Source organism: Lycium barbarum, chromosome 1, assembly GCF_019175385.1.
Source record: "Lycium barbarum isolate Lr01 chromosome 1, ASM1917538v2, whole genome shotgun sequence".
Classification (NCBI taxonomy): Eukaryota; Viridiplantae; Streptophyta; class Magnoliopsida; order Solanales; family Solanaceae; genus Lycium; species Lycium barbarum.
Window position 1 is genome coordinate 141240803 of NC_083337.1, and position 72089 is coordinate 141312891.

The 72089-nt window shown below is 36.4% G+C and overlaps 3 protein-coding genes and 1 pseudogene across 15 annotated transcripts; 3 read left to right on the forward strand and 1 right to left on the reverse strand.

Annotated features, from left to right (window-relative positions):
• Nucleotides 1–3726: 3726 nt before the first annotated feature.
• On the forward strand, nucleotides 3727–11954 carry LOC132640635 (uncharacterized). 13 transcript variants are annotated; one of them, XR_009582320.1, is made up of 4 exons: nucleotides 3727–4937; nucleotides 6763–8808; nucleotides 10700–10904; nucleotides 11415–11954. XR_009582320.1 is itself a non-coding variant. In XM_060357330.1 (2 exons), the coding sequence occupies exon 1, from the start codon at nucleotides 3851–3853 to the stop codon at nucleotides 4934–4936; it is 1086 nt and encodes a 361-aa protein (XP_060213313.1). In that variant the 5' UTR covers nucleotides 3727–3850; the 3' UTR covers nucleotide 4937; nucleotides 11352–11954. The 13 variants fall into 13 exon arrangements, 4 of the variants coding, with proteins under 4 accessions (XP_060213313.1, XP_060213300.1, XP_060213341.1 ...); XR_009582324.1 differs by having other exon boundaries at nucleotides 10700–10782; nucleotides 11352–11954; XR_009582322.1 differs by having other exon boundaries at nucleotides 10700–10782.
• A 13922-nt stretch (nucleotides 11955–25876) lies between these two features.
• Nucleotides 25877–27853, reverse strand: LOC132609578 (premnaspirodiene oxygenase-like; annotated as a pseudogene).
• Nucleotides 27854–33085: 5232 nt separating this feature from the next.
• Nucleotides 33086–34540, forward strand: LOC132615244 (uncharacterized). Its single transcript, XM_060329810.1, has one exon. It carries the CDS (start codon nucleotides 33086–33088, stop codon nucleotides 34538–34540), a length of 1455 nt encoding a protein of 484 aa, XP_060185793.1.
• Nucleotides 34541–37224: 2684 nt separating this feature from the next.
• LOC132609652 (uncharacterized) lies at nucleotides 37225–41229 on the forward strand. Its single transcript, XM_060323759.1, has 2 exons — nucleotides 37225–37496; nucleotides 40993–41229. The coding sequence occupies exons 1-2, from the start codon at nucleotides 37259–37261 to the stop codon at nucleotides 40998–41000; spliced, it is 246 nt and encodes an 81-aa protein (XP_060179742.1). The 5' UTR covers nucleotides 37225–37258; the 3' UTR covers nucleotides 41001–41229.
• The last annotated feature ends 30860 nt before the right edge of the window (nucleotides 41230–72089 follow it).

A 72089-nucleotide genomic window follows, 5' to 3' on the forward strand; every position in this document is an offset into this window, starting at 1 on the left:
AAAGCATAATTGATTTTTGAGAATCCTCTTTTGATTGTTGTATACGTTGAAACCCTTGTTTGGTGATTGATCTTTGTTGAACTTATTTTCTAACTAAAGATGATATTTGAACAAGGTCATGTGTGTCTAGGGTCAAGCCCACATCGAACCTTATACGAGTTATATTATAGTGATGAACGTGTTTTGCCCCATTATTGGACGATTGAACTTATTTTTTAAAGATTGAAGCTTTAAATGTGTTTTTGCCTTTGAATGAGTTTTCTTGAACTTAAATTGCATAAGTGATTTGAATAAGGTTTCTAAATTGATTATGATTTGAAATAACTCTATTGTGAGGAGATGACTTGCGAAGTTAATTCGGCTATAAGCCATGATTGATGATTCAGTGAATATATCATGATTTGTATTTGTTTGTGTTTGGACCTACATGGGCAAGTTGTGCTAGTACAGAGGACAATTAGCCATTATAGATCCTAAATTATCGCGTTTAAGCATTGATGTGTCAGTCCAGAGGATGATTGACCTCCTAGGCGTGTAGCCCGGTGTATCTACTGATGCGTTAGTTCAGAGGACGATTAGCCTATATGCGATAATAGCCCCGGTGTATCGAATGATTGTTCGCCTATGAGTAAGCATGTGTTGATCTTTTGGTTGTCTGTGAGTAGTTGTGGTGATCTTGAGTTCGAAAGGGAGGGCCTTAATATGATGAACGGTATAATAAGTTGAAATTGATATATTCCTGTATCTTGGCTTTTACTGGTAGTTTTAATAAGTTTACTGGCTTACACTATCTCTGGAGTTCGAACTATTTTCATTGATATTGTTTTACTGATTTTACTATATTATTTTGACATGTTAACTATTTCCCATTAGACACTCACTGAGTACCCAGTACTCAGGCATACCATTGTTGTTTTTGATATTATGTTAGGTAACGAAGAAGAGCAGGTTCGTGATACGCGTACGGAGTAGGAGAACTTGTTGCTTTCCAGACTTATTGGAGAGCTCACATGCCTATTCGTGGGACACCCCTCTATCTTAGTTTATTGCTTTTAGTTTTTAGGTTGCGTCCCGAGGTTAGTCCATTCATTTATTTATCTTAGAAGCTCCATAGATAGTTGTCAGAATTGTGGGTATATTGTTGAAGTCTCATATGACTTGTTAGGGTGTTTGCCACATTTTATGACATCTTATTTCTGTTACACTTCCGCCAATTTTTATAAGTATGAGTATGCTTTCCGTTAGCCATAAATGACTTTTTTAAATAAATGTCGAAAGATTACCAAAAGAGATTAGATGTTTATTGATTTTATAAGGTGCTTCCGATGTTGTTCATAGAATCAAATGCTTGTTACGTCCAAGGTGAGTTTTGGGGCGTGACATAACAGTTCTAAAATTGTTTTACATCTTTCGGCAACTTCACCTACATCATGAACACCTACATCATGAAAATCATAGTCATTTGTACCTTCTTTATACCCTTTGTTCTTCGTCGTAGTTTCTAGAATCCTCTCGAAACCAGGCCCCATGCCGAGTCATTCCTTTTCACTACAGTCGTACGCTGAATTTTCCCTTTTTTTTTTCTTCAAAATGTAGTCATGTGTTGTTTTCGGTTGGGCTACAATTGATTTTATGATTGCTAATCGGAGGTCTAATTCTTTTGTTACAACTGTTGATGTGATTTGTTTGTCGCTTTTAAGGATGTTTGTACATACTTGCTCATTGGAGGTCATTTTGCAAGCTTGCGTTAAGAAATAGTTTTTAGCGTTGACGGTCTGTGAGGAGAAAAAATAGGGGACTGATGAAATAAAGGTAACGAGAATCAAGATTTTGTGCAAAGAAGCCATTTTGAAAAGCTAAAAAGGCTTCTTTAGCTTTTATTTATTATTTATCAACAATCCCAATTGATACCGATGTGTATAATTAAGGAATGTGGTATATTTTACGTGACTACGTAATGAGCGCTTGAAACATGCTCTAAATATTTTCTAAAATTTGAGCCGAATGTATCTAATAAAACAGTTTATCATATGTTCAGGTGCTTCATTGGAATAGACCATAATTCGAATGTCTAACTAAAATTTATTGACAAATTTAATGAGTTGTCAATGTTTTCAGCCTAAAAAATATAAGTCTAACTTTTTGCTTCACAAGCGGCATATTAGAGGCATGTTATTCTTTCTCCTCATCCTCCTTTTTCTTCTTTGTTTTTGTTTTTGTTTTCGTCAATGTTGATTCTTCTAAACGTAGACTTGAGATCATGTTGATGATCCCTGACTAGCAAAAGAACATCAGTGACATATAAGTAACTTACGTGGTTTATTCCAAAGTCGGGGCATTTTTTATATAAAAGTTTGGGGGATCGTCAAGAGTTATGACAAGGTAATTCATTCCCATCCATCAATGCCGATGACCCGTTAGGACTTGTGAATAATTTGTTGATCTGTTGTTACTTGTGGCAAGGCAAATTTTTGTCCATCCATTCAAACTTTCGACGATCTACCAGGACTTATGCGCAAGTATTGACCCACAGGCTCCAAGTTCTCGCATGCAACCAATTTTTGTTAAAAAGAATTTAAAGGGGTCAAAACTTAAATAGAAGCGCGAAATGGTTATACTTCTGCAAATCTCGAGAAAAATAACAAAAATGGTATGTTAGGGGGTAGGTTCAAAGTCGTTCCTCAAATATACTATTGAGCAGTTTTGACCCTTTAAAATTGCTAAAAGTGAGCACTTTCCATATTTGTCGGCAAATCTTCCTATTTACCGTATATCCAACTTTGCATGTATAGAAGTCAAAATTAAAATGGGTCGAGTCTTCAAACATAGCTTTAGGCCCAATGCTTAAAACCCAATCCATCAAACATCAACATAACATGGGCAATTCGCAGAATTGGCCTTCTTTTGAGGTGGTCTTTAAATTTTGTCCCTCATATTTGTGGTCTTTAAATTTTGCCCTTCGGCTAAAACTCATGGGTTCGGGGTTCGAACCCCCACTCAGTCAAAAATTTAAAAAAAATTCGCAAGACAGAGTTTGAATTTCGCTATGCCCCCTCTGGCAGACTTTGTCTTGAGGCATATACTTTTTTTTTTTTTTACTTTTCAAGAGTTTGAATTTCGCTATGCCCCCTCCGGCAGACTTTGCCTTGAGGCATATATTTTTATTTATTTTTTTACTTTTCAAGTTAAACTTTTAGTTATGCCTTAACTAAAAGTGTGCCTATAAGACATAACTAAAAGTTTGCATTATAAGGCAAAATCTATGCCTTAAGGAAAAGTTCTTGCTTTATGGGGCATACTTTTGGTTATGACTTAACTAAAAGTCTGCCTCATACGGCATAACTAAACTATGCCTTAAGGAAAAGTTCTTCCTTATGGGGCATAACTAAAAGTTTGCCCCATAAAGCATAAGTATGCCGGAGCCGGCATAACTTTAGTTATTCCTTAAGGAATGTATGCCGGATCGGCATACACTCCCCCCAACCCTGCCTTGCGATTTTTATTTTATGCCTGAGCGGGGGTTCGAACCCAGAACATTAGATATTCGCCCACCTTTCCAAGCGAAGGGCAAAACTTAAAGACCATAATATGAGGATAAAATTTAAAGACTACAAATATGAGGAACAAAATTTAGAGATCACCCCAAAATAAGGCCAATCCGCGCAAAAAATGACATAACATAGCTTTAGGCCCAATGCTTAAAACCCAATCCATCAAACATCAACATAACATGTAAAGACAGTATTTTCCCAAGAGCTTCTCTGCTTCACAATCTTGGTAAGACGAGTTCCTCCATAACCAAAAAGCTTCCATTTTTACACACACACACACACAAAAAAAAAATAAAAAAATGAAGCTCTCACTGAAACTCCAAGAACAACCTCAATCCCTAAACAACCACCAAAAACAACCACAAAGCAACCCACTTCTCATCCGTGCCAAAATCCCTATTTCCATTTTTAACCTTCCTTTCCTTTCTTGTTTTTCCACCACCACTCACCACCCTTCGGATCTCTCTCTTTCACTTGCCACCTGTTTCCCTTCTGGTCCCACACTTAAACTAGCTTACTCCACTAACCCCACCACCCCACCCAACCCCACCACCCCTACTGCCCTTCCTTTAACCCTTACCCTCAAATCTGGAATTGGTGTTTTTGGTTCTACCAAGAACTCACCTTTAGTCATTTCTGCTAACTTTAACTTTTCACCTGTTCAACCTTATCAAAATCCCACTTTTACCCTTCTTTTTAAACCCCAGTTGGGTTCTTTTTCGCTTCGAAAAAGCACTACTTCTGACCTGAATTGTGGTTCTAGTGGTGTTGATAAGCAGAATGGTGATGGGAATTCATTAGGGTTTGTTCCTTTAGAAAGGCCAATGAGTTTTAAGGACTTTTCAATGGAGGATTATGCTAAAGATTCAGTCTTTAAAGGGATCGCTGTAATGGCGAAAACGGAGATGCCTTTAACGAAAAGGGTTATGATGGATTGTCGTTGGGGTGTGAATTTCCCTAAAGATTTGGGGAATAGGATGCCTTTTTTGAATGTTAATAAGATTGGGATTAAGAGAGTTGATGAAGTTAAGGAGGTGAAGGAGAAGAAAGATGATAGTTTAGGCGATACTGAGTTGTTGAAAGGTATGTGTTTTTGGATGAAAAAGGAGTTGGAAATGCTGCAAAGAGAGAATAGAGAGATGAAACATAGGTTGGATGAAATGAATATGGGGAATGTTGCTAGGAAGAATGTTAATGAGGGGGAGTTTTTAGGTGGGCAAGTGGCTGAGAATTCGGGTGGATTTGAGCAGTGGAGGAATAAGAAGAATAGTGGGGGAGAGAATGGGAAGAAAGAAGTGAAGAAGAACACTGCTTCCAATGGGAATCGAGCTAGTGATGTTGAGAGTGAGTTGCAGAAAGCTATTAAGGCTGCTTCTTCGACATGAGGTTCGAACTGTCTGCTAATTAGCTCGAGTATATATAGTTAATGATTAGTACTTTATTTCTTAGTATGCGATGTATATATGAATGAGCTTGCTGTAACGTAAAGTGTGATACCTACGATGAAGAATTTATAGTTTTGCTTCTCCAGACTATAGAGAAGGCTTCAGGTCCTCCCTCGCTAGCATTTTAATGTTTGGCTTGTCTTTATTCCCTTATCTAATTGGGGAAATTATTGCACTAGTATTTGGAATTGTTTATAGATTTTAATTGCTTTGCAAATGGAACTTGCTCTTTGTTGTATAGTTCTATTTGAAGTATTTTACTAGAGTATTAGAAAATGTTGAACTTCATTTTCTTTTAGTCCCTGTTGGAAAACAATCTGACATATTTATAATTTGTGTTTTCTTACCTTGCATTTAAGTAATTTCTTTACGTGGCAGATTACATCTCTTTTCTCATTTCGGAATGAATACAGATGACTAGTATCTGTTTCTTTGCTCATTCAGTTTATCAGTTTACACAAAGCTTTTCATCATGCATTGGTTTCTATCACCAAAAAATAATACCTAGCCATTATAATAGCAAGTATATTTTGATGAGATTATAATAGCAAGTATATTAGGAGTTAGATTTGGGCTTGTACTATGTTTATGCAAGAAAGATACTTCATAATAGGTAGAGGAAATGGTCTTTCTGCCATTCTCCATTCCCCTTATGTCTTCTGTTATTATTTCCTAAAGGAGGACTTGTCACTTTCACTTTGGGTTTGACTCAAAAGATTAAGATCCTGGATGAAAGTTTTCTCCTTACAAGAGGGATGCTAGTTAGTGGCAATCGCTTGGACTGCTGCAAGAACACACTCTCTCAATTGCAGCGCCACATTGTTCATTTTCTGAAGACCGACTTGCTACCAGCTTCCATCTTTTATTCCGTTTCGAGTTTCCCCTTTCGGTGCTCTGTGAATGAGGGTGCTAAACTCCATCTGAACTCCCAAGTAACCACGGTCAACTATTCCGAGCAACCTTTGGCTACTTACATCTCCACCTTACTGAACAACCAATCTCCACTATGCAAGCCCCTCCCTCTTGTTGGCCACCAAACAGATGGTGGCACCAAATTCCTCTCTCAAACTACGGTCATGTTTCATATGTTGGCGTATATGTGGATCAATGATGGGAGTTTGGATGTGTAAAGATTGCAAGAATGATCTTCCAAGACTATCCAAGTTACCAGTTTCTGTATACTTCATTTTCTCGTGAGATTCCTTATTCGACAAGCCCATTAAACTTACTTGGAGCTTTTGGAGCCTTTACCTTGCCTAGCTTTAGGAATGACAGCTGCATATTTGCTTGGATACAAGTACTGCAATTATTGTTGCTGCAATACTGTTTTGTGGAAGGATTTCAACTTTATGTGCTACCTAGAGATGCTTCTCTGTTATTAGATGCTGCTGGGGTTGTATTTATGTTAAAGACTGCATAACGCACTTCCATGAGGCGTCCTAGCCACGCTGTGTACCTGGCAATGCTTCATAACCCCTGGTCTCTTCAATCCTTCTCCTTTTTGTTTCAGACCCAAGTTCTCATTCCCCGTGTCTATGTGGGGCTGAGTTATCTGTCGGTTGTTGTGGCTATAGAAAATGTTATTCATCTTGTCACTTGGAAAGGTTGGTAGAAGAAGGGTTCACCACTGTTATGAAGCATGAAGTTTGTAACTTCACAGTTTGGAAATTTCATCATTGAAGGTCGCTAAAGTTAGAGATGGTTGCCAGGTGATAAGTTATACAAGATGGTTGTTAGTTGGTCTCCTTGACATGGCTTTGCAACAGGGACAATCCATGTATAGGTTTTCTGTGCCAAACAACATTGCTAGAAATCCCTTCCCAAACATGTCCACGACACTCCGTTCATCGGAAAGATTCCTGTATTCGTCCTGCTACTGTATTATATGCCATGATTGCCCCTATACTAGAACTAAAAGGACTTGGTAAGATCTGGATTGCATCTCACTAGTACTCACTCTACCTGCCTTACTTAAGTGCGTAGTTCAAATCTCATCTAGTGCTTTAAACTCTTCTAACATGTTCCTTTTCCCCTATTGACAAGCTGACTCCTTCCTCTTCTCCGAAAAGCTCTCAAGAAAAAAGATGATGTAGATAGATATATGAATGCCTTAATGCAACATATTGTTACTCCTATAAAATAATAAGTCAGATACCAAGAAGATGACTAAATCGACTGAGGCATAAGACATGATAATTTAAAGTTCTTGTATTTGAATTGATTACCAACATCCAGGATGAGTTTTTATGCTATGCTCCTATCTTGTGAACAGGTTTATTGGGCACTTTTGAGATGTAGTAAGTTGTGCAGTAGATTAAACGAGGTGTATGTAAGTTGATCTAGTCACTAGCATCTTAAAAATTAAAACGGAAAGTAAGAAAATTTACTGGCTTGAACACCAGAGGGATTGTGCTTGTCCATTTTGTTTCTCTTAGGTGTAATGACTCTTGATTACGAATTTGGGTATTCATGGTCGAGTTTTGCTTAGAAGGAAATCAAATAAATTAAGTTAAATATATACTTGAACCAAATCAAATAGAAGTTCTTGTTTTGACGGGTGTTTCGGTATCTATATAATATTTTTGAAGACTAAAGTAAAATAAACTTGCGTGCTAAAGCTTAAAAATTTGAGTGCCCTAGTGAAACGAAGAAAAAGAAGAATAAGATTGATGTAAATGTTAATGCAAGCAGAGTGATGAAGAAGAAATTAGAAGAGAGGAAAAGGACTACAAATTAGTTGGAACAAACAAAACATAAAACACCAGGTTGTAAATAGAAAAACTAAACTATTTTAAAAGAGAAAATTAAGACAATGTACATACTTTCGCAAGAACATGAGAACGAACTCAGTCATATAAACCACACTAGGTAAGCCCCGTGCGAGCTCAGATTGAGAAGGTTGTTTGCGAGGGGAATTGATTCCAGTCACTTGCTGAACCAACTCAGCCACCATTCAGGTTATCGACATGGTTGTTGTGTCATCTAAACCGTTGCTTTAAGATGATGTCCATGTGGTGCCATGTCATCATATCCGCCATCTTATCAACGGCCACGTGCAGTTCACCTCAACATACCGTTAAGTAATGTTCTTTCCACATGGCTTTTTGGAAAAGATAACTGCACAAAATTCTATTCTAATCTAAGATAGTTCATCCGCCAATGCTTATTACTAACTATAGGCGGTGATATTCAACTTAATATCATCCATGTATTTGCCAGTGTTTTAACAATAATACGTTTATTCAAACCATTATTTGTGACCCTTGTTGTTGTGACTTGTGATTAAAACTCAAACCAAACAAAACCTTAACCGGACAAACCGATACTGAAAAGAGAAGAACCGGACTGTATGAACTTAATTAATTCGTGATGGAAATGATTTGATATGAAGTTACACATCAATTCCTTAATCATTTTCACAATCCATATTTATTGATAAGGGATTCGATTTGATGTTCTGAACTTAATCTGGGATATACATATGGACCAACAAAAGTGTTAGAAAAAAGAAATATAAAATATGATCAACTTACATACTAGACAAAATGGTAGAACACATTCTTTGGTCCAACCTTTTTAACCAAAACTATACAAATTATACTACTGTAGACTTTGTTTTTGGATGAAAAAGGAGTTAGAAATGCTGCAAAGAGAGAATAGAGAGATGAAAAATAGGTTGGATGAAATGAATATGGGGAATGTTGTTAGGAAAGGTGTTAATGAGGGAGAGTTTTTAGGTGTTCAAGTGGATAGAGCTAGTGATGTTGAGAGTGAGTTGCAGAAAGCTATTATGGCTGCTTCTTCGACATGAGGTTTGAACTGTCTGCTAATTAGCTCGAGTGTATATAATGATTAGTACTTTATTTCTTAGTATGCGATGTATATATGAATGAACTTGCTGTAACGTAAAGTGTGATACCTACGATGAAGAATTTATAGTTTTGCTTCTCCAGACTATAGAGAAGGCTTCAGGTCCTACCTCGCTAGCATTTTAATGTTTGGCTTGTCTTTATTCCCTTATCTAATTGGGGAAATTATTGCACTAGTATTTGGAATTGTTTATAGATTTTAATTGCTTTGCAAATGGAACTTGCTCTTTGTTGTATAGTTCTATTTGAAGTATTTTACTAGAGTATTAGAAAATGTTGAACTTCATTTTCTTTTAGTCCCTGTTGGAAAGCAATCTGACATATTAATAATTTGTGTTTGCTTACCTTGCATTTAAGTAATTTCTTTGCGTTTGCAGATGACATCTCTTTTCTCATTTTTTAATGAATACAGATGACTAGTATCTGTTTCTTTGCTCATTCACTTCTATGCATTGGTTTCTATCACCAAAAGTAATACCTAGCCATTATAATAGCAAGTGGATTAGGAGTTAGATTTGGGCTTGTACTATGTTTATGCAACAAAGATACTTCATAATAGGTAGAGGAAATGGTCTTTCTGCCATGCTCCATTCCCCTTATGTCTTCTGTTATTATTTCCTGAAGGAGGACTTGTCACTTTGGGTTTGACTCAAAAGATAAAGATCCTGGATGAAAATTTTCTCCTCACGAGAGGGATGCTGGTTAATGGCAATCACTTGGACAGCTGCAAGCACAAATCATTCTCTTCACCATAAATGATCCGCTTGCGCCGAAATGACCTGGACCAATGGAGAAATCCCGCTCTCTAATTGCAGCTCCACATTGTTCATTTTCTGAAGACTTACTTGCTACCAACTTCCATCTTTTATTCCGTTTCGAGTTTCTCCTTTCAGTGCTCTGTGAATGAGCGGGTGCTAAACTCCACCTGAACTCCCAAGTAACCATGGTCAGCTATTCCGAGCAACCTTTGGCTACTTACATCTCCACCCTACTGAACAACCAATCTCCGCTATGAAACACCCTCCCTCTTGTTGGCCACCAAACTGGTGGCACCAAATTCCTCTCTCAAACTATGGTCATGTTCATGTGTTGTGCGTATATGTGGCTCAATGATTGGAGTTTGGGTGTGTAAAGATTGTAAGAATGATCTTTCAAGATTATCCAGGTTACCAATTTCTGTATACCTCATTTTCTTGTGAGATTCCTTATTCGACAGATGACAGGCCCATTAAACTTACTTGCAGCTTTTGGAGCGTTTACCTTGCCTAGCTTTAGGAATGACAGCTGCATATTTGTTTGGATATAAGTACTGCAATTATTGTTGCTGCAATACTGTTTTGTGGAAGGATATCACTTTATCTGCTACCTAGAGATGCTTCTCTATTATCAGATGCTGCTGGGGTTGTATTTATGTTAGAGACTGCATAAACGCACTTCTATGAGGTGTCCTAACCACACTGTGTACCTGGCGATGCTCATAACCCCTGGTCTCTTTTTCCAATTATCGCCAGCCTCTTCAATCTTTCTCCTTTTTGTTTCTGACCCAAGTTCTTATTCCCTGTGCCGATGTACTAAGATAGTGTACATGGGGCTGAGTTATCTGTTATTTGGTGTGGCTGTAGAAAATGACTAGAAGGGCTCACCACTGTTATGAAGCATGAAGTGTATAACTTCACCTTATTGCAGTTTGGAAAATTCATCATTAAGATCGTTAAATTAGAGATGATTGCCAGGTGATAAGTTTTAGAAGTCCCTCATACACAAAGAATGTTGACATCTTGCATTTCTTGCAATATGGTTGTCCGCTGCTATCCTTAACATGACTTTGCAACAGGGACAATCCATGTATACGTATTCTGTGCCAAACAGCACTGCTGGAATTCCCTTCGCAACATGTCCACGACACTGCGTTCATCGGTAACATTCCTTTATTCGTCCTGCAACTGTATATGCCATGATTGGCCCTATACAAGAACTAAAAGGATTTAGTAAGATCTGGATTGCATCTCACTAGTTCTCACTCTACATGCTTTACTTAGGTGCGTAGTTCAAATCTCATCAAGTGCTTTAATCTCTTCTAACGTTTTCCTTTTCCCCTATTTACAAGCTTATTCCTTCCTCTTCTGCAAAAAGCTCAAAAAAATAAAATAAAAAAAATGATGTAGATAGATGTATGAATGGCTCAATGCAACATATTGTTACTCCTAAAATAATAAGTCAGATACCAAGAAGACGACTAAACCGATTGAGGCATAAGAGTGACAATTTAAAGTTCTTGTATTTTAATTGATTACCAACATCCAGGTAGGGACTTAATAGCTCAGTTGGTTGGCTACCTGAACTTTTACCTTGTTGGTGAGGGTTTGAATCCCCACGTTGTAATTCCCTTCCTCATTTTCCCTTTTGTTACCCCATATGTAATAAAAAGAAACTCATAATGCTCACTGTAGATATAACTACATTGATAATCTGGTTATTAATGGCAGGTTAGCCACGATAGAAGAATCTATTAACAATGAAATTCTGCCTTTTTTCAAATCCTTGTACAGTGAAGATCCCTCAAAGCTCCCTTGGTCTTATTCCGGACTGCCCATGCATCTCTATGGAAGATAACTTGGAACTCCAACAACCTTTTCTTGAAGTAGAGGTTCTTGCAGTCTTGAAAGAATGTGAAGGAGATAAATCGCCAGGGCCAGATGGTTTCACGATGGGTTTTTATCAAAAGTGCTGGAGTGTCATAAGAATTGATTTCCTTAATGCCTTGAATTATTTTCATGCAAAAGAACATTTCCTTAGGAGTATCAATGCTACTTTTATTACTCATTCCTAAAAAAGTGGGGGCTAAGGAAGTTCGTGATTTCAGACCTATCAATCTTGTGGGTAGCTTTTATAAGATTCTCTCCAAAGTCTTGGCAGACAGGCTAAAGAAGATTACAGGGAAACTCATCTCTCCTCACCAATTAGCATTCACTAAGGGGCGACAGATCACTGATGCAACCCTTATAGCGAATGAACGTTTACCCCCTGTTTGGATGGTGGTTTCTCGTGGTTCATTAATGTTTGGTTTTCTATGAAACCATGTTTGTTTTCATTGTTCTTTAAATTATGTGGTATGGTGTTATAAACCCGTGGTTTATTCCATGGTATTATAACCATGAAAAGTCCCCATTTTTTAAATCACGGATTTGGTGATTTTTCTGTGATTACGTATTTCATTTCTCCATTATACCCCATGCTCCACCATTCACCCCACCTCACCCCTACCCTACCACTCACCCCCACGCCATCCCTGCCTCACCCCTCACTCCACGCACCCTCACCTCACCCCTGCCCCACCTTACCACCTACCCCACCCCTAACTACCCCACTTCTCTACTACCCACCCCCACCACCCCAACCACCACCCACCACCTCTCACCACCGCCCAACCCCAACAACTCACCCCTACCCTCATCCCACACCACCAACACCATTCGCCCCTCCACCACCCCCACCTACTACCCCTTACCACCACCCAACCACACCCTTACAACCACTCACCCCCACCCTGCCACCCACCACCACCACCCCCATCCACTACCTACTTATTTTTTAAATTCCTATTTTATTCTTTACATGAGTTTTATTAATATATATAAATTAATTTCTCATTAAGAGTTAAGAGTATTTTTGTAAACTTACAAGTTATTATGCAGTACCATACAATTAAACCAAACAATACAAATGTTATTAAACCACAACAAACGATACAGTCTATCCAAACATTGTGATCATTAATACAGTACAATACAATACAACACCATACTGTACCATACCATACTGTACATTAATGAACCACAGGAAACAACCATCCAAACAGAGGGTTATACTCTAGATCTAGACAAGGTACCCCAAGCATTCTCTTCAAACTTGACATTGAGAAAGCCTTTAATCACGTGAACTGGAATTTTCTCATATCTCTTTTGGCAAATATGGGCTTTGGGCAAAAATGGATCAATTGGATCTCTTTTTGCATCTCTACTGTCAAGTTTTCCATCCTCACTAATGGTTCACCTCAAGGTTTCTCCCCTCTCATAGAGGACTCAGGCAAGAAGACTCTTTATCTCCTTTTCTTTTCATATTGGTCATGGAAGGGTTAAGCTTTATGATTAGGATTGCGGTTCTTCAACAATGGATTAGAGTTTTTTCTCCATGTGTTAGGATTTCTAATCCTTTGTGCATATCTCATAGCCTTTTTGCAGATGATACCGTCATATTATGTGATGCTGAAAGTTCTCAAATACTTTATCTGAGGGTTATTCTACTGGCTTTTGAGGCAATCTCCGATCTTCACATAAATTTTTCGAAGAGTCAACTTTTTCAAGTAAATGAAGTGCAGAATATCCAGTTTTTTGCTGATATTTTAGGATGCTCCATTGGCTCCTTTCCTACAACTTATTTAGGTCTCCCCTTAGGAGCAAAATCTACCTCGGTTTCCATCTGGGATGGGATTCTGGAAAAATGCGAAAAGAGGTTGTCCAATTGGAAAAAACAATATCTATCTTTGGGTGGAAGAGTAACCCTTATCAACAGTGTTCTAGATGTTTTACCCACATATAAAATGTCATTATTTCCCCTTTCCGTATCCGTTTCCAATAAGCTTGACAAAATTCGAAGGGATTTTTTATGGCGAGGGAACAAGGAAAAGAAGGCTTACAACCTCGTCAAATGGAATACTGTTATTCAGGATAAGGAAATGGGAGGTTTGGGCGTTAAAAATTTGAGACTTCAAAATAAAAGTTTTTTGTGCAAGTTAGAGGTGTGCAAAAACCGGTTTAACCAATAAATCAAACCAATAAAATCGCTATTGGTTTATCGATATCGGGTTGTTGGGTTAACGGTATGTAAACGGTTTTGTAAATTTTTTATTGTGTTATCGGTTCGGTTTTCGGTTTTAAGGATTTAGTTAATGGTTAAACCGATCCAATAAGCTTATATTAAAATTACATTTTTATCCCTAATTATATATTAGTGGCTTTAAATTATAATTTTTAAATACAAAAATCCTATTTCTAAATTACATACCGCAGGCATGCTTATTCTAATTATATTCTCTCGATTCTCATACGAACTAGAGCTTGCGATCCCTCTCTGCCTCTCTCCCTCACTTTTCAAACGAAACTAGGACTTGCGAGTTCTCTCAGTTTTGGATCTTTAAAGTTGCTGGGTTGGTGATGTTGCTTACTGCTTTCTTTTATATTTTATAGTTTGTCTTGCTGCTGGGGTTTTTCTTGAAGAAGTTGGTGTTGTTTATGAACAAATGAACTAAGAACTGCCCTTGTTTTATTTTGAAAGATTGCTACAGTGCATTTTATAGTTTTTGCCTTGTAATTTGTGTAGACTTTATGCATGAAGGCAGTGTATATATATTAACAAATGAAAACAAGAGAAAGTAAAAAAATTTAGCGGAGTATTTTCTAATTGGTTAAACCAAAACCAAACCGTTAAGGACCAAAAATCGATAAATCGAAAACTAATAACGAATATCTTATCGGTTTAGTTTTGGTTTAGCATATTTACAAATCGAAAACCGATAAACCGAACCGGTAATTCACTGATTCGAACCGAACCGATCGATAAGCACCCCTAGTGCAAGTGACTTTGGCGTTTCAATTCAGAAGAAGAAGAACCTCTCTGGAAATCTGTTATTTGCTCCAAATATGTTTTTTCTTCAGTGTGGACCACTAACATCCCTTCTCCACCTCTCAACTTTGGGGTCTGGAAACATATTAGAGCTTTATAGGATTTGCTAGCGGATCACTCTTCATTCAGGGTGGGTAATAGAAGGAAAATTAGTTTTTGGCATGATGCGTGGCTTGGTCATTCTCCTTTGAAGGATTTGTTCCCTTTTCAGACTAGCTTCTAGCCCTCTTTTGTCCATAGCAAATACATGGCAGAACCAAGGGTGGTTCATCCCCCTTCAGAAGGAACTTTAATGACTGGGAAGTTGAAGAATTCTCATTGCTTTTAGAGTTACTCAACACTTCTCTTCCTCTGGAATTCCAACTCTAAAGGTATCTTCTTGGTTAGAAGCTGCTATCACACTCTTATCGGTACATCTTGACAATCCCTTTGGCCTTGGAAGACTATTTGGAAAAGTAAAACGCCTCACAAAGTCAAATGTTTTGCTTGGTTGGTAGCTCATGGAAAATGTCTTACTCTTGACAACTTGCAAAAGAAAGGTAAAATACTTTGTAATTGTTGCTCCCTATGCGGAAGGGATTGGGAAGATGCGAACCACTTGTTTTCGCATTGCAGCTTCACCAGTCAGATTTGGCATTTTATTATGTGTCATGTTGGTATCAAATGGTGCATGCCTAGGAGCACGGTTGATTTTCTCCTCTCATGGCACAATCAGGATTTGCATAAAGCGTCGGGTTACATCTGGAAGTCTATCCCAGCAGTAGTTTGGTGGGTTGTATGGAAAGAGAGAAACGCTAGAGTTTTTGATAACAAAAAGGACAATGTAGTTAATCTAAGACACAAATGTATATTTTTGGTTAATCTTTGGTGCAACTTAACCTCGGTAACCGTTTTAGAGCCGGAGGCATTGGCTGAGTTTCTTAGTTCTTTACAGTCAATGTAAAGTTTATCTTTTAGATGTACTTCTATCCAGCTTTTTCTTAAAGTTGACCCTCTCTTTACTTTAATAAAATTCTTTCAGTTACCTATTAAAAAAAAAAAAGAGAATGTAATTAAAAAAATTGAAAATTTTACCAACATCCGGGGTGAGTTTTTATGCTCCACTCCTATTTTGTGAACAGGTTTATTGGGCACTTTTGAGTAGGGATGGGCATAAATACCGAAAATTGAAAAATTGAACCGAACCGAACCGAAACTTCAACAAACCGAACTAGTTTGGTTCGGTGTTTGGTGTCCACCGTAAAAAAACCGAAACCGAAATAGCCGAACTGAAGTTTGATAAAACCGAACTGAAAAACCGAACGCGCACCGAAATTTAATACATTACCCAAAAAAAATTAAAATAGTCCAGGCCCATTACATTTAAAGCAAAAAAAAACCCAATTGTCATAAGTCTTCTTTTGCATTTGTATCCCTAATTTTCCACTTCAATTGAGAAAATCAAATATCCTTAACAAAGAAAGGTAACTAGAATGTGTCTTTAGGATTAATGTATGTTCTTTATGTGCTTTCTTAATTATTCTTCCGATATGTATATAACACCTAGTAATCCTATAGTATGATTATAGTTTTCTGTTCTTGTGTATCCTGTTTGTTTGATTTTGATTTCAATTTATTAGTTTTATGTTTTATTGCTTTTGAGAATATGAATTAGTGTCAATGGAATCACTTCTAATATTATATCAAAAAAATCGAATTGAAAAAACTGAAACCGAACCGAACTTTAAAAAACCGAAACCGAAAGAACCAAACCGAACTAATTTAGTTCGGTGTTCGGTGTCCACCTTCAAAAAACCGAACCTGAAATAGTCAAACCGAAGTTTGATAAAACAGAACGCCCACCCCTACTTTTGAGATGTAGTAAGTTGTGCAGTAGATTAAACGAGAGGCGTATGTAAGTTGATCTAGTCACTAGCATCTTAAAAAAAAAAAAAAAATCTATTGACTTGAACACCAGATGGCTTGTGCTTGTCCATTGTGTTTCTCTTAGGTGTAATGACTCTCTTGGTTACGAATTTTGGTATTCATGGACGAGTTTTGCTTAAAAGGAAATCAAATAAATTAAGTTAAATATGTACTTGAACCAAATCAAATAGTAGAAGTTTTCGTTTTGACGGGTATTTCGATTTCTATATAATATTTTTGAAGACTAAAGTAAATAAAGTTTTGTGAGCTAAAAGCTTAAAAATTTGCGTGCCCCGGTGAAACGAAGAAAAACAAGAATAAGATGGACGTGAGATCTAGTAGCTCAGTTGGTTGGCTACTTGAACTTTCACTTTATTGGTGAGGATTCGAATCTCACGTTGCAATTTCCTTCTCCATTTCCTCTTTCCCTACCCCTTATGTAATAAAAAAAATGAAAAAACAAAAATACAAGTCATTCATATAAATGTAGCCGTAAATGCTCCCAGCACTATTGCATCGATATTTTTCATGTCCATGGATTTCGGAGAGATTCAAACATCTCAGAGATAGATAGAGAGGCAGGAATTTCTTGAATGAACAGACAAATTTTTTTATGTCCGCTTTGTTTTGCATTTACCTACCGGTTTTTGTCGGAAAATGTTGTCAATATTCGTGCAAATCCGACAAATTGTAGAAATGCATCCATATCAACATTTGTTTTTTGGTAACAAGAAAATCCGCAATTGCTACTTTTGAGTGCACTTTGGGTAAACTCCTCTCCAGTGGCGGAGCCAGGATTTTTAGTAAGGGGGTTCAAAAATATGAAGAGGTAAACATACAAAGAAGCCAAGGGGGTTCAACACCTACCATATATACATAAAAAAATAATTTTAACCTTCATTATACACTGTAATTTTCTGCCGAGGGGGTTCGGATGAACCCCCTCGGTTACACTTGGCTCCGCCCCTGCTCCTCTCCTAGTGTAATAACCCGCAAATCACACAGGAGATGTAAATCATACTAGGTAAGCCTCGTGTGAGCTCAAATTGAGAAGGTTGTTGGCAAGAAGAATTGATCCCAGGTCTCTCATGTAGGAAATCACTTGCTAAACGAACCCAACCACCATTCCGGATTATCGACATGGTTGTTGAGTCATCTAAACCGTTGCTTTAAGATGACGTCCACGTGGTGCCATGTCATCATATCTGCCGTCTTATAATGGCCAGGTGCATTTCACCTCAACATACCGTTAAGTAATGTTCTTTCCACACGGGTTTTTGCCGCACAAGTACGAAGAATGAGGCGTAGGGAGAATCATGAATATTCCCTAACGTAGATATTTAGCCTCACATACCTTAATTCCAGCCTTTGAGCGTAATACAACATTCGTCAATCCTTTTAACTTTGATCTATATCAATACAAGTCAAAGGGATTCTATATTAGCAATAATATCCATGCTTTGGTCATCTAAGCATTTTATCAAACACTTGGTGGGCATAATGCTCCACAATCTCCATTAATGGTGTTTCTTCACCCAATTCCCCTTCTATTAATTCTAGGTGATTCTACAATCTCAATTTGATGAAATTAACATCATTCTTCATCACCCATATGACTACAACAATCCTAAGTTAATAATTCAAAACCCTAGCATAGTTCATATGATACTCTTTATCAAACTCATTTACGATTCTCCCAAGAACTCATCAATTCACAACTATAAGTGAGTAGAGAGTAGAAGTATTACCTTTTGAAGTTCAATCCTGTTGAATTCAGATTCTAGGGTTCCTTTGTCCAAGACGAAGATTCAATCGATAATCTATGGAATAGATTAGGATTCTAGCGTTAATCTATGTTCGATTGATGTAATAATCAATGGGGTTTGAGTAAGAACTCACCTTGTATGCTTTGTGGAAGCCCTAGAGTGTTTTCTCTCCAAAAAGACGGTTAGAAAGAAGTGGGAAAAGTTTTTCGGAGTTGGATACATATAAAATTCGAAAAAGGATGTTTCAGGCATAATTTGGTCTGGTGCGCCACCCTGGGCGTCGCCCAAGAGGGGGCACTAGGCCTATATTACAAGCCCTGATGAAAATTACGTTTTTTGCAACTTTTGGCTTGGGGCGGCGCCCTAGGCCATTCTGACAGCGTTCGGTAACATGGGCATAACTCCTAGCACAAAGCTCCGTTTTGGGTCCATAATATACCGTTGGAAAGATATTTCAAAGCACTACAATTTTCATGTTTTACGTTTTCTCAAATTCCTAACAGATTTTCACGAAATTGGGCTGGAAAGAAGACGTATCGAAAACTTAGCCGATTCTATCGAATCTGAGCACCCCTCTATTAGCCATTTTAAGACAATCATATCTCCTTGATCCAGACTCTGATTGGCCTTATCCTTCTATGCCTGGAAAGGTATTTCTATGTACTACAACTTTCATTATAAGAACCTTTCCCAAATTCCCAACGAATTAAGGTGTTATGGTTGCCCGAAATAAGCCCCTCAGCCACTTTCGCAACACGCTCAAACCTTCAAATTTCATCTGAAACTCTAACGATACGAGTCTAACTTTTATTTTAAGATACGAGGTGTTACAATCATGATGTCCAAGTGGTATCGTACTAGTCCTTAATGGAAACCCTCTTACCCCTTCCTCGCTTCTAGGATTCTTCTATATGTTCTTTGTTCTTTGCTCCTCTTGAACTTTACCTTAATTCCTTGATCCAAATTTCTTATTGAATTTGCGAAGTAATAACAGCATATAAGCACGAGTGGGCCTCGACATTTCTGAAGTACATATTTACTCTTTCTTTGGCGTTTGTTATATTAAGAAATCACAAGTTATTAGTAGAATGAGTGTTTTCTCCATCTGATATTTATGGAGTATGATACTTGTTGCTTGTTTAGCCAAAATCAATGAAGGAAATCTTATTCAGGAGTCACGACAAAGAGAAAAGGAAAAAATATAATATGTATATGCGATTTGTATGCGTATTCTATGATAGTAATATACAATTTCACTAACTTGTTTGAATCATTTATGATACGTATATACCATTTATATACATTGTATACAGTAATTATATACAAGTAATTTACTAAATAAATAAAATTATACAAGTATAACATAGCCTGAATATATTGTGTTATTAATTCAATGTCAAATTTTCTGCTATCTGCAATTTATATCCTTCACTTCACAATTACTTTTGACGAAACATACTTATATAAGTATTTACTATTTGAAGTTTGGATTTGCATAAATAGAAACTTGGACAAGGTTGGATATTGTTTAAGTTATCCGTTTTTCATTCAATTTTTCCAATTTTTAGAGGTTATTTCATTAATTCCCTTAGTTATGTTAATGGGATTCGGTGAGTTTTCTACTATATAACTGTAATATTGTAAATTGTGTTACAGTCAAATCTCTCTATAATTGTCATCCGTTATAACAACATTTCACTATAACGGCCTGATTTTTTCCGGAACCGATTTTTCATGTTATACTTTACTTCTCTGTAACAGCATTCTACCTATAACAACAGTGCCATTCATTATAGCAGTACACTCTTTATAAAATTATCTCTCTATAACAGTCATACTCAAATATTGTGTAATAATAAGAAATATATCCTGTATAAAAATAAAATATTAAATTTTTTATGGCAATCATCAAGGGAAAACTATTGAGTTCCTTTTTGCTGAAAGTTTGGACAAAACTCTTCTATCAATTCAAACGTTATATTATCACTAAGAGGTTGAAATTTACAAAACAACCTATCATTATAGAATTCTTATGTCAAACTTGAAATATTTAAATTTTCAATTAATTTTAAATGCATATGTTCCTTAGATTTTAATTGTTTATCGGTACGGTACAGCTAGTTATAGATTTATTAGTCACTTCAATTTTTAATTAATGAAATATGAAAATCAATTGAGTTTTTAAAATTAACATGTATTTTGTTTTCGTTTATAACATAAAAAGTACAAAAAATAATTTTTTGCGTACTTTTGTTTATAACAGCTAAATGAGATCCAAACATCAAATGCCAGTAAGCATACATAACAACACTTCACTATACAGCCATGAAATTTTCGGACAAACACTGCCACTATAGAGAGGTTTGACTGTATAAATTTTTGGGGAAAGAACAAGATTACCCCAAAAGCAAACTTTTTACACACTCATACCCCCTTTACTTTGGTATCCCTCAAAATGTTTACCCATGTGCCCTCCACTTCCCATTTTCTTTTGACATCAACATGTGCTTCAATTGCCAGTATGCATACATAACAGCACCTCACTATAGTAGCCATGAAATTTTAAAACAAACGTTGTTATTATAGAGAGGTTTGACTGTATAAATTTTTGGGGAAAGAACGTGATTACCCCCAAAATCAAACTTTTTACACACTCATAGCCCTTTTACTTTGGTGTCGCTCAAAATATTTACCCATGTGCCCTTCATTTCCCATTTTCTTTTGACATCAGCATGCGTTTCAAATGCCAATATGCATACATAACAGCATCTCACTATAGCAGCCATGAAATTTTCGAACAAACGCTGCCATTATAGAGAGAGTTGACTATATAAATTTTTGGGAAAAGAATGTGATTACCCCCAAAAGCAAACTTTTTACACACTCATACTCCCTTTACTTCGGTGTCCCTCAAAATATTTACCCATGTGCCCTCCATTTCCCATTTCTTTTGAGATCAGCATGTGCTGATGTGATCGTTGTAGTGTACTTGTTGCTTTGTCCTTAAGCAGCGCTACTTGTTATTTTTTGTCCTTTTCATTGTAACTAGTATACGTACCCGTGTGATGCGCGGAAAACATTAGAAAATATTAATCATGTTAAATTGTGATAAGACTTGTTCGATATTAGATCATATTGCTTTTTTAAAATTTCAATTGTCATCTTTTTTCTCAATACAGTATACTCAACAAAATCTCAATGAAATTTGAAATTAAGGTAAATGAATCATATAATCATAGAATAAAATCCTTGTGTACTACTCTCCTTTAAATGTAATATAATATATAACATTTAAATACCTAAGCCGACTATTCTCATTGTATTTAATATATATTTTTTATTATTCGATTTATTTTGGTTTTTAGCTTTAGATTAAAATTCAATTTCTTTTACTTTATTCAACTATTAAACTTATGTGAATAAATTATTTACCTCATCTTTTAGTTGAATTGACATTTTCTTTAGAAAGTTCTTGTTTTGATATAGGATGAAGTATTAGTCGATTGCGGCTCTGATTATAATACTTTTTACATTGCAACTGCGATAACTTGCTAATTTTGATTGCTTAAATTGCATTTTTTCTATTTTTGGTGCACAAAAAGAACATGTAAGACGACATTTTCAGCTCATTATTTTCTTTTAAAGTTTTTAAAAAGTGAAAAGAGGTAAATTAAGGTTATATTTGATTGCTATCATATTAATAATTAAGGTTATGTATAAAATATTTTTAAAATTGAATACATGTAACGTCGGGTTGGTTTGGTTTTTAGCTAAAATCAAACCAAACCAATTATGATCGGGGGTTTTTTTTTTTTCAACACCAAACCAAACTACTAGTTGGGTTTTATTTCTCGATTTGACTCGATTTATCAGTTTGGTGCGGTTTGTCGGTTTTCTCTGTACACCCCTATTACTAACTACTAGTATAAGCACCCGCTCGATGTGCGGAAAGTGTTAGAGAAAACAATATTAAAAAAATTATCTTATTTGCTTGACCATATTAAAAAATTTATTATTTTATCAAATTGTGAAATTTAAACCATTTGATCCACGATCTTTTATTAGAAGGTAAGCAAAGCAAGGAGGAAAATCATCTCCCCATCTTAAATTGTCTTAAGATTTTTGTGTTATGTGTAATAAAATACAGAATTTATTGATAAATCTATTAAATTATTTACCAGGATCAGAGAAAAAGTTCATCTAGACTGCTAAATAGAAGATTGTTATCACAAATATTAATTAATTATGCGTTCTCTCCTTAATTTATAACTTTAGTTATAGTAAATTAACATGATTTAGTAAAAATACTGAGAGTGGGTAAATTTTTACTATCAAAGAGTACATTAGCAGCTACAATTATACGTAATGTTGAAATTACTTCAATCATCGTAAAAATTACTTGACAACTAATTTTTTTTTTCGGGATCATAATTTAATTCTATTTTTAGAGTACATTAGATTATTATTTTTTTAACAAAATATTTAATTCTTATTTTTTTAAAGGAAATAAATATATCATACTCATCCAATAATTTTGTTTGTTTCTCATTTTTCTTTATTGCATTTTTCAATGCTTAAAAGTAAACCATCCATATCAAAATTCATGTATATATATTTTATGACTGTATTATAAGATACTTATCTTTCGACATAATATCATTTTAACACTAAGTTATGATTAAGTTTCTTCCGAAGTATAAACAGAGAAGCTAGCTAGAGGTTTATGTATCATAATAAGAAGTCTGAATTAAAAACTAAAACTAAAAGTCTCAAACAATCAAATATATAATCCAAAAGTGAATCTAAGGGTTTGAACAAAAACTAGGCTTATTAATTTGATGGTAAATAGTGATTTCTTAAGTATAAATTGAAAAATAGAATAAAATTTTGGGATAATTTCAATAATATACAAACCAACATAAAATATTACATTTACGTAGTCAGATTTTCAATTTACATCCGCATAGCCAATTTCGTTTTTTCAATAGTTTTTATACACACGATATATAACATTATACAATATTACACACTTACTATAGACAATGTATAAACATTGTATAAAAGTGTATAATAATGTATAAAATTTTGGGTAATATCAGAAATATGAGCCATTGCGGATAAATATTTTCTCCAAATAGATATACAGTGTTCCCTAAAATTATTTATAATCTATACAAAAATATAAGTGGCTTCCGATGTTCTTCTTTTGTTTTTATTTCCTTTTTTTTCATGTAATTTTGTTTTGCTATTTTAATAAAATATCAAACACTAAGTACTATTTATGGCAATATAGTGGCCCACCTTACCTTTTATAGTCATTACTAATTTCACGTCAAGATTTTTCATAGAATCCTGCATATTTTATTTTTATATGTATAAATAATTTATAATGAAGCTAAAAAGATTACTTTAAATTATGTACATAAGGTGATATATTGCATTGCATAAACGCCATAAATAGAAATCGTCATATTTTATTTAGGAGAATAATTAACTTCTACAAAATTTTAAGTTAAGGTAAAAATAAAATAAGATTGTACGTACCTGATGCATGTGTAATGCTTTTTTCCTTTTCTTTTTCATAGCTTCAACTCATACTTGCAACCAAACCATACAAACAAACCAATAAAGACTGCATAGTTAGAAATAGGATTTTTTTTAAGAAACAATAAAAGATATGATTCTAAGATCATATTTATCCTGATTATAATTAATATAAGTATAGATTACTGCCACTTAAACTTTATTAATTGTTGATATATTTCTTTATTCAGAAATACATTTTTATTTTTAACTTATATTTGTTAAAACTTTGCATAAACAAAGACACGCACAAAAACAATATGTTAGTGTTGGATGCTACTTATCCATGCATCACATATAGTTTTTCCACACTGTGTAACGTACCAACACTAACTTCCTCATATATGTCTAAACATGACAGGACTAAAGACAATGAGCTCACAATTCTAATGGTGGCAAGTTACCTTAGTTATTCTATATATTGAGGACGAAAATTAGCAACTCGACAGATCATGTATGAATTATATACTCATGTTTTCAGAAAATACACTTGATATATAAAGCTAGGGTACCCACTAACATTGTGATCACTGTTCGTTAAAACCTAAAGCACCTTTAAACTATAAACTTTAAAAGTTTGTTGCTTTCATGTGTAGGTGTTGTAGGTTTACACCGTTCAACTTCTTGCTCTAATCTTTCACATCTCCTTCTTCCATAATAATCTTATTTCTCCATTTATACAGCTACATTGGCAAACTGGCCTCTTTAAGAAGTCTTCAGTTTCTACAACATAAATCAACAACAAAATTAGAGATTTTGGAATAGTAAACAGCTCTACAAAAGCTTGGCTTTTAAACATAGGTTAAAATAAAAGAATCAGAAGGAAAAAGCAACAAATGAAAATAACGATTTGCTTGTGCATGCGTGTTGCTCTCTTTCTCTCTATGTGTGTGTGTGTATGTATGCGTGTGTATGTACAGAATGATATGTGTTGTGTGTGTGTGAGATCGTGCAAAGGGAAAAAGGGGGAATGGGGACGTGGTGCAAATGTGGGCAGTTTAGGTTAGTTTTTTTTTTCTTTTCTGATTTTGTCTAATAAAACTGTAAACCCATGAGAGAATTAGTGATCAACCAGTTAGGATGTTGATTTGGATAAATACAAAAAATTAAAAAAAAGAAGAAGGAATTTTTCCCAAATTAAATTTTATTACATAGCTATATCTGGGGATTTCATTTTCCAGATTTAAATTCACATTTTTAAATTTAGATTTTAAATATACAGATATTTAATTATTCTTAAATTTATATGCATTGCTCTAAACGTCCTTTATTTAACTGTGTGTGATAATGAGGTGCAAAATGTGGGAAGTGGGATTATTAGTTGATGGTTTTTATTTCTCTTTTTTTTTCCACATTAGTTGGTGGTTTCTAAGTTTCTAGTGTTGTTGCAATATTGCAATTATGCAACTGCTCCAAACGTGTTAAGAAGTTATATGTTGAAACGTGATTTCTAAGTTTTTAAATTTTTAATTATCTTTAAATTTAAATTCAAAAACAATAACTAATTAATAACTAATGTAACTACTTTTTGTCCTAAAACTATCCTCTTTTTAATAATATATAGATAGGCGGTGATATTCAACTTAATATCATCCATGTATTTGCCGCAGCGTTAGCAATAATACGTTTATTCGTACCATTATTTGTGACCCTTATGTTGTGACTTGTGATTAAAACTCAAACCAAACAAAACCTTAAGTTTGGTATCGAGTTTTAATCACCTTAAGATACTGAAAAAAGTAGAAGCGGACTGTATCTCGAACTTAATTAATTAGGTTTTTGTTTTGGTATAGTATTTTTAAAAACCGAATATCGCATCGATTCTTTTCAAAAAACTATACCGAACAGACGATCATGAACACCCTAGCACCAATAGCTCTTTGGAGAATACTTGCGGTATTACAGGAGATCGACTTATTAGTACTGTTGATATCGTGATGGGGATACAAAGTTCCATGTTAATTCCTTAATCAGTTTCACTTTCACAATCCATATTTATCGATAAGGGATTCCATTTGATGTACTGAACTACATCTGGGATATCCATGTGGACCAAAAAAGAAGTGTTAGAAAAAAGGACAGTAAAATATTATCGCATTACATTACATACTATTACATAAATGGTAGGACAGATTCTTTGGTCCAACCTTTTAATTAACCAAACCTGTACAATCAACTGTAGATCTTATTCATTGCACATTTTCAAGGTTAACTTCAAAGATGAAAGGGAGACACAAAGACACCAAAATTTAAAGCATTATTTGGCACTTATGACTTTTCATCATTTAAAGCACTACATCAAATTTGTCATCATCTCTGTGATCTATGGCTATTAAGCACAGATCTTTCTGCTTCGCTGCACATAATCCAGTTTTTTCTATCATATCCAAGTCCTCTGGACTAGCTCCATATGGAAGCGCCCAATCGAAATGGTAGAGGAGCCGAGCCAAAGGATGTTTAACATTAGTTAAACCAAATTGCATTCTGGGACAAAGCATTCTTCCCGAACCAAATGGAATAAACTCAAAGTAATTTCCCATATAGTCAACCAGAGAATTTTCAAATCTCTCTGGTATAAAACTCTCAGGGTCGTCCCAACTTTCTGGATCTCTTCCAAGTACCCATGTATTGATTAGTACTCTAGTCTTAGGAGGTATTGTATATCCATCAATATATATTCGTTTCCTGCATTCCATTGGCAATAGATTACTTGCAGGATGTAGCCTTAATGTTTCTTTGATCACTAACTTTAGGTATGACAATTATCAAGATCTTCTTCATCAAAAGTTGTCTTTCCTTCGAAGGCTTGTCTCACTTCACTTTGTGCCTTGGCCCTAATTTCTGGTCTCCTCATCATTTCCGATAATGCCCAAATAATAGTCGCAGCCAAAGTTTCAATTCCAGCTGCGAACATGTCCTATTCCAGCAAAAAGATAAGTTCATATAAATAAAGACTAACATATTTGAATATATATATAAAAATATGCACTATCAGATCACCTTTACCTATTGTAACCAGTAACATGTCTTATTCTAAAGATTACAAATCTCATTTATTGTGAAGACTTACCTATAGATATCCTTTGGGTGACCTAATTATATAAAAAGTTCTTAACACTTCAGTGGTTCTAACATAATTAAGGAGAAAACTTACAGAAATTGTTGCTTTTATATGATCACTTGTGATTGGAAATTGAAGTTCATCATCCTCCTTAATTCTTAGGAGAACATCAACCAAATCTTCACCTCCAAACTGATCACGATGCTCCGTGCTTTCGAGTGCTCGATTCTTAATATGCTCATTAACAATGTTCTCCAGAGCCGCATCAACCTTCTGATGCAGCTTTACAAGTCTCGAATACACTCCACTCACCTTGTGAAGTAACTTCCACGAAGGGAACAAATCAGCCACAGCAAATCCTCCTAATGTATCCAGCACGTCCCTCAACAACTTTATCAACTCGTCTTGATTTGTGTATACTTTCCCGAAGGCTGATCTACAAGTCACTGAGTTTGTAAACAGAAGGATTTTTTCTGTTAGGTTGACAACACGAGAACCATTCGTGGATCGGATTGATGAAACGAGATTCGAAATCTCATCTCTCCCAATTGAACTAAAGGACTTAATCATTTTGGCACTGAGGAGCTCTGTAACACATTATGTTACGCATTTGTCTCCAATTGTCACCGTACGGTGCAAAAGCAATGTCCTTATAATTGTAAGAAAAGATTTTTATGGATGTAAGTTGTGGCTTAGTAACAAAAGCAAGTTCGTGAGTTTTTAGTATTTCTTTCGCCATGGTAGGCGACGATATGACCACAGCAGAAGTACATTATAGGACCATATTTTGTTGCTAAATTTGTAAGAGTACGGTGTGGAAATAATAAGGCTCCTCTCAAGTGATGGAGACACCCAATGGGGGGAGTCTCCATGGACCTGGAGGCAAATTTTCTTGTGTTGATTTTCTCCGTTTGTCAAATAGAATAAACAAAAAGGAAAAGGACACAAGCACTCCAACAAAGTTGAAAGCTGAGGAATAAATGATCTCCATTTTTTAAAAGAGATAATGGTCAAAAACACATCTTAAGTATCACTTTATTTTTTAGTTTTCTACCTGAACTATCAGGTGTGAGAGTTTCATACCTAAACTATCACCGATTAGTTTGCAAGACACATCTCAACTATCAGTTGTTCACTTTTTCTACCTGAATATTACCAACTAGTTTGCAAAACACACCTTAAAAGTGCAAATATGGGCTCAAAGTTGGATGATAAGATAAGTTGAAAAATTTAAAGGAGGACAAATATAATTTATTTGTGAGAGTACAAAGTAAAATCTGACCCTTTTTCGTTGAACCCTTACTTCAATGTTATGGCATTTGAGTGCAATGACGGCCATGGTGGAGCCATACCAACATAATATCAAGCTCCTATGCAGCAAATCTTCACCATTTTCCTTTCTTCCTTTCTAAAGTTGTACGTAACAAACAAAAGTTCACGTGTTTCTGATTCACGTGTTTCTGAGGCTAAACTTCTCATGGCCGCAGAAAAATGCATCATGTCCGACAAACAACATAGCACCATAGAGAATATGCATAAACCGATAAACTAAGCTAGGACCAATACTACGATCATGACATCAATAATGAAAAATTGATTGGAGCATGCACCGCGATCACACTAGCTGCCCAGTACTTACCACAAGGCTTGTATTGGAGAAAATTCCTAGGCTATAGCTGGACGAATATTATGGCGACCGTAAGAAATATTTTCCTTGAATCCTTTCATTACTTGAATTGGTTTATATACAAAATAGGAGAATAATATTCTAATCTAAAATAGGAGATTACACAATATACAAAATATTTCTAACCTAAAATAGTAGACTACAAAATATTCTAATTAATATTTACATAATCTATCACACCCCCGCAGTCGAAACGGGAGGTTTACGAACGCTGAGACTGTCCCGAAAATCTTCAAATAAGACCTGTGGTAGTCCCTTGGTGAAAATATCGGCAATCTGATAGCGGGAAGGAACATGAAGGACACGAACCTGTCCGCGCGCAACCTTCAATGTCCATTTCAATGTATTTGGTGCGCTGATGTTGCACCGGATTTCCCGAAAGATAAATGGCACTCACATTGTCACAATATACCATAGTAGCCTTATGAATAGGACAATGTAATTCCAATAGAAGATTGCGAAGCCAGCAGGACTCGGAGACAACATTAGCAACCCCCCTATACTTCGCCTCAACACTCGAACGAGAGAGGGTAGGTTGGCGTTTCGAAGACCACGATATCAAGTTATCCCCAAGAAAGACACAGTAACCAGACGTTGACCGACGTGTGTCAGGGCATCCCCCCAATCCGCATCAGTGTAGGAAAGAAGGTCCGTAACTAAGGACGGATAAAGATGCAAACCATAGTCAAGTGTACCCTGAATGTAACGGATGATACGCTTAAGTGCATGCATATGAACCTGTCGCGGTGCATGCATGTGTAAGCATACCTGTTGAACAGCATAAGAGATATCCGGCCTCGTGAAAGTAATATACTGAAGGGCACCTGCGAGACTGCGATAGTGAGTCGGGTCATCATAAGGAGCACCCGATGTGCCGCTCACCTTCGGTTTAGTATCAACCGGAGTAGAAGTAGCCTTACAAGAAGGCATCCCAGCTCAATCAATGATTTCTTCGGCATACTTGCGTTGCGAAAGAAACATGCCATCCTTATGTCGAGTGACATGAATGCCAAGGAAATAATTCAAAGGACCCAAATCCTTCATAGCAAATTCCGAGGCAATGAGAGCCGTAATGGAGCATCGGAGAGAATCTGAGGAAGCAGTAAGAATAATATCATCAACATAAAGTAGCATGTATTCCATATCGGAACCCTTTTTGTAGATGAACAAAGAATTGTCAGATCTGCTGTTTGAAAAACCAAGAGAAGAGACATAATCTGCAAAACGCTTGTACCATGCTCTCGGGGCCTGCTTAAGCCCATATAAGGACTTACGGAGTAAACATACATAATCCGGATGAGTGGGATCTCTGAAACCCAGAGGTTTATGCATATACACTGTTTCCTTGAGCTCACCGTGTAAGAAAGCATTCTTGACATCTAGCTGATGAATAGGCCACTTCTTTGATAGGGAAAGACTGAGAACGGTACGGATCGTAGCCGGCTTGACCACTGGACTGAAGGTCTAACCACAATCAATGCCAACCTGTTGAGTCTTACCATCACCTACAAGACGGGCTTTATACCTCTCAAAGTCACAATTAGATTTTTCTTTATGAGTGAAAATCCACATAGAACGAATAACATTCACATTAGGTGGACGGGGCACCAACTCCCACGTCTTATTTTTAATAAGAGCATCAAATTCATCATCCATAGCCATTTTCCAATTCGGGTCGCGAAGGGCGGTCACAGGGTTACGAGGGAGAGGGGATTTCGTAACTATGGTATTCAAGTTAAACGTGCGTTTTGGCTTAAAAATACCATGCTGACGGTGGGAGAGGATTGCTAGCGGAGGGGAGAAGGGCAGCGAGCTGGGTCACGGTGGGAGGGGACTGGGCAGGGGGCTGCTGGGTCACGGTGGAAGGGGACTGAGCAGCGGGCTGGGTCACGGTGGGAGGGAATTGGGCAGCGGGCTGGGTCACGGTGGGAGGGGGGGTAGATGAAGCCAAGTGATGCAACCACAATGGGGAAATGCCATCGTCCAAAAACTCATAAGTAATAGAAGTGGGAGAATGTAAATTGGAAAAGGGGAAGACATTCTCATCAAAAATCACGTGACGAGAAATAATGATTTTATGGGACGATAAATCATAACACTTATACCCTTTGTGATTCGTAGGATACCCCAAAAAGACACACGGTGTAGACCGGGCTTGCAATTTGTGGATAGTCGGAGAAGGAAAGAGGGGATAACATAAACACCCAAAAACCCAAAGATGAGAGTAAGATGGCTTTCTTTGGTATAGCACTTGAAGAGGAGAAACGTGACCTAATAATTTACTTGGTAAAATATTAAGAAGATATGTTGCCATTTGTAAGGCGTGATGCCAGAACGAAGGAGGGAGAGAAGCATGAGCAAGAAGAGTCCGAGTGATATTATTGATAGAACGGTTTTTTCTTTCGGCTTTCCCATTTTGTGAAGCCGTATGTGGACAAGAAAGACGAAATGACATTCCATTAGACTCACAAAATTTACCGAATTGACCATTATCATATTCCCTCCCATTATCACATTGGACATTTTTAATATGACGTTCAAATTGAGTATGAATGTGGGTTTTTAAAGCTAAGAATTTCGGATAAACATCAGATTTCTTAGCCAAAGGAAAAGTCCATAAAAACTTCAAAAAATCATCCATAAAAAGAACATAATATCGATGACCCAATGAACTTAACACAGGAGAGGTACACAAATCACTATGAATAATATCAAATGGCATCAAAGTTTCGGAAATAGAAGAATCAAACGGCAACTTAATGTGTTTACCAAGAATGCAAGAACGACCACTACAAAAAAATGCTTAAATTGCGGCGGTTTAATAGCGGGGGTCAGCTACAAGCCCCGCAAATTTCATTAAATAGCGGGGGTTTACATGTCCGACACAAATAAAAAAAACTAGCGGGGGTTTGGAACCTCCACCATCTGGGAAAAAAATAGCGCAAAATTTTCGCTCACTTTTTTTTTTGGCTTGGCTCTTTTTTCTCTGAAACAAAAAAGGTGTCTCAAACCCTCCCTCTCTCTCAAAACCCTCTGCGTCTCAAAACCTCCCTCTCTCACTACTTTTTATTTATGCAAATATGACCAAACAGACTCAACAAAACCATTAGACTCATTCTAATGAATTGTATTTCTAACTTTGAAATTTCGTTTCTCAAACGTCAAACGAAATTGGTCCAAACATGGGTACGAAATTAGTTTTAAATAGAAGCTGGAGTTTTTGAATTTAAGGACATTGATCTCAAAGGTAAATTTTTGCTCAAAACTCTCAATATTCTCAACATTCTACAAACAAAAGGGCACGCAACTTTTAGCTCAAATTTCTCAAAATTGATTTTTCGTGTGAATTTTTCTAATGTGTCCCTCACTTTTTTTCCACATAAGTTGCAAATCTTTTCCTTGAAGAGCCCAGTTCTTTAGCAAGGAAAGAATTTCTTGAGAACCAAAACTCCTCTTCCTCAATCAACTGGTATCTCTTCAATTATTTCTACAAATGGGTCTTTCATCTTTCCCATTTTTTGCTTTTTGTAATCTGTAATTATTTTTACAAATGGGTCCCCTTGAACGTGTTTGATTATTTGTGTCAATGAGTCGAATTTTCATACTACAGTATTAGTGTGTTGATTTTGAAATGTAAGTTTAATTATTTCAAGAAAAAAAAACAGTTTTTCGGGTTATATTTGTTTGAATGAGTTAAAATTTTATTAGTGTGTTGTTTTTGAAATGTAAGTTTTTTTTGCCTCATGTATGAATGACTTTTGGTGAATGGTTGTGGTTCGTGTAATTCAAAAAGTAAATTTAGTTTTTAAACTGCAATTAATCAATATGAAAATGCGATTAGTTAATGAATATGATGATGAAATTAGGGTTAATGAATATGATGATGAAATTAATGACGATTAGGAAATAGGATGATGGTTTTGATAGAGTTGCTAAGAGGAGTGGGAGAAATAGAGAGGTTGATACAGTGGTGTGAAGAAACGTGACGCCGAGTGTGGCAAGGACTTCGCTGAGATTGAAGAAACGTGTGTCACCTTGAACGTGTTTGATTGTTTGTATCAATGAATGAAATCTCTAGTACAGGATTAGTGTGATGACTTTGCAATGTTAGTTGGTAATCTTGATAAAATGATTGAAAGTTCTACCGTAATAAGAAACAATCCAGATTTTCTTTTATGTTTGATGTTTTTACCATGTATTCAGTGGTTACATTCTGAAGCTTGGTGCACAATTATAATTAACAGCGGTTACACCATGTTTTTGCAATCATTTGTCGTATGAAATGTTAGTCATAAATTTGAGTTTGGCTCTGCTATGAGCATACATATTTATTTACTTTGCTGATCTGTCTCAAATCTATCAATACTTCGTGAAAATCTCAGTAATTTTTTCTTAAGGTGTTTGATTATGTATGTTCTCTGGTAGAATTCATTATTTTTTCATTTTCTATTATGTTTACTTATGCTAATAGGCAACTCATTTTCTTTCTCATGAATTCTTATAGGTGATATTGTTGCACACTAATCTAATTTTTTAATGGATAAATCTTGGATTGGAATGCCTAGGAACACACCAGAGTATGTGATTGGTTTGAATCAATTTCTGAATTTTGCATTTAACAATGCAGCTATAGGAGATAAAATAAAATGTCCATGTCCTAAATGTGTTTCTAGGAAGTGGCAGACCAGGAAAATAGTGTTTAATCATTTGATTGACAAGTCGTTCCCTAAAAATTATGTCACTTGGTTTATGCACGGGGAAATGAATGTATTGCATAATTCCAGAAATAGAGAGGTCACTCAAGATGTACCACCCACTGAAAATCCTGTAGAATTATTGATTAATGAAGCATTTGGGGACTTAAGGCATGAGGGTGTTGATGTAGGTCCGTCACAAGTGGTGGGAGAAGAAGAAATGTTACATGATATGCCTGCTTCAAATAACAAAGATTTGTTTGAGTTGCTTGGAGATGGACGTCAAGAATTGTATGAAGGGTCTAAGTACTCAAAGTTGGAATTTTTATTAAAGCTTTATCATAGAAAGTGTTTGTCTGGGTTAAGTGACAAGGGAATGACTATGATACTAGATCTACTCAGAGATGCATTTAAATTTGCAAAGATTCCTAATTCTTTTTATGAGGCCAAGAAAACCATCAAGAAGTTGTGTCTTGATTATGTCAAGATAGATGCTTGTCCAAATGATTGCATGTTGTACTGGGAAGATGATGTTAATGCAGAAACATGCAAGTATTGTCACACTTCTAGATGGAAGCCCGAGAATGAGAGCAATAAAGATCATGCACCTACTACAAGTAAGAAACAAAAGAAGAAAAGGAAAAAGCCTGCAAAAATTTTGCGCTACTTTCCATTAAAACCAAGATTACAAAGATTGTTCATGTGCTCTAAGATTGCTGAGCATATGAGCTGGCATGCGGAGGATGGTAACAAAGATGGAACCATAAGACATCCTAGAGATGGTGAGGCATGGAAGAGGTTTGATACAACTTTTCCTGAATTTGCTTCTGATCCTCGAAATGTTCGATTAGGTCTAGCTAGTGATGGTTTCAATCCTTTTGGGACAATGAGTACTAATTATAGCATTTGGCCTGTGGTTTTGGTTCCATATAACCTTCCTTCTTGGTTGTGTATGAAGCAACCAAATTTCATCCTCTCAATGATCATTCCAGGTCCACGTACGGCAGGGAATAACATATATGTATACCTACAACCCCTTATTAAGGAGTTGAATGAGTTATGGAGGGAAGGTGTGGACATTTTTGATTCATCAAAATGTTTAGAATGTGAACAGCTCTTATGTGGACAGTTAGTGATTTTCCTGGACTTGATATCTTATCTGGTTGGAACACACATACTGGCCTTGCATGCCCCTCTTGTAATTTTGACACAGAACCTTGTCGCCTTCGTCATAGTAGAAAGTGGTGTTTTATTGGCCATCATCGGTTTTTGGGAAGAAATCATAAATTTAGACTGATGAGGCATCGTTTTGATGGGAATGTCGAAGAGAGGACCCCTCCGAAGAAGTTATCAGGGTCAGACATCTTGCAACAAGTGAAAGATATCAGTGTCACATTTGGAAGACAAACAAAATTGAATGGTAAAAGGAAACGAAATGGGAAAGGGAGTGTTGGAGAAGGTGCAACTCAACCATGGAGAAAAAAAAGCATATTCTTCGATCTTCCATATTGGGAGTTTAACTCGTTGCGCCATAATTTAGATGTTATGCATATTGAAAAAAATGTGATTGACAATATGATATACTCTTTGCTAAATGATAAAGAAAAATTAAAGGATCATGTTAAGGCTCGAAGAGATCTACAAGATATGGGTATAAGGCGTGATCTTTGGCCGGATGAGAATGATGAATGTAGGCTTGGTGCATTTACAATTCCAAAGGAGAAGAAAGTGACCTTTCTCAAGACTTTAAAGAATATCTCAGTGCCGGATGGTTATTCAAGTAATATATCTCGTTGTGTTTATTTGGATCAGAAAAGGATCTCTGGACTAAAAAGTCATGATTGTCACATCCTTATGGAACAATTGTTACTGATAGCAATTCGCAATGTGCTTCCAAACCAGGTTGTTGCAACTTTGGTAGAGCTTTCCTCGTTTTTTAGGCATCTTAGTTTGAAAAGCTTAACCCTCGCAAACCTTGAAAAGTTACAAAATCGAATTGTGGAAACTCTGTGCCATCTAGAGATGTTGTTCCCTCCATCATTTTTTACTATAATGGTTCATCTCGTGGATGAAGTAATACAAGGTGGCCCGGTGCATTATCGATAGATGTATTTTGTTGAAAGGTAAAATATTTCTTATTCAAAATATTTTAATCGATCTTGTAATAGTATTTCACTGTAAATGCTTCTTCTAACACCTTATTATTTTGGTTATAGATTGTTAGGTCATTTAAAGTCCCTTGTAGGGAACAGATCACAACCAGAAGGTTCCATAGCTGAAGGCTACATAGTTGAAGAAGCTCTAACTTTTTGTTCTCGTTATTTTGAGGGAATTGAGTCAAGGTTAAATCGACCTAAACGTGTATATGATGAACCAAATTGTAATGAGGCTTCTGAAAAGTCATCTATGTTCCCCCAACAAGGTAAACATGTTGGAGGTTCCACAACAGAACCATTGACTCTTTTGGAGAAAACACAAGCTCATCGATATGTGTTACTCAATTGTGCAACAGTGAAGCCATTTGTTGAGTAAGAAATTTAAATTGATTTGATTTATAAGAAACATTTAGAATAATTGGATTTAAATTGATTCATATAACACCTTTGTAGTGAATTTAGACATCACATCAGAAGAAGTAGAGGCCGAAAACATTCACAAACAGAGGTAGAGAGGAGAGTTAGTAAAGAGTTCCCTGATTGGTTTCCTAAGAGAGTAAGTGAATATTATTAGAATTTTTCCTGATTGGTTTCATAAGTTTTCTTGTATCAATTTATATTTCTAACATAAATGTGTTGTCTATTTAGATAATGAATCCGGATATAGCAGACACTATCTCCGATGATATGAAGTTCTTAGCACAAGGTCCGACACAAGATGCAAGAAGATTCAGTGCTTATAATATTAATGGATTCAAATTTCGAACTTTGTTTAGAGAACAAGGATTAAAAACTCAAAATAGCGGAGTCTTTCTTGTCTCTGACACTTCTTGTGTTGCATCTAGTGCAGATAGATATGCAAGACAAGCAGACCTGCCATATTACGGGAGGTTGGAAGATATTATTGAGCTTAATTACTATAGTCGATTCAGGGTTGTTCTCTTCAAATGTCAGTGGGCTGACACTACTCGAAACAGAGGGTTCAAATCAGATGTTTGGAAGTTTAATTGTGTCAACTTCTCTAAATTGATTCACACTGGTGATCGTGAGGATGACGATCCGTATATTGAAGCATCACAATAAAATATGGTCTATTATGTTGATGATGAAACTGATAAAGGATAGAGTGTGGCTGTACATCTAAAGCCAAGAGATTTGTTTGACATAGGAGAGGTTGATGAAGAGGAAATATACGAGAATGAACCATATCGACAACAAGAATTTGGACAATTTTTTGATGTTGATTACGAGAATATCCAAATTGCAATAGAGGAGCATACGACTGAATAGATATATCATTACCTTTTTAGTTCCCTTCGTCACCTTTTTTTCCCGCTTGATTAGGAAGGTTTCATTAGTGTTTTTTCCAGAACTTACTATCTTTTGGTTAAGAAAGCTATCTTCATTCTTTATGGAATTTTTGAGTTGCTTGTTATTTGGGTTCTGCATAGGATTTAGAAAGTGTTTGACCAGCTGTTATATTGTGGATCTTAATATGTTCAAACATTTCTTGATCTTTCTCATTTGCTACTATTTTCAGGAGCTATATTCAATCTTGACGTTTTGCTGTGGATCTGCTTACTAACTTCATTGCTTCCTGCTGCAGGATTCATTATTGAATTGTAGATATGCCAAGGTTCAAGCGATTGCAGAAGAAGCAAAATTCAGTTCGGTCAGTATCTCATCCAGTTGCTGAATTAGGACAATCAACGCCATGCCTGCCAACACATCCGACCATGTCATTTCGGGCAACAACACATCTGTCCCCATCATTTCAGCCTACATCGCAGGAGACTCCAATATTTCAGCCGGCATCACAGCTGTCTCGATCAGTTCACTCAATATCCCATCCAGCTCCGATGGATCAGGCCGCACCACAGCCGGCTCCAGCAGTTCACCAAGCATCACAGCCATCTCGATCAGTTCATTCGACATCAAATTTGGCTTCGACAGATCAGGACTCACCACAACCATCTCTGTCAGTTCACTCGACATCACATTTGGCTTCGACAGATCGGGACTCAACACAGCCAGCTCCAACAGTTCAGGCCGCATCCAAAAAGTGTTCTAGGTCGCATTGGATTGTAGACGCAATAGGTAAATACTTTTGACTATCAGTACATATTCAATAGTCCCTTCTAAGTTGTTGTTCATCTCTCTCGTGGCTTCAACTGATCTCTTTTCTTGTTATAGATTCAGAATAAAATATCAGGAAACTTAGATTGAAAGTTAATGAAGTGATCAATTTAACGTGTGAAGAACGTATTGTGGTTGATTTTGATTACTTGGATGAACCATTTGGAGATGGACGCGGCCTTCTTTCACGCTTTTGTGGAATTTTGGCGTGTGACTGCTCTTTATTTCCAATCAACTTTGACAAATGGTTAAGTTTACCTATTTCATACTTCAACCGCATCTTCGATCAAATTATAAAGGTATAAACTCTATATTATTACAACTATATCACTGTTTCTTTTTTGGTGAGAAGCACAACTATATCAAATTATAAAGGTATAAGCTCTATATTAGTACAACTATATCACTGTTTCTTTTTTGGTGAGAAGCACAACTATATCAAATTATAAAGGTATAAGCTAACCAATGTTTTATTCTTGAAGCCCAAGTTCTTCTTTAGGACAACCGAGTTAGTTGCAATGGGACATGTCTATAAATCTATTGGAAAGAAGTGTGCTGCAAATAAAAATAACTTGTGGAAGATACATGAAGACCTGCTTAAAAGTAAAACTGAGATTATTGAAAGTGTGTCGGATGGGATTCCACGTGATCAATGGATTTCTTTTGTTGATTACCAATATAAAGATTCAACAAAGGTACTTATGTAACTGCTTATACTAGTCTTTCTAATTATATAATTATTTGTTTTTCTAATTGAGTTTCAAGTATATTTTTATAAGGCAATGAGATTAAGAAATGCTGAAAATCGAAAGACACAGACTATACCACACACAGGCGGCTCCAAAGCCAATGCTACGAGAAGGGCTGAAATGGTGAGTAAATTAGCTTACTATGTAATTATTTCTATGTAGTAAATAATTCTGATTTGATTTTTATTTATAGATGGCTCAGACTGGACAAAGGCCTGGACGAGCACAAATATACCTTGCTACTCATAAGAATCAAGATGGAGTATATGTTAATGAAGCAACAAAAGAAATATGCGTAAGTTTCTGTGAATTCTCAGCTTATCTCAAGAAACAAATCATGAGGATTGGGGAGTAGGGAAGATAATTGAAGCGAGCTAATGCTGATTTTTGTATCTGAAAAACTGATCGGTGGTCATCTGATTGAAGTTTTTTGTTCAAGGTCTTTAAGCATAAGCTATAGCTATGAATATTAATAAACTGGAGTAGTATTAATATAGCAATATGATCTGATTCTATGCTTTATATTTCATTGTTTGAAGTTATTTTTTTCAAATTTGTCCGTAGAATCCCATCTCTTTGCTTTGTATCCTAAGTTTAAGGAATCAAGTTAAAGGTTTTCCATCTTATGGGTTAAAAATTAATGAGCTCACATAATCTGCTTCATAGTTAAAAGCCATGTCTCTTAAGTTCTGTCTTCTTTAATTTCATGCATTCCTATTGGTTTATTTGTGACAATGAGTTTTGTATGTGTAGGAAAAAATTGAGTTAGCTTTAAGCCAAAGCACCATAGACGAGTCTCAAATTTCGCGAAATGATGCCGTCGGGAAGGTGCTAGGAGAAGAGCACTCTGGGAGGGTGAGGTACTTGGGATTAGGACCTGTCCCTAGTAAAGTTTTTAAACAAGCAAGACCTCGTTTCGGCGGTACAAGTGCTTCAAGAAGTGAAGGTTCATGTTCATCCCAATGTCAATAGAACCATAAGAAAATGATGAATGCTCAGGAAAAAATGATGAATGCTTTTAAGGCATATATGATAATGAAAGAAGGGACGATACCAGAACAGTTTGCAGGGTCCTTTGCTTCTTCTTCAGCGGTTTCTCCTACAACAGTAAGTAAAGTTCTTCATTTCGTTTTCATTTAATTGGTCTGAAATTTTTTGGATTTGATTTCTCTTTGAAAAATGATGAGACTGCTGTGGCTGTTATTGTATGTTGGTTTATTTTGTGTCCGGAAAAACAGTATCGGCATTCAGATGATCCAATTGTAATATGATGGTCCTTTCCTATCCACTGTTGGGATGTATGATTTAACTGTGTACAATCCTTTCTCAATGCCTGCTTAAGGAAATCAAGTTTTTAGTGATTAGGAAAAAAAAAGGGAGACTTCTCTTTGTGTCAATGAAGTCTGGTTTGTTGTGTAAAAAATTGAAGTTGCATAAGAAACAAGCAAACAGAGAGTAAAAACAGAGTAGTACATTCTGGTTTGTTGTGTACTAAAATAATAGATAAGAGTTCCTAGTCCTGAGATCACTCACTAAAAGTTAGATGTTAGCAATTTTTTTGGCAACTTTGTGTTGACGTTGCTTGTAATTATCCAAGGACTAGAAGTGTTTTTTAGGAAGTTTAAAACTTCATTTTTTGAGGTTGTTTAGCAGTTGATCATTAGCTGTTTAAATTGATTCCTGGGGATAAAGTTTGATGAACAAGTTTAAATACTATATATTAAAAATTCATTAGTATGTATAGAAATTTAATTTTGAGGTGTATGGTGTAGTTTGAATTGATTCTTGACCTTAAATTTTGACGAACTACTATGGATTAATAAAGAAAATAGAATCATTTTTATGTTTAAAGATTTGATTTTGAGGTGTTTAAAAATTTGATTTTGAGGTGTTTGGCTACTGACTTATTTTCTGTTTGAATTGATTCTTGGCCTTAAATTTTGATGAACTACTATGAATTAATATAGAAAATAGAATCATTGTGTAAATATTTGAACCTCCTACTGACTGTTCATGGTACTGGAAGAAGATATGCTCCATTAGAGATAAATTTAAAGCTGGATATGTGGGCAATGGGTGGATAACACAGAGTGGTAGCTACAAAATTCATAGTGGCTATCAATAGAGGAAAGGAGACCAAGAAGCATGGTATTGGGAGAGGTGGTGTGGAATAAACTCAATATACCAAAACAGAGTTTCATTTGCTGGATAGTAGGACATGACAGGATCCTTACAAGATCAAGACTACAAAAAATAGGGGTGTGCCATGATAACAAGTGTGTCATATGTGAGGAGCAGGAGGAAAAACCTGAACACCTCTTCTTTCAGTGTCATTTCTCACAGGAATGTTTAAGGCTTATACTTCAATGGTTGGGCCTCGGGGTGCAAAATCTGAACCTTCGTGGCCTATGGAGGAGAATGGCAAGGAACATCAATGGGAGGAAAGGCAGGGCATTTGGGACTGAATAAAAAGAAAAGAGTGTCGTATAAATTTGGACCGAGGGAGTAGTATTTATATGAAACTGATTGTAGCTAGTGTGAGATGAAAAAGAGGTTTAGTTACTTTTGAATGTGATTGATGCTTAATTCTCTACTATGTTTTATTTTCTACTATATGAGCAGTTGGATTTCCAAATTAAACTTGAATAAAAAGTTGTGGTGTTATCAGGATGGTAGCTAACTCTATTTCTATGCTTTTCATTATGCAGCCAAGTGATGCGGCTAGTGGATCCCTTTCGCCCATGGATGCAAGAAGATCATGCGGTGATAGTAATCCTAGTGACAACCGTTGATTTCATTGTATTGTTTGGTAGGAACGGATGTTAGAACGCTGAAGTGAATGTATTGTGTTTAAATTTAGTTTTTGAGTGATCTGATAATGCTACTTAAATTTTTAGTTTAAAAAACTAATGGTACTTTATGATAACATTTGTGATTTTACGATATGTTATCGATATCTCTTAAAGTTTTAATGTTTTTTTGCTTTGATTATGATTTCTAGCTTAATTAGTGATTTTGTAATCGATAATATATAAAAAAAATTCAATGAATTGTTGGGGGATATGAGACTGCCAGGACCTTTAAATATAAGCTAATGTTTTTTTTTTAAAAAAATATATATATGTATTGCGGAGGTTCTAAACCGCCGCAATCTGTAATTGAGAATTATTTTTAAAAGATTAAATTTTAAAAATATGGGGGTCAACTGCCGTAAAATAACCGCCGCAAATTAGTTCTGGCGGTCAGCAAAAAACCGCCGCTAATTGATTGCGACAGCTGTTATTGTGGGGGTTTTGACAACTGCCGCAACAACACATTGCGGGGGTTTCAAACCGCTGCAAACCTTAAAAATAACACCCGTAATTTAAGCGTTTTTTTGTAGTGGACAAATACTAGAATGACTAGATTTATTACATTCGATGCTTTTATTGACCCTAAGACATTCTAAGATAGAATTTCCCGGATGACCCAAGCGAACATGCCAAAAAGGAGAAGACAACGCCGCAAAGGTTGAAGGAGTGGCGGTTGGATATTTGATGGTGGTGACCGGATAAAGATCTCCCCGACTATCACACCACATTAGTGGCATCCCCGTTTGAAAATCCTTCACAGAAAACCCATATGGATCAAAATCAACAGACACAGAATTATCAGTATTAAACTTCCGTACTGAGATTAAATTTTTAATGAGTTTAGGAGCATGTAAGACATTACGTAAGGATAAAAGGGGGTTTGGGGGAGGCAAACTAGTATGACCACAACCACGAATTGGAATAGAATGACCATTTCCCACAACAATACCATTATTTTGATTACTCAAATTAAATTAAGACGAGAGATTACCGTCCGAGGATGTCATATGAGAAGTGGCCCCGGTGTCCATGTACCAATTTTGATTGGGCGGGTTCAAGGTCATGGTGTGCATTGCGGAATCAATGTCGGTTGGAACATACGACCCGGGAGGGGCCACTGCCGCCGTGTAGAGCTGCTGAGCTGGATGAAGGCCCAAAATACCCTGCTGCCATGGCGGGACTGGCGGCGGACAAGCCCAAGAAGCTGTCGGGTATGGGCAGGGGGGAGGAGCAGCCCAGCGGGGCTGGGGGACCCACTGCCAGTGGCCAGTCCACTGTTGTTGACCTCCACTGCTTCGGGCAGAATTACCGCGGCCACCGGTGATTTTGCCGCTGCCTGAGCCGCGGCCCGAGCCCCCCTTACGGCCGGTTCCAGAATTTTGGCTGCGGGAATTTTTTGATTTCCCTCGGCGTGAGCTTGTGTTGTCCGAAGGGAGTGGCGCGTCGTCGACCGAGGCCACGATAGCCGAACTTGACCCGTGAGACATCATAGCCGCAAGTTCACGTTCTTCCAAAACAAAGAAAGACCGAACCTCAGTGAATGGGGGGAGAGGCTTTGCATGGCGAATTTGTGTCCCAGCCCCTTTGTACGCTTCAGTGAGACCTGAGACCAGTTAAAGGACAATGCGGCTATTCGTCACGGGAGCCCAGACGTTTTTCAGTTGATCAGCAAGGCTCTTGAGACGTTGACAATAGGCGGAGGCATTGGGAAAATCCTCCATACGAGTCGTCGTGAATTCTTGTTCGAGAGTCACTGCACGAGAAGTTTGATGATCTTAGAAGATATCACGCAAGCGATCCAAGCGTCCATGGCAGTAGCGTCTGGTTCGATGATAGTGTTTAACAGATCATTCGAAATTGTCGAATAAATACATTGAAGCACGGTGGCGTCAATGGTGGTCCATAATTCAACTTCCTCATCAGTTTTGGGAGCCGGCTTCTCCTTACCTTTAGGTGGAGGAATGATGTGATGAAGGACCTTGTGAGAACGAGCATGAATTTTGAAAAGCTCGGCCCATGTACCGCATTGTGAGTTTTCTATCTCAAGAGTAACAGAGATGTGATTCTTGATATTGGAGACCGCGAGGGCCGGGTGGAACGTGGGCTTAGCCGGGGTGGTAGGTGCATCGGCCATGGGAAAAAAAGGGAAGGGGGCGACGACTTAGGGAGGAAAAATAGGGATTTAGGGCATAGCGGAAGGAGGAAGAAGAAAGAAACCTTAACATGATGTGATATTGTCCGCTTTGGGCCAAGCCCGCACGGTTTTCCCCAAAAAGGCCTCACATCATTAAGAGTATCCAACTCCTTATAAGTAGCTTCTTTTTCTTTCCAACTACCAATGTGGTACTTTGTTTGCACACCCAACAATCTCCCCCTCGAACTAAGTTCCACATGGCTCATTATCATACCATCGATCAGAGATTCAACATGTCTGTGTGCCACCCACATCGTCAGAGTATTTACGGTCACCGAAGCCCAAAGGCTGTGTATGCGTCTTCAAGCTATGGGTAAAGGTCGTAAACCGGCCCGTAGACGGGCAAAGGCACTGAGTCAGGCCCCATGCCATACCTCGCCATCTTCATACTCGTCTTGCCAAACCATTGGCTCTGATACCAGTTGTTGGGCTAAAACGGTCCAAAGATACTCTTAACATGATGTGATATTGTCTGCTTTGGGCCAAGCCCGCACGGTTTTCCCCAAAAAGGCCTCACATCATTAAGGGTATCCAACTCCTTATAAGTAGCTTCTTTTTCTTTCCAGCTACCAATGTGGCACTTTGTTCGCATACCCAACAATCTCCCCCTCAAACTAAGTTCCACATAGCTCATTATCATACCATGGATTAGAGATTCAACGTGTCTGTGTGCCACCCACATCGTCAGAGTATTTACGGTCACCGAAGCACAAAGGTTGTGTATACATCTTCAAAGCTACGGGTAAAGGTCGTAAACCGGCCCGTAAACGGGCTAAAACACTGAGCCAGGCCCCACGCCAAACTTCACCATCTTCATACTCGTCTCGCCAAACCATTGGCTCTGATACCATGTAAGAAATATTTTCCTTGAATCCTTTCATTACTTGAATTGGTTTATATACAAAATAGGAGAATAATATTCTAACCTAAAATAGGAGATTACACAATATACAAAACATTTCTAACCTAAAATAGTAGATTACAAAATATTCTAATTAATATTTACATAATCTATTAGCGACACGTGGCGGTAAGGATAAGACGGATATGAGTCAGCAAAAGAAGTCCCCGATGGAACTTATGTGGCTCCGGAAACATGCTAAAACTCTTTGGCCCGGAGAATCGAAGAGGCTCACATAGTCACATGAAGGCCAATGGTCAACCGTTACATAGAGACGTTGAGCCTTCCACAGAGCATTAATGAGTATAATTGTCATCTTTGTTGCTCATCATTACCACGGTATTAATGTCCGAGATCAGTAGGAGCACAATTCATGAAAAATGTATCCCATAACTCAACTATAAATAGGCATTATAATTTCATTGTAAAGGCATCAGAAACACTTTACAGAAAGATGACACATTGAGATCATTCTTACTTTTCTCTTGTTCTTGCTTGATTCGTTGAGGTACTAATAGTTCTAACACCCGGAGACTCTAGCTCAAAGCTTCTCCAAGGCTCAGGCTATATAAATTGCTTATACTTTATCTTCAATTGTCTTATTAATCATTGCTTGTTATTTCATTACTTTGATTACATTGATCCACGTGTTCTTGACCATGTATACAAATTCAACAATACCGATTTATGGGTAAACAAAGATTTACATTCTGAACTATTAAATGTGACACCTAACCAGAAAAACTTACTGTTTCGTGCATTTCTCGTTGTAGAGGAAACAAGAAAATGCATACAAAAGACAGGCTGCCTGAACAAGGATACACTTGAAACACGACATGTCCAACGATTACAGTAAAATGGAAGAGGAAATTTTACATGAATCATCACATAATATGGAATTCACTTGAACCCATTAATTATATACTATACTATATCCGTCTCTGACTGACATGGCTAATTTTGAATTTGTGTAGGCATACAACCCAGTAAAGTAGAAATAGCCCTCATCTATCTTCTTTCTAAGTTTTTGATGTTGATATATGAAATATAGCTAATGCAGAGTCAAGAGCCATCACCCAATACATAGGCCCACACATATGAAAACAAGGGGAACTAACTATTAGCCAATGACCCCAAGAAAATGGCAATAATGTCAGTACGGATGGAAGTAGAATCCACAAAATTTGACCCTGTTGCTTCAAAACTGAGCTTTGAGCTAGCTGTTAAGCCACTATTGAGCATGGGGACAGATGATGCAGCTGTGTCAGATAATGAAGACAAACTTAGCAAAAGTTGTTCTTGATGTGTATGAACATTTGGGTGGTGATAGTTTTACACTAGCATGGGAATCATGATTTAGATATTTCCATGATTGAAATCCAAAACATGAACAAGAATGAAAATTACAGTTAACAGATGTATTTGCTTTTTTAGTTTCTTCCTGTTAATAGAAAGAAATTATGATTGTCATGGTGATTGTGGTGTTATTTTGGTTTTAAATAATTCATCCAATGCTGAAGTGTTTGTTGTTTGACTGATGCTTTGTTAAGAAATGATATTTTAAGATTATGGTTTGTATAAAACTTAATATAACCTACTGGGCTGTTCTGCGGTTACATAACTAGTAGTAATTGATATGGAAAAATAAACCTTAGATTGTCATAGTTAGTGATAAAACTCAAATTGCTTCCATTTTCCTGTTATATCACTATCAAATACACTAAACAGGTAGGGATCTAGTAGCTCAGTTGGTTGGCTACCTGAACTTTCACCTTGTTAGTGAGGGTTCAAATCCCCACATTGTAACTCCCTCCCCATTTCCCCTTCCCCTACCCCCTATGTAATAAAACAATAATTTAAAAATAAAAAATAAAAAAATACACTAAACAGTTTCTGTTTTTTTTTTCTTCTGACAAGTAAAACAAGAATTGAAGCATACTAAACAGTTTCTAAATATCTGCTAAGTTCGGGACTTCGTGATTTCTACTTCTCATGCCTAGTAATAATTGATAATTCTTGGATGAAATGTCTTTGTTCTAAAGATCAGAGAATATTGCAGACGCGTTTTGTAGGCTAGTTGGATCAGACTCTGTCAAAACCAATTTGTATATTGCATTAAGATATGATATGCAGGCAGACAAATAGTGCGTGTTGTTGCATAATATAGTACCTCGAAATATTGAGGCTTCGTTACCAAGTGTTTGGTCGCTTGGTTGATTTTTGTGAACCATCGATTAATATCTGTCCACATCAAATTTTTCAACCAACTTCCTATCATTTATCACCAATCATGGGATCTTAGTGACTTTTACTTTGTTCTACCTACTGGTCTAAAACGCTTGATCAATAACACATACCTTTCTACCTGGCCCCAACTTCTCTACTCTCAAGGTAGGGGTAAGATCTGCATACATTCTACCCTCCCCATACCTCATTTTTTGAATTTCACCAGGTATGTTGATGTTGTTGTTGTAGGAGTACAAACATAGGCAGAATCAAAATTTAAAGTTAATGAATTTGTACAACAAATTTCAGTTAATATACAATAATAATTAGGTTTACAATCGATATTTATAAGTATTTAGTGATTTTTTAAAATGCATATTCATAAGATATGAACAATGTTAGAATCGGTACACCCAATATGGGATGGACATAACTTATCTTCATTCATGAAGTTACGTTATGACTCGACCACATAACTCCATGTAGTACAAGAACAAGAGTTATGAACTCTTAATGGAATTGGAGTTATGTCACATTGAGGGAATGTATCTCTTGAATGAAGGAGTAAGAAGATCACATTTTCTTACCTATAAAAGGGAGTGTTTGTCATTCTCTAGACACAACAAAAGAAGAGAGAAAACATCCTTTAGAATAGAGTGTGATTGTTGTGAATAATTTACAAGACTCCACAAGTGATCTTGTAAGAAACCATTTGGCAATTGGTGGTCTAGTAACACACATCGATCCTAGAGAAGAAAATATGTATTATGCCGCATAAATTTCCGAGTTCAATTCCTTCATTGGTATCAGAGCAAGGTAGATATGTGTTTATCTTTCACCATTGTATAAAATTTGGTGTACAAGGGTATTTTTGTTTGAAAGATATTACGTGACAAAAGTTTTCTGAAAAATAAAAACATGATTGACAATCATATTATTAGACTATATTATATTGACAATCATATTTTAGACTATATTATCTAATTGTATAGGTTATTTCAGTAATTGGGACTTGTATTAATGGAAAGAAATTTTAAATATCTTTCTAACGATATATTATTTGTGAAATTCCGATAACGGATGAAGGAGATATGAGTGTTAAAAATTGACTGCTCCGAAAAGAAAGAAATCTGAAAATTTCTACACAAGCGCCTGAAGTTTTGACGAACTTTTCTCCAACCATTGGCTATATTATTGAGCAAGCCATATATCATTGGGAAGATATTTTCAAGATCTTTCCAATGCCATATCATATGTAAAATTTTGGTATAACATGAGGGAGAAATTAACGTCTAAATTTGGCTGCTCAAAAAGGGTATAAAATTCTTTAATTTTCACCAAAAAAAAAATTACAAATCTGAAATTTTTTTTGAAAAAGAAAATGTGACTTTTTTTGGTAACTGATTCATGAACATGTTTAATTTTAAAATAACAAAGTGCAATGTTCATGATTATAGTTTATGTCACTTTTATAAAAAATAATGACATTTTCTTTCTGAGTGTGAGTTCTAAATTGGTAGACAACTTGCTCATTTAGAACTATTATATTGTTTGATTTGCGCATAGTTGATCTAGAAAATATTGGGATGCTTAAGGTTACATGTTGTAACAGCTTGTACCTTCTAATTAAGTTACACTCATGATTCAGGACTCGGAAACCAAGACGGGAAGTGTTGGGATTAGAAAATTTGCCCCAGAACAGTAATTGTACGGGCTGTACATTATTTTACGGGCCATACTTTTAGGGCGTACATTGCATGGGAAAATCGGAGGTCAATGGAATTTACCAATCGAGGTACGGGATAGATGTACGCGGCGTGCATCAACGTACGAGACGTACTTTTGTCCCGTACAAGTCATGCGAAAAATCACTTTCACTGGATTTTGACAATCCAGGTACGGGCTACAAGTACGGGTCGTACTTCAAAGTTCGGGACGTATTTTGAGCCCGTACTTTCCCCGCTTCAACAAATAGTATAAATACGTGGGTTCAGTTTTTATTTGCACTTTTCACAGTCTCAAGCCCTAGTACAAAGTTTTACTCTTCCCACCATTAGAATGCATCAAGGTAATCCTATTCTAAGCATCTAAAGTGAATTCTAACATATATTTACGACCAAATTCATGAATCGTGATGGCACATACACTGTCCCCCCCAAACAGGCGAACCATTCTGTCACGACCCGACTAGGGGCCATGACGGGTACCCGGAGCTGACCACCGAGCACCGCTCATACTACTATTCATCATACTCATCCTGCATTCATTCATTATTCTCATGCTTCTATTCATAGGGAAACCATTTTCGCTTTGAAACATAATCACCTTTATATACGTAAGCCCTTTGGCTATCAAAATAATACATATATACAAATGGGAAATCGTGAGACCATACTACCCACACATACGTATCTACGAGCCTCTACTAGAGTACTAGACATATGGATGGGACAGGGCCCCGTCGTGCCCAAAATATATGTACACAAAATAGTAATCAATGGCACCTCCGGAACAATAGAGTGCTCTCAAAGTGTGCTGATAGCTCCTACGAATCTGGATCACTTCCCTGTCTACCTGTGGGCATGAACACAGCGTCCAAAGAACAAGGACGTCACTACGAGCATTGTATTGAGTATGTAAGGCATGAATAAAATGAACATAATAGAGAAATCATAAGACATGAGATGAATATATAACCTGCTTAACTTTTAAGAGTAAACACATCATATATATATATAACATATCTTATGTACCATTGTCATTTACCCGCGTCCGGGTAACCATCATACGCCGCCCACTAGTGGTGTCATGCCCGGCCCTCTAGGCTCGGTGTAATCATATGCAGCCCGCCTTAGCGGTGACATGCTTGGTTATCTAGGCTCGGTGTAATCGTATGCAGCCCGCCTTAGCGGTGACAAGCTCGGCCATCTAGACACGGTGTAATCGTATCATCATGAACTCACCATAATTCATCATCATCATACATTTGTCATAGAACATACTTTAGAGCTTAAAGACAATCTATAACTATATCGGGGTAACATAAGATCGACAACCCCCGATCACATTATGGAGTGATCATATTCATCATATCTCACCTTGAAGGAACTAACATTGTAAGGTGGGTCTAGCAATAATGAATAACATCAAAGAATCGTATAAGCATCATTAACTTCATGAAAATATCATATCGGGAGCTTTAAGATCTCTAGGCTTAGACTCATCACCATCATTACTGTTATACCCCATTTTAACCGGGTTAAAATTAGAGTACAACATATTGGTGATTCCTATTTATTTTGTTTTAAGGAGTCGCCACCTAATTAATTTAACGGTGAATTAGGACACCTAGATGTTAACTAAGGTAAAGTTAAAACTAAACCTCTGTTCATAGTCTGCTTAACCAATGTGATTTTGGGTAAGGGCTCTATATTATCCTAAAGGGAAGGGGTTAGGCATCCTTTAGAATCCGTTAACTACGGTTATCCAACCAAACTTAGGTTAGTTAATTAAGATTAAATATAATGCTTAAATCTTAAGAAAAATAGGTTATAAATGTTATTAGGGTTTTAAAGGAAACATAATGATGCTATTTAAACTATCTTGAAGAAATACATAGTAGTCCACTTAAAAATAAAATTTATAAATGTTGTTGAGTTTAAAATAATAATTTTATTGTAAAATGAGAGTTGCAAAATATAATGATTTGTATATAAGTAGAAGCTTTTAAGAGAAAACCTAGCCAATTTAACTTGAAATAAAACGACATTATATCAATATAGTAGTGTAGGAAATCTAGACTTGTAAATAGGATTCAAAAGGAAGTGAGTCATTTCTTATTAATTATGCTTATTAGCTAAAAATATGCATGATTGATTCAAACTTGAAGAGTTATTTCTAAAATATACTTATAATTGCGTATTAGTGACGTTTTGAAACGTTTATGATAAAAATGTGATTCCCTTTACTTAAAATATGTAGTCATGCCATTTTGCAAATCAATTATTCCAAATAAAATAAAAGCATGAAAAGAAGAGAATAACTTATGGAATTAATTGCTAGTTTCTCTTAAATTAACTACCCATAACTTAGACTAAACCCCACTAAATTTACTAGAATTCATCTAAGTTAAGAAAACAAAAACAAAATAAAGAGTTAATCATGCCATACAAATTAGATGCACAGAAATAAAAATAGAAGAGCCAATATAGTTTAATGGGCTCAGCCCATTTTTAGAACTGTTGCTGCTGTTTTTTCGTTTGGGCTTTGGCACAGCATTTTATTTGCCGCGGACAGAGCTGAAGCGAGGGAGATTTCGTTGGGCTTTTAGCCGAACACCGAATGCGAAAAAAAGAGACAAGTCCCTCGGACTCGTATGCGATGGTCATGCAAAAAAAAAAAAAAAGAATTAGTATACGATCGATAAATAACGTTAAACATGTAAGATGTAAGCTCAAAACAACTCAGCAGATTGTGTATATTTGAAGTATATACAAGCAATTCAGCCAACACGCATTTATGAAATTCCTACAGTACGTTAACAGAGTGAAATAGACTTCAGCAACACAGAAACAATATGTTCATAGTAACATTTGACATAGCAATAGGAGGCTCAACAACCCTTATTTAGCATTAGTTTGCAACAGATGGAAATTCGAAGTCTTAACTAATGCAATGGCTTTCCAAATTTCTACCACGGGGGCACAGCAATGTCAAAACACAACAGCAACAGCAAGCAAACAATATAGCCAAATGGGGATTGGAAAATTCTTTTAAAAAAAAAAGAAAGGTAAAAAAAAACTTGAATAAGTTAGAACCTCAAGCAAACATAAATTCATCTCAGTTTAGTCAGGTTTACGCACAGATCAAATACTACCAACCACGGGATTTAGATGTCAATTCAAGGATCCAATATTAAAACCCAGGAAGGTAACAACACTCTTAACAGATTCCTTTCATACTATTCAATAAACTGCTAGCATGAGGAATATAATCAGTAGTTAAACCATTTGAAATGGCACTTTTAAAGATGTCTAAACTTTCATGTAAAGTCAAGATCAATAATCAATTTAAAGGGATTGAAACTGGAGATATGCTTTCAAGATTTGAGGAAAAAAGGAAAGATGTGCAAATGGGCATAAATAGCCAAAATGGTATACAAGACCTGCTCAAACAAACACCTATGTAAACTAAACAACTATGGCCAATACTAATGTATTACAGGCCTGCACATATTTCAAACAAGTTCACTAGCACATCCTTGGAAAGTTAGGATCATTTTAAGATTAAGCTTTTATCTAGACATATCTTCAAATTAGCATAAGAAAACAACTAAGGAATGTCCATTAAGGGATCAAAAACTCATTATTCAGTCCAAACAAACTCAGAACAGTTTCTATGTCAAACTAAATGAATACAAACTCAGACAGTCATGCTAAAGCTTCGGCACTTCTTCGAATTCATTTACATGCAAAGACACCACATAATTGGAAAATGAGTCGCTTTAACATTTTGTCGGGCTTTAAGACCTCCCATGGATCTTCAAGGGAGGGTCAGTCAAGAGAGAACCACATAGCAAATTGATCTTTAAGCGTGCTACTGTACTAAACAGGGTATACAAACTATCAACTAATGAACATACCTAACGAACATGTAGTATAACAAGTGACAACAGTTAAATGTACAGGCAAACTTAGGCTCAAAACTAGTAGGCATGTGAGGAAATTATCGATTTAAGCATGGCCTGATTACATGAGAATATATGACTAAGATGGATTAAACATGAATACCATTCAAATAGGGTACTAGACAGCATCCATAAACACATGGTTTAGTGATATCCCAAACTCGCATAAGAACTAGCAACATACTTAAAGGCTAATCATAACGACAAAAACTAACACTGAACCGAAAACTGGACTACATTAAAGTAATAATACAATAGCAGCTAAACTGACATTAAGAAAACGACACTATATTAAACTAAACGGAACATACTTATAATGCTAAAGCTGCTAACAATGCTAAACTAACCATTAATTTTAACAATCAATCACAAACATTAACAAACACATAATAAACAGGAAATAAGATCAACACACAATCAAACTAAAACGAGATCATCTAAACACCAAGCAGAATAGATATACATATAGACCCGACTGTAAGCAAAATGGCTTAAAGGAGGAGAAATTACCTTCTTCGGGTCCAGCGAAGTGAGGCTTCGAGTCTCCGATCTACACTCGAAAACTACCAAATCCGAGTTTGCGAGGCTCGGATTCACATCAACAACAAGGTAAACGAAAACAAAATTGATGTAGTATTTTGACTTGACAATAAAACAAGATTGTAACTGCTAATGAAACTCGTATTTTAAGGAATTATAGGCGACTAAAAAAACTCATATTTTAGAGAATCCCAAGGTTTCGAAAAACTTGTTTCAGAATTTCAATTTTAAAGGGGATTTTAGCCACTAGCAAAACCTCTATTTCTTGGAGAATTTTTTGAATCTAAAAACCCCTCGGTTCTTGGAGGGTTTTCACCAATCCAAAACAATCCCCCCATCAACTGATTTGGAGATGACTATTTATAAGGCGATTTAGGGTTTCTTGTGACGAAGAGAGAGAGGAGCGGGGGAGAGAGACGAAAGACAGGCATGGGGGGACAAGGGAGAGCGGAGATGACAGTGAGCGTGGGGAACAGGAAGGAGTGGGGGTGGCAGTGGCAACGTGGGGGGTGACAGTGGCGTGGGGGGACAGGAGAAAGTGGGGAACAGAGGGAAGTGGGAGCGGGGTGTGGAGGAGATGGGGAGTAGCAGTGGCAACGTGGGGGGAGACGAGGGAGAGAGGAGAGAGAAGGAGAAGAGAGGGAAGGGTGAAGGCGGCGGGTGGAAGAGGAAAAGGAAAAGAAAATAAAGGGGGGGGGGGTTAGGTTTAGGAAGAGAATGGGCCGTCCGGGTCGGGTCGGGTATTGGATGTGGTGGGCTAAAATATATGGGCTGGGGTATTTAAAATGTGGGCTAATCGATTTGGGCTACTGAATTAAAAGAATGGGCTGATTGAATTAAAATGTGGCCAGGTAAATTAAAAATGTGGGTTGATTTATGAATTGGTCCGAAAATAGTATGGGTTGATTGGGCTACTACATTTAAATAAAAGACCTATTTAAATAACTTGTGTTAAAATATTACTTAATATAAAATATGCAATTATTAGTGCTCTGATAAAAAATGGCGTTGTAATAGCCGTGCAATAATATTTCGAAAATCCACAGTAAATAAACACTATTATTTAATTATGCAAAGATAAATGCGATGCGTGTGCGTAAGCTGGTAAAATGCCAAAATGATAAAAATTGTGAATAATAATAATAATAATAATAATAATAATAATAATAATAATAATAATAATAATAATAATAATAATAATAATAATGATGGCTAGTAACTGTAATGGAATAATGAAACACCGGTATTGATAAGAGGCTAATAATTATAGTAAAATATAAATATATATTTTTTAATTTTCCAAAAAAAAATATTAGATGCGTAAATAGGTATTTCGGAGGAGAGGCGGGACAAAATTGGGTGTCAACAACTTGTCCCTCTTTGCCCGGTAATGATGAAAAGAGTTGTCGGGCAAAGACATTGACTCAGTAGCCTATTTTGTCCCGGCTAAAGGAAATTTGAGAGGATTATGGCCGAACTCCGGTCTCCGAGTTGCCTACATATCTCGGGTTGCACGAGAATCAGGCCGAGTGTAGTTCTGGGATAACTACGACACCTTATGAATAAAGAATCCCGATTGACGCGAATCACTGCAAAATATTATCCCAGTGTCGAATTATGATGACACTGGGTATTATGATAGAAATCGAGAATTCTGAAAATTGAGTGTGCTGGAATGCAAGCGGAGTATTTGGGGTTGGAGACGAGTGTTCGAGGTAGATCCTTGACCCTTGTCGGGAAGTCTGATTGTCATTCCCAACCAAATTGCCCCAATTCGCTGCTGAAGAAATAGTTCCACGAGTTGATGTGTGACGCCAACTTTAATATTGTCAAAAAGTCACAAGCTAAAGACAATTGTTAGCAATAAAGAAATATATGTGTAAATAAGACAGGGTTGGAGAAGTTTACTTTTGTAACCCCTGTTTCGAAAGTTGAATTCACAACATACTTTGGAGATGAATTAACTTTATGGCTTCCACTCGAAGAATAATTGAGTCGACATTGTTATCCACTTTAACGAAATCTAAATCCACATCCACATTTATTTTAAGGAAATGTAAAAATATAAATCCAAATCCACATCCACTTTCACGGTGTAAAAAATATAAATCCACATCCACTTCCACGGTACAAAAATATAAATCCACGTCCACTTCCATGGTGTAAAAAATATAAATCCACATCCACTTCCACGGTACAAAAATATAAATTCACGTCCACTTCCACGGTACAAAAATATAAATTCACGTCCACTTCCACGATACAAAAATATAAATCCACATCCACTTCCACTGTACAAAAAATATAAATCCACATCCACTTCCACTGTACAAAAATATAAATCCACATCCACTTCCACTGTACAAAAAATATAAATCCACATCCACTTCCACTGTACAAAAAATATAAATCCACATCCACTTCCACTGTACAAAAAAATAAAAATCCACATCCACTTCCACCGTTCAAAAATATAAATCCACGTCCACTTTCGTGGTACAAAAATATAAATCCACATCCACTTCCACGGTACAAAATGTAAATCCCCGTCCACTTTCGTGGTACAAAAATATAAATCCACGTCCACTTTCGTGGTACAAAAATATAAATCCACGTCCACTTTCGTAGTACAAAAATATAAATCCACATCCACTTCCACTGTACAAAAAAATATAAATCCACATCCACTTCCACCGTTCAAATATATAAATCCACGTCCACTTTCGTGGTACAAAAATATAAATCCACATCCACTTCCACGGTACAAAAATATAAATCCACATCCACTTCCACGGTACAAAAATATAAATCCACGTCCATTTCCACGGTACAAAATGTAAATCCATGTCCACTTTCGTGGTACAAAAATATAAATCCACGTCCACTTTCGTGGTACAAAAAATATAAATCCACATCCACTTCCACTGTACAAAAAATATAAATCCACATCCACTTCCACGGTACAAAAATATAAATCCACTTCCACAATGCAGAAAATAAATCCACGTCCACTTCCACAGTGCAAAAATAAATCCACATCCACCTCCACAGTGCAGAAAAATAAATTCACGTCCACTTCCACAGTGCAAAAATATAAATCCACGTCCGCATTTCACGGTACAAAAATGTAAATCCACATCCACTTCCACAGTGCAGAAAAATAAATCCACGTCCACTTCCACAGTTCAAAAATATAAATCCACGTCCGCATTTCACAGTACAAAAATGTAAATCCACATCCACTTCCACAGTGCAGAAAAATAAATCCACGTCCACTTCCACAGTTCAAAAATATAAATCCACGTCCGCATTTCACGGTACAAAAAATGTAATTCCACATCCACTTCCACGTCCGTATTACACAGTACAAAAATAAATCCACATCCACTTCCACGTCTGTATTATACGGTACCAAAAATAAATCCACATCCACTTCCACGTCTGTATTATACGGTACAAAAAATAAATCCACATCCACTTCCACGTCCGTATTATACGGTACAAAAATAAATCCACATCCACTTCCACATCCGTATTACACGGTAAAATAAATCCACATCCACTTCCACGTCCGTATTATACGGTACAAAAATAAATCCACATCCACTTTCACAATGCAAAAAATAAATCCGTATCCACTTTCCACGGTGCAAGAAAATAAATCCACCTCCACTTTCACAAACTTTAAAAATAAATCCACTTCCACGTCCACAACGTTCATATGAATCCACATCCCCTTCCACAATTTTATTTTTTTATAATGTACAAATATAAATCTACTTCCACGTCCACATCCACAATATAAAAAAATGTAAATCCACGTCCACTTTAAAAATAGTATTGTAGAAAGGTATCCACGTTTATATCCACATCCTAATCCATGTCCCGTTGTGACGGAAGTTAAATCTATAATTATCCTCACAATTTAATATATGATGCAAGATTTCGATCTTGTCATCTTAGTAAATATCACATTCTAAAAAAAATAACTTGTTATCGACTTGAAATAAATAAGTATATATAAAGTGATGAAAAAGTTAAGGAATTTAACCCGATAATAGGTGACCATGTCCGTATCCACCTTGAAGAAAGTTAAATCCATGATTATGTGTCCTTGATCCATCGAGAAATGCCACGAGCTAAAACAACTGTTAGTGGTAAGAATATGTAAATAGCTGGATTTGAAAGAATTTACGCTTACAGCCCTTGGTTGAGAAGATAAACTCATGTCCACTGTCGCAATCGAAATTTCATGAAGAGTGGAACAACGTCCACCGTTTAGCGCAAGCTAAATTTATATCCACATTGAAGAATGTTTGCCTTTCGAAGAAAGCTAACTCTTTAATCACGTCCATAATTAAAATCTTCTAGAAGAGCCCAATATGCACCACATCCATGTTATTTGAAACCTTCTCATCAAAGAAAAATTGTGAGTTTAAAAGAAAATTGGTTGACTTGTGCTTGTTGGGGAACTTGGTCCTTGAATTGATTCTTATCCCGGTCGTGTCCACGTTCTTCGAGGCCTCACCACATATTTTGCTTTGTCAAGGAGTTTCAGTAATAAGTAATAGAGGATGTCTGCTGAAAATAAGAGTAATGAGTTTTGGATGACTTTGAAAGGGAATACTTAGTGGCTCTGAAAATGATTGTGAAGATTCGAATTCAAACTTATCAACATTTTTAAAAAGATATGGGCGAACTTCATTTAAAGTTGTTGAACATTTAAGACCACTTTTGTGCTACTTCTAAAAATATTGTCCCAGTTTCCAGTCATGGAGGCGCTTGGTTCTAAACAATTGAAAAGTGAGAAAGTTGTATTGAAATTTTTTGAAAGCGATTTGACCGATTTCAAAAATTTGTCCCAGTTTTAAGATATCAGGACACATGAATTTAAACAACGGGAAGACCAAAAATTTATACAAAAACCCATATATCTTATAGGGACTGAAATGGTTGGGCAAACCAAAGACTTTGAAAATTTAAAAATAGAAGAGACGAACCCACTGAAATTTAAAAATACCCGCATTATGACGTGGGCGCCTGAATTGAAATTTAAAATACCCGCATTATGAGGTGGGTGCCTGAACTGAAATTTGAAATACCCGCATTATGAGGTGGGTGCCTGAACTGAGATTTAAAATACCCGCATTATGAGGTGGGTGCCTGGTTCGGAATGAGCTGGTTGAGAAGTGGTAAAATAGTTTGCTTGGTTAAGTTCATCCAAATTTGGGAATGGAGGTGACATAGGCAAAGTCTGACGAACCCCGTGAGATGGAGTCCTATGTGGCGAAGTTTGAAAACATGACCGATTTTTAAGTACCATGCGACTTCATTCAGCAACTCGTTGCTCTAAACGAGCAATGATCTCCAAATGTGTTTCTGGTTCATTAGAGGATGTGGGAACCCTCGTGATCGGTAAACTAAAAGATGGTTCAGATGAAGTGGTTGCATTAATCAAACTTTGCTCTATTTTAGAACGAGTCTTTTTGGTTAACCAGGTGATTAGTGATGAGTCAGGGTCTGATTTCTTGGCTTTAGATCGTGTGAAATATGAATGCTCCGCTAGTTTCCCTTTAACACAAGTCAACTTTTTGTTTTGAAAAAATGAGTTTTAAAAGAAAAAAAGATAAAACAAGAAAAAAAAAAAAAAAAAAAAAAAGGAAACGAGTCAGTATGGTGTAAGGACATGTTATTGCACATAAACACATTATTGCACATAATACATCGCGTTCTATAATGCAAGGGACCTCTTTATGCCACAGGTAGGCCTAACGAACATTTGAAGGACAAACATGTCTTTTATGTATCATTCCATAACTCTTCCTAAGACTAATTTACAAGAATAATAAAAATTTATTACATGCCAGTTTAATAATACAATTCAAAGTTAATCTAAGATATCTAACACTTCATCTCCACTAATTTCTTTTAGTTGTCTTCAACCCTCCGACACTAATTGGATGCTCCACAACAACCTGCAACAAAATGTCAGTTTTTTTCTGAAATATTTACCTATAGAGTCCTAGGTCCACATATTCCACATATTTGTCCTTCAAATAATGCACAAAGATAGTGAATAGTGTCACTTAGAGTCATAGACTCATTTGGACATTTGGTAAGGTTGACTAATGAACTTAATACACCAAGGGTATTAAGCCTCCTAGGTTTAAAATGATGCATGTCCTTACAAGGTTTTGGTTTTTCGCTCTACCTAGGTAGACTAAGAGTGGTTTTCCTATGACACAAGGCTCCCCCAAGCGGACAACTTGGGAGTGGAAAGTCTGTGGCCGTCAACTGCACCGCCGATCGACTAAATCCACTAGATCAATCCAACTAAAGGGGCAATTTAGTAGTGCACGGGCGCGAACCGCGAAGCCGCTTTAAGTGTGTGAATATGTGTGAGTTTTCCAGGAGTGGAAGAAGTATGAGCGGAATGCCAATTTAAGGAAAGCAATAACATACATATTACATAGAAAATTTACATAAAGAAAAAAATAACCAAAGGCATATAAGGAAAAAGCAATAATAAAGGCAAAAAGAAAAACAAACAAAATATCCAACAAATTAACTATTAACCTAAGTCTGTTATGGTTAGAGCCTAAAGTCCCCAGTAGAGTCGCCAAGCTGTTATACCCCATTTTAACCGGGTTAAAATTAGAGTACAACATATTGGTGATTCCTATTTATTTTGTTTTAAGGAGTCGCCACCTAATTAATTTAACGGTGAATTAGAACACCTAGATGTTAACTAAGGTAAAGTTAAAACTAAACCTCTGTTCATAGTCTGCTTAACCAATGTGATTTTGGGTAAGGGCTCTATATTATCCTAAAGGGAAGGGGTTAGGCATCCTTTAGAATCCGTTAACTACGGTTATCCGACCAAACTTAGGTTAGTTAATTAAGATTAAATATAATGCTTAAATCTTAAGAAAAATAGGTTATAAATGTTATTAGGGTTTTAAAGGAAACATAATGATGCTATTTAAACTATCTTGAAGAAATACATAGTAGTCCACTTAAAAATAAAACTTATAAATGTTGTTGAGTTTAAAATAATAATTGTATTGTAAAATGAGAGTTGCAAAATATAATGATTTGTATATAAGTAGAAGCTTTTAAGAGAAAACCTAGCCAATTTAACTTGAAATAAAACGACATTATATCAATATAGTAGTGTAGGAAATCTAGACTTGTAAATAGGATTCAAAAGGAAGTGAGTCATTTCTTATTAATTATGCTTATTAGCTAAAAATATGCATGATTGATTCAAACTTGAAGAGTTATTTCTAAAATATACTTATAATTGCGTATTAGTGACGTTTTGAAACGTTTATGATAAAAATGTGATTCCCTTTACTTAAAATATGTAGTCATGCCATTTTGCAAATCAATTATTCCAAATAAAATAAAAGCATGAAAAGAAGAGAATAACTTATGGAATTAATTGCTAGTTTCTCTTAAATTAACTACCCATAACTAAGACTAAACCCCACTAAATTTACTAGAATTCATCTAAGTTAAGAAAACAAAAACAAAATAAAGAGTTAATCATGCCATACAAATTAGATGCACAGAAATAAAAATAGAAGAGCCAATATGGTTTAATGGGCTCAGCCCATTTTTAGAACTGTTGCTCCTGTTTTTTCGTTTGGGCTTTGGCACAGCATTTTATTTGCCGCGGACAGAGCTGAAGCGAGGGAGATTTCGTTGGGCTTTTAGCCGAACACCGAATGCGAAAAAAATAGACAAGTCCCTCGGACTCGTATGCGATGGTCATGCAAAAAAAAAAAAAAAAAGAATTAGTATACGATCGATAAATAACGTGTTACATCTCGTATTTTTGGACTAGAAAATTTAATCGTCCGACAGGAGCAAATCTACTCGAGCCCGGAGAATTCGATCATATCCAAGGATGAAAATCAAGAGCTCGGTGTATACAAAGAATGAAGTCCTAAAATTATTTAAGACAAAAAAATGTGACGACGGTGATTGAGAATAATATTTGAAGTATGTGTAAAGAGGCTATGGACTAGAGTTATACCGCATTATTATGATAATAAATATATGAAGTGTGTTAAAAGTGGTTCATGTTTAAGTAAACCATGATCAAGAAATTAATTATGATGGTTGCTCATTTTACTAGGATGGTGGATATTTATTAATAATGAGATATGGTCCAATTTGGGGTGGCTTAATATCAGCTACGTAGAAATATTTTAGTCACCAATTAAGAGATAATAATTAAGGGGGACAAACCCAAGTAGTGGATTAATGAGGTGGAGGCATATCCTTGTTCCTATATAAAATAAAGGATATAATTCATTTGGATTTTCTTTGAGTGGAAGACAACAAAACGTTTCAGGTAGTACTTCTAGGTCCATTTATTATAAAAAAAAAAAAAGTTAGTTTTTGAGAGGAAAGGAAATTTGATCTTTTGCTAAGTGTCCAGCACCATAATTATTTTTTGAAATTAAATGGATAAGTGGGAAAGACCCCTTTCCACTGGGAGACATTGAATAAAGGTAGAAATAACTCATTCTTCATATAATATTTGGTGGCAGTGTTAAAATAGTTTTATGATTTATAATCATTAAGGGTGGGCCCCACATTCCAATAAATAAAAGAAACATAGTTTGTTGAGTTTTCAACTTGCAAAGTCTATTCCTTTAAGCTAGCAGCAAGCATGTTCAACGTAATGGCAATACAATTACTTTTAAACTTATACCTTTACTTTATCAATTCTCGTTGAAGATGAATAAACGTACAACAACTCTTTTAAGGCAGCTCATCTTGAATTTAAGCTATTCATCAAATGGAGTGGAGGCAGCAATGAAACCTATATGTATCAATGCAGCTACCACAAAGGGCAGCAAGCAATGTCATTTTCAGATTCTATAATAGCAGTATAGGTATTAGAAGAAGAAACGTAATATTTTCTGTTTGGGGGCAGCAACGTTCTATCAACTCTTATAATCCTTGAATAAACCCCTTAGTAGCAGCTGCTCATGGATGTAGTGCATTTGGAGCTCTTAGTAACTTCATCCTATATAAAGAAAAGTTGTAATTTCCAGCAAGAATTTTAAGAGGTCAAGCTTGCTAGTAAGGCTTTCCTTCCAATTATTGAGGTAAGATTTCATTCCTCCTACATGTTCTTGAGATTGTTTGGTCTTTATACAACTCGATGGATGTTGAATTTTTGAAAGAAGAGCTTAAGTCATGCTAGAACTTGTATTGATCTTATGGCATGTTTTAAAACTTGTGATATTAGATAGTTTTCTTGTACATGGATATTAGATGATGTTGTTGTCGTGTATTGATATGCCTTAAGAATTTGGAAGAAGGAAGTATATAAGTTAGTACACAAAGCATATATTGGGCTATCTTGGTGTATATTCTTTGGTATTGATGTTTGAGTTCAAAAAGGGCTAAAGGAGATTGTAATTGTTGTTGTTGCTTATGATCATGTGGAATAATTTAGAAAGTTGTTGTGGATGGAATTTTTGGAATACAGCTCGTGAATATTGTTGTTGTTGTTGACGACATTGTATATATATTGTGAGCTGTTTGGGAGTTGGATTGGAGTACGAATTATAGGAGAAGTGCTGCCGGATTTTCGCTAGATTTTTAGATAATAGAAAACCCTAAACGAGGATATATAAACTAAAATATAGGTTCAATAAGAAATGGGTTATAGAATTGTGGACTAGAAAATATAGTTACTAACGATAACGTTACTTTTATAAATAGGCTAAAGGGGCGACGAGGCGAAATGGATTCATGAATAGTCGCTGACAGGTATGTAAAGCGCAACCATTCTTTCTTTTGGCATGCCTTAGTTTTCAATAGGCTAGATTATAAGCCTTGAGAAAAATTCTAAGATTCGAAATCCGAGCATGTTATGAGCCTTATAAATATTCCTTGGCACTCTTATGTATGATTTGATGAAATATGAACCATTATGTCTTTGAAATAATCGCTTTCCGAAATTTGCATAAAAAGGTTTCACTTTAAAGAATTTCGTAATTTGTGAACGCCACATCTTTCACCGAAAGGCTCGGATTGCTTCAATATTTTTGTAGAAGTTTATATGGCATATAATGAGTATATTTTCCATAGGCAGGCCCGATTCGGGTCAATACCCGTCCGAGGGTCCCGCGACTTTCCTTTATGTAATTCGAACAACTTTTGAAGGAATTTGGTATGATTATCATTTCGAATTTCAAGTATGGTCATTTACTTATATTTGAGTCTATGATAATGATTTTATGCATATGGTTACTCATGACTCTGCTCGTGCGTTCTGTTATATCTTTCGCTGGTTCCCGGGCCGGTTCTGTTATCGTGCGCATTTTGATATACTCCGGAGTTATGCTGTGTTTATGGTTCACCGAGCTACTCGCAAAAGAGGGTCGGGTTCCACTTATATTTGGTGTTATGCTGTGTATGGCGTTATGTTGTGAGGTGATATGTGACGGGGATACGGAGATTTGAAACTTTCTGGTGTTATGCTGTGTTATGGCGCCATCGACGGGCGGGCGACCATATTCTTCTGTACCCTATGCATGACTTACATATTTGAAACTAAACATTTTGATATGATTGGATTTGCACTTATGTTCGGCACTTCTGTTTCGTTTATGTCTCAGGTTTGTTTTCTGTATATTCTGCTTTGCATACTCAGTACATATTTCGTACTGACCCCCTTTCTTCGGGGGCTGCGTTTCATGCCCGCAGGTACAGACGCACAGTTTGGTGATCCTTCCGTTTAGGACATCCCCTTCTGCTGTTTGGAGTGCTCTTCTCATTTCAGAGCATACATTTTGGTATATAATTGTTCGCTATGTGTATATGTATTTGTTCAGGGGTACGGCGGGGCCCTGTCCCGCCATATGATTCGTTTGGTCTGTTTAGAGGTCTATAGACTTATTTGTGGGTGTGTGTGCCTACTTCTGCTCAGTTGTGTTTATATGACTCTATTCGTTATGGCAGCCTTGTCGGCGTGCGTTTGTATATGTGTTTTGGGTCGTTGTGCCATTTGACAGCCTTGTCGGCTTTTGATATATTTGACAGCCTTGTCGGCTTTTGACGTATTTGATAGCCTTGCCGGCTCTTCGGTATATGTATATGTATATATTGTGTCTGATACAGTATGATATAGTTTGAGACGGCATATAGCAGGTATAGCCATATATGTTATTTGTATGTGATTCGATATGGATAAGTACGTTTGGGTGCCCAACTAGGGCGCCAGTCACGGCCTACGGGGTTGGGTCGTGACATAACGTTAAACATGTAAGATGTAAGCTCAAAACAACTCAGCAGATTGTGTATATTTGAAGTATATACAAGCAATTCAGCCAACACGCATTTATGAAATTCCTACAGTACGTTAACAGAGTGAAATAGACTTCAGCAACACAGAAACAATATGTTCATAGTAACATTTGACATAGCAATAGGAGGCTCAACAACCCTTATTTAGCATTAGTTTGCAACAGATGGAAATTCGAAGTCTTAACTAATGCAATGGCTTTCCAAATTTCTACCACGGGGGCACAGCAATGTCAAAACACAACAGCAACAGCAAGCAAACAATATAGCCAAATGGGGATTGGAAAATTCTTTTAAAAAAAAAAGAAAGGAAAAAAAAAACTTGAACAAGTTAGAACCTCAAGCAAACATAAATTCATCTCAGTTTAGTCAGGTTTACGCACAGATCAAATACTACCAACCACGGGATTTTGATGTCAATTCAAGGATCCAATATTAAAACCCAGGAAGGTAACAACACTCTTAACAGATTCCTTTCATACTATTCAATAAACTGCTAGCATGAGGAATATAATCAGTAGTTAAACCATTTGAAATGGCACTTTTAAAGATGTCTAAACTTTCATGTAAAGTCAAGATCAATAATCAATTTAAAGGGATTGAAACTGGAGATATGCTTTCAAGATTTGAGGAAAAAAGGAAAGATGTGCAAATGGGCATAAATAGCCAAAATGGTATACAAGACTTGCTCAAACAAACACCTATGTAAACTAAACAACTATGGCCAATACTAATGTATTACAGGCCTGCACATATTTCAAACAAGTTCACTAGCACATCCTTGGCAAGTTAGGATCATTTTAAGATTAAGCTTTTATCTAGACATATCTTCAAATTAGCATAAGAAAACAACTAAGGAATGTCCATTAAGGGATCAAAAACTCATTATTCAGTCCAAACAAACTCAGAACAGTTTCTATGTCAAACTAAATGAATACAAACTCAGACAGTCATGCTAAAGCTTCGGCACTTCTTCGAATTCATTTACATGCAAAGACACCACATAATTGGAAAATTAGTCGCTTTAACATTTTGTCGGGCTTTAAGACCTCCCATGGATCTTCAAGGGAGGGTCAGTCAAGAGAGAACCACATAGCAAATTGATCTTTAAGCGTGCTACTGTACTAAACAGGGTATACAAACTATCAACTAATGAACATACCTAACGAACATGTAGTATAACAAGTGACAACAGTTAAATGTACAGGCAAACTTAGGCTCAAAACTAGTAGGCATGTGAGGAAATTATCGATTTAAGCATGGCCTGATTACATGAGAATATATGACTAAGATGGATTAAACATGAATACCATTCAAATAGGGTACTAGACAGCATCCATAAACACATGGTTTAGTGATATCCCAAACTCGCATAAGAACTAGCAACATACTTAAAGGCTAATCATAACGACAAAAACTAACACCGAACCGAAAACTGGACTACATTAAAGTAATAATACAATAGCAGCTAAACTGACATTAAGCAAATGACACTATATTAAACTAAACGGAACAGACTTATAATGCTAAAGCTGCTAACAATGCTAAACTAACCATTAATTTTAACAATCAATCACAAACATTAACAAACACATAATAAACAGGAAATAAGATCAGCACACAATCAAACTAAAACGAGATCATCTAAACACCAAGCAGAATAAATATACATATAGACCCGACTGTAAGCAAAATGGCTTAAAGGAGGAGAAATTACCTTCTTCGGGTGCAGCGAAGTGAGGCTTCGAGTCTCCGATCTACACTCGAAAACTACCAAATCCGAGTTTGCGAGGCTCGGATTCACATCAACAACAAGGTAAACGAAAACAAAATTGATGTAGTATTTTGACTTGACAATAAAACAAGATTGTAACTGCTAATGAAACTCGTATTTTAAGGAATTATAGGCGACTAAAAAAACTCATATTTTAGAGAATCCCAAGGTTTCGAAAAACTTGCTTCAGAATTTCAATTTTAAAGGGGATTTTAGCCACTAGCAAAACCTCTGTTTCTTGGAGAATTTTTTGAATCGAAAAACCCCTTGGTTCTTGGAGGGTTTTCACCAATCCAAAAAAATCCCCCCATCAACTGATTTGGAGATGACTATTTAAAGGCGATTTAGGGTTTCTTGTGACGAAGAGAGAGAGGAGCGGGGGAGAGAGACGAAAGACAGGCATGGGGGTACAAGGGAGAGCGGAGATGACAGTGAGCGTGGGGAACAGGAAGGAGTGAGGGTGGCAGTGGCAACGTGGGGGGTGACAGTGGCGTGGGGGGACAGGAGAAAGTGGGGAACAGAGGGAAGTGGGAGCGGGGTGTGGAGGAGATGGGGAGTAGCAGTGGCAACGTGGGGGGAGACGAGGGAGAAAGGAGAGAGAAGGAGAAGAGAGGGAAGGGTGAAGGCGGCGGGTGGAAGAGGAAAAGGAAAAGAAAAGAAAGGGGGGGGGGGGGTTTAGGTTTAGGAAGAGAATAGGCCGTCCGGGTCGGGCCGGGTATTGGATGTGGTGGGCTAAAATATATGGGCTGGGGTATTTAAAATGTGGGCTAATCGATTTGGGCTACTGAATTAAAAGAATGGGCTGATTGAATTAAAATGTGGCCAGGTAAATTAAAAATGTGGGTTGATTTATGAATTGGTCCGAAAATAGTATGGGTTGATTGGGCTACTACATTTAAATAAAAGACCTATTTAAATAACTTGTGTTAAAATATTACTTAATATAAAATATGCAATTATTAGTGCTCAGATAAAAAATGGCGTTGTAATAGCCGTGCAATAATATTTCGAAAATCCACAGTAAATAAACACTATTATTTAATTATGCAAAGATAAATGTGATGCGTGTGCGTAAGCTGGTAAAATGCCAAAATGATAAAAATTGTGAATAATAATAATAATAATAATAATAATAATGGCTAGTAACTGTAATGGAATAATGAAACGCCGGTATTGATAAGAGGCTAATAATTATAGTAAAATATAAATATATATTTTTTAATTTTCCAAAAAAAATATTAGAAGCGTAAATAGGTATTTCGGAGGAGAGGCGGGACAAAATTGGGTGTCAACAATTACCATACTCATGACATATCTCTTATCTTTATCCCATAGGAAACTCTTTATAAACATTGACTCATATTTTCCGGAATGTAAGAAGGTCATGGAAAGATAAAGGGAGTCGTGTCGTAGGAATCATACCTTAGAAAAAGAAGGGACTATCTTTACATACCTTTTCGTTTAGCTACTGTATCGCTTGATCATTCTCCTTCAATGTTCACGTTTCTACCTTCAAGAGAGTTCGTATTAACATTAGCTAATCGATCACATGCTCAACTAAAGCTAGAGAAAATTGGGCAGCATTTTCTTTGTTTCAACGACTTTCTCCATGTAATAAAACAACTCCCAAATAGCAATATCAACTCCCATAATATCACAATCAATAGATTTCTCCAGCTAAACATTGTTCACTTCTCAAATTCACTTTCAAAGTCATCCATAACCATGACTACAATACAACAACATATTCATTCTTCCCACAATATTTCCTCAACGTCATTAGCATCATTCATAACAAGATTATACTCATCTCATACTAAAAATCATGGCTCAATTCAACTTACTACTCAAAATACCATTATTTCCCTATTTGAGCTCATATTCTACTTTCTTCTCTAATCCAAGTCTTTCAACTACTCAATACTTTGAATAACATGAGCTAGATGTAAAACTCACCTTTGATTATGTAGGAATGATCTTTGGATGAAGATACTTTGCTTGAGAAAAACCCCCAACTCCAATACCAAAGGATTTCTTGACTTTCACTAACCCTAGTGAGTCTCTTTACACTTGAGTCTCTTGAGTCTTGGTGTTTGATCTTTGATTTCTCTTGGATTTGCTCTTGATTTTGGTCTAAGCTCATAAGAAGACTTGTTGAGAGAGTTTCTAGAGGTTTCTATGTCCAAAAATGGTGAAAATATGATTTTTGGGTTGAATTTGGTCTATTTATAGTGGTGCAGAAAATTCTGGACCGACACAACATGCTGCGAGCTTTGCTAGACGCAAAGCGTGCTCTGCTAGACGCATGTTGTGTCACAAGTTTTGCAACATCACCAAAATTCACTGTCATACTTTGCTGCGCAACTGCGTGGCCGCAAAGCGTGCTTTGCTGCTCGCATGTTGCTCCATAAATTGAGCCATAATGTGACATTTTACCAAACTTTCACCAAAACTCAACTCCGATGATTCGACGAGTCTTAAACCTTCCCGAGGCTTACTAATCATGGTTTTACTCCATTATATACCCAAGATGGACATATCTATCCTCATGACCTCGAAAAAATTTTCTTACTTCCCAAGACTAGGACAACTAGCATTCGACAAAACTCAACGTATGAAAATGCGAGGTGTAACATCCCAAATCATTTTAATCATTTATAAGAATTATGCGAAAATAGACAATAATTTAGCTAACAGATTCGAATCATAGATAATAAATTCGGAAGTAATAACAACCCCAAAATCTGATCTGGACTAGTATAAGAGTCCTTATTTCGAGATACAAGTTTGATATGAAGTAAAAATCTCAAGTATAACAATATTGTCTCAAGAATACGAAATAGACAGTTATAAATAAAGGAAGAGTCTCCGGGTTGTGGATCTACCCAAAGCTCACCCTGTAATCTTTGTCAAGTAGACTCGGATCACTCTCGATGACAGGAGCTGGAACTAGTAACAAACTCTGCACTCAAAAGAAGAGTATAACAAGAGTAGTATCAGTACAAACAACACGTACTAAGTAAGCATCATAGGCCGACTAAGATTAGTTCACACATATAAGCACAAAATCAACAAGATAAGCAGGTAAGCACATAATACTCAAACCAAGTCACAGAATATCCCATAACTGAATCACCACATAAGATGCAACTTCTGAACCACAAGTCTACCTTATCACAATAATCTCAATCGATAATCACAATCCAAGTTCTGACCTATGCAGAGTCACTACCCAGCAATCTAATCTAGTCCATAATCCGATCCATTCCACCATAATAATATGAACCGACCATACCAAATCTGAAATAAAGAGTTATATGATGATGTATGATAATATGGAATGATGCGCAATGCAATACACTGGCCAAATACCTCAAACTTGTACACACATGCTAATGGTATTGTTTGCCTAATAGTCATGATCCACGGGGCACCCACGAAGTCCATGTACCTCTCGCTCAGGAACATACCACAATTCCCGAGATCATCGGGCAAGTTCCTCTAGGATTTATGGAATCTAAAGTCCTAAATTGAAAAAACTTTGACCAATAGTTGAATTTTGGGTAAAAGTGGCCATAATAAAATTTTGACAATTCCATTAGGTCTGGAACGTGATTTATGACTTAGTGAAGTCATTGTTTTGGTTCTCAAAAGGTTTGAGTGAGATTTGAGTCATTGGTGGAGGAACTAGTTAAGTTAAGAGGTAAAGTTGACCACGGTCAACATCGGGTTAAGATGATCCTGTGTCGATGTTTTGAAAGTTTTAAAAAGTTTGTATGATGATTTTGGACTTTTCCACAAGTTTTGATGAGATTCCGAAAAGTTTTAGATGGATTTAGGTTATGTCGCGCTCGTATACGATGTTTTTGTCGTAGTTCTTTGGATATAAAGGGAACCATATTGATCAAATGACCTTTGTTTTGTGTTTTGATTGAACCATTATATCCGTATCGTTAATACGAAGCTATAGCAAAAAAGAATCATCGCATTTCGCCTTCGTATGAGGACGTTATGGTCATTTTAGCTCGGACAGTTGTTGCTGTACCTGGTGGGTCCGTCATAGCGGGGGGAGTTCTTCTATAGTGAGACCGATACAGCAAAACGTGATCGCTATAGAGAGACCGCTACAGCGAAACTTTGACCGTTATAACAAGGCTGCTACAGCGAAACTTTGATCTCTATAGCGAGACTGCTACAATGAAAGTTTGACCGTTACAGCGGTCAACGGGAGGTAGAAACTGACTTTTATATTGCAAATTTCTAAGCCATTCCCCACATAACATCAAAAACAGTTCCCAAGAAAGTGAGAGGCGATTTTTTAAGGCTAGGGTAAAGTTCTCCTTTGAAGGTAAATCTTAACCTTTTTCATTGTTCATTCCCTTATCATCTTTAAGTTCTTATGCTAGTTAAGGTTCTTTAATAGTGAATGAAAACACTAGAACCCTAGAATTGTTAAACCCTTAAATAATATATGGGTTATTGATTTTATTGTGGATTAATCATCTAGGCGTATAGGTTATCACTTTATAGGAAGGAAATTTGATTACCTCTGGTGGAAATTGCATATTGAGACTTAGGGTTCTAATAAAATGAGAACTTTGGCCTAAAATCTGTTTGAAAGGGGTTAAATTTATTAGAAAACCCACAAATTCACCAGTAAGTGATGGTTCACCCAATTGAAAAGGGTAGAAGTAATTGGGTCTTCTTCCCCAATTGTTGTTTTGTTTGATTAGATAGTCTATGGCTTACTTAGCATTATGGTCTGTCGTTATTTACTAGACTACCATCGTTCTGAGGCGTTTTAGAAATAGAAGGCTCGTGTGGAGTAGTTTGTGGCTCCTGTTCTGCATTCGAGGTAGGCTACGACTTACTTTAGTTAGACTTTGATTAGCGGAACGTATATATTGTATAGCTTTGACGGGAAAAAGCATGATTAGGTCTTCAGACATAGTGTTTGGTTGGATATTATCTAGGTTGGTATGATTTTTGATTATGTAGGCTAGTCGCCATTACTTTATGTACTGAAACCTGAGGTGTATTTGTTGTGATATGGGAAGGAAGGAGTCAATCTATACTCTTCTAGGTGATTGAGATGGTGGCATATCCTTGCTGTTGTTAAGTGATTTATCTGAGTCTTGTTATGGTTTGTGGCATGGTGCCTTGTACTCATTGATCTTGATATTATTGGCTGATCATGTTCTATATTGACTGTTGAACTGGAAATACGTTGAGATTCATATTGTGATGAGATAATGAGATTAGACTTGAATTGCATGTGTACTTGTGATAAGGCATGAATGAGATCTTGATTATGATTTGCTGATGGTAATGAAGTTATGCAAGATTTGATACAACTTATGGTGTTTGTGATCTTCATAGCATATTCATTTACATTCATTGAACTGATTCCTCATTCCTGCATTCATACATTCATATATGATGAAAATGGTCCGGAAATGATTGATGCAAGACTTAGTGGTGAGGGGTACTTGCTATATGTGGAAGTAAAGGGTGTCATAGGCTCTTATGTTGATCGAGAGGAATTGTATGATTCATTCCGGGGATGAGCTGATTATTCTATGTCCTGATATGGTTATGGCATTGCGACTTGCTCTTTAATTGGTATTGGATTTCATTGATTGATCATGCTTACTTTGAGTTGACATCTCATCTTGAGGTTCTAGACTTGAACCATATTTTGAATACTCATTTTGCATACAACATATGTATGAAGGCACATCTGACAAGGGGTGAAGATGTGGCCTATCCTGATATATGTATATAAGGCACATTTGATAGGGCGTGAGGATGTGTCCTGTTTGTGAACTCGTGATCGGAGGTCTGTTCCGAAGCGAGGGGTACATAGACTTCGCGGGTCCCCCATGGGTCATGACTATTGGGCAAACAATACCATTAGCATGTGTGTACAGGTTTGAGGTATTTGGATAGTGCATTGCATTGCATTGCACATCATTACATTTTATTTGCATCATCATATAACTCTTATTTCTGATTTGGTATGGTCTGTTAGTATCATTGTGGTGGCATGGATCGGATTATGGACTGGGTCAGATTGCGGAGTAGTGACTCTGCCCAGGTTCAGGACTTGGATTAGCGATTATCGATTGAGATTATGGAGACTGAACAGACTTGTGGTTAGAAGCTTCCTCTTAGGTTGTGATTTAGCTATAGGATATTTTGTGACCTTGGATTGAGTATTATGTGCCTATCTACTTATCTTGTTGATTTTATGCTTATATATGTGAACTAATCTTAGTCGGCCTATGATGCTTAGTACATG

Coding starts and splice junctions, on each gene's coding strand:
- LOC132609652 (XM_060323759.1), top strand. CDS start 37,259: ATGGATCAGGCCGCACCACAGCCGGCTCCAGCAGTTCACCAAGCATCA.
- LOC132615244 (XM_060329810.1), top strand. CDS start 33,086: ATGGATAAATCTTGGATTGGAATGCCTAGGAACACACCAGAGTATGTG.
- LOC132640635 (XM_060357330.1), top strand. CDS start 3,851: ATGAAGCTCTCACTGAAACTCCAAGAACAACCTCAATCCCTAAACAAC.